We start from the raw sequence: 68,860 nt of genomic DNA on the forward strand, positions 1-68,860 counted from the left end.
ACCAAGACAACCAGGGGTCAATTTCCTGATCAAATGTGAAGCGATGGTTGGTCACCAGTTCAATTCAACCCCGTATATTTTCACTGGGTACTCCTGTTTCCTCACAAAATTAGACCCCCTGCACAGCTTCCATCAAGNCCCCCCAGCCCCCACTCACTACACACACACAACACTTTAATCTTCTGAGGACCAACTGTCTCAGTTTCATCTTCGTTCTTCATTGCATGTTATTTCCTGTTGGATGTCAGATAATGTGTAGAAAAGTCAAATTTTCCTCTCGGCTAATTAAGAGTTGTTTATTAGTTACATACAAGGAAAGGGCTCTTCTATCTTCAAGTCAATATTAAAACACGTTATAGCGAGTCCTGCAATGAGTTCCAACTTGTTTGTTGTCATACAACTTAAGTCAACTTATCAACTGCTTCTGATCAGCTCACGAGTACCTGGTCATGGTTTGATTAGCGACAATCATTTATTCAACTGGGTACGTTGGTCGAACGGTGACAGCCTTACTTACAACACCTCGACATTGACTATTATATCCCTTACTGATATTATCTCTCTGCCCTTGGCCCCGTTTTCAATTCTCTCTGTGACCTTGGCCTGTTAACTTGACCCTGTTTTAAATTATCTATGTAACGTTGACCCAAATTAACATTAAATCTCTGAAATTAACTTTTATTATTCTGTGACCTTGACCTTTATTTTTTTTCTGTGACCTTGATAATTTTGTTCAATGCTCTATGTGACCTTGGCTTTGATTAACATTATTACTTTGACCTTGACCCTGTTTAATAGTTTGCCTGTGGCCTTTAACTGTACCCTGAACCCTGTTACAGGTAGGATATGCTGCTGGTTATACCCCTAATCCAACGTACCAAGAAGTCTGCTCAGGAGCCACAGGACACAATGAGGTTGTTCGGGTTGTCTTCGATCCCAAGAAAACAGATTATGCAGAAATTTTGAAGGTAAATTAATTCCATCCTTAGAAATATTGACTGTAGGTTGAAAAGGAAGGCCTTTCATGACCGAATGTACATGTGGGAAGCTAGGCTAATGTTATGTTTATCTATAGTTCAAAAGGCATCAAAAGTTAAAAGTAGGCAGATATCTGATATACAATAAAACTTACACTTTCATTTAACGTCACCTTCACGAAAAACTACATTGCATGTTATTTCTCAGAGATAAACAGATGCATTCAACTGTTATGTCTATTCTACAGCAAAGGAATGTGATTTGTTGCTTCATTTTATCAATTCATTCTTTTCTCCAGTTGTTTTGGGAGAGTCACAATCCCACACAGGGAATGCAGCAAGGGAATGACCGGGGAACACAGTATCGTTCGGGGATATACTATTACAGCAGTGAGCAGCGAGACCAGGCTCTGGCCACCAAAGAAGCATATGAGAAAAAAATTATGCAAAATGGATATGGAAAAATAACGACTGAAATATTGTCAGCACCAGAGTTTTACTATGCTGAAGACTACCATCAACAATATTTACACAAAAACCCTGGCGGGTACTGTGGACTTGGTGGAACTGGCGTCTCTTGTCCGAGGGGAATCCTTAACTCCAAAGCAAAATCTGAATTATGATGCCTTAACTTTAAAAAAGTCTGCACAGGAAGAAAAAAAAAGCCTCACAGGGAAATGGTTTGTTTTATTGAATTTTATTTGGCTCCTTCCTTACTTCAGTGTTGTGAAGGAAATTGTCTAGTTACACATCAGGGATATTAATATTGTGATGTCAATGATACCATGATGTCATTGGAGGTATGACATCATAAGTATTATGATGTCATAAAATAGGTTATACTACAACTTCTGTGTTCTTCGCTAGACTAGAGTTGTAAGAGTGTAAAATCCTCTGATGTCAAGGTATCTTTTACGTCATACTATCCATGACGTTAGCATTTGTTATATGTACAGCCATTCAAAATACATATGACATATAATTAGACTTTTTCTCTTTGTGAGATTTAAGGAGAAGGGTTGGAAAATTTACTGTAAAGATCATTATTCTACAGAATTTAATTCTGATGATATTACAATTTTATTATGTATCAATAATGCAACATGTCGAGAGAAAAAAACCTCAAGAAATCTGCTTTACTATTGTAATCTGCTTAATAGCCTCTCATTGAATACATATATATCTAGAAACAAAACCTGAGCAATATACAATGTAAACAGAATTTGTATACATAATATATTGCAAACATAAATGCTAGTATAAATCAGTGCAGACTTGTTGCAATGTATTTATATCTTTTATTACATACTTACTAATAAATACAGGGTTTTTGTATTTGCGATACAACACAATTGCTCTAACCCATATCAGCCCTCACCGTATCGGCCCGCAAAACCCGTATCACACCCCTTTTGAACATTTTTCGTTTTTCAATATTTCAAAAGAAAAATAGATCATAAGATAGTAGATCATTCTGTATTTTATTATTAAGTTTGTAATAAACAGAATAAAACATGCCTTTTTCCATATCACACCCAGTATCAACCCTCGACCAATATCAGCCTTCAGGCCTTTTGCCCTCGGGCTGATATTGGAATCTCGGGTTGATACTGGGTGTGATATGGAAAAAGGCATGTATTATTCTCCATATTGAGTCACTTACATTTATGTTATTTATTTACATAAGTGCAAAGTGTTAGGGATATCATGATCATTCCACTTAATATAGACTTTTATTGACTTTTAGTATTTGCATCATTATTTTTGCTGTTTTTTTGTTATTTTATTTTTAAAAAAACAACTTAATAAAATATTTAGAGTTCTTCACATTATATACAGTTAATATATCAACTTCAAAATTTAATACACTTAAAAAATTGTTTCTATCTGTGTGGCTTAAAAGTTGTTCTATGACCATGCAATTTTATTATATAGATATGAGAGACAAGCATAAAAATGTATTTTTATGAATGAATTATTCTGGAACACATTTTGTTTTTCTTATTTAAACAGTATGTTTGATATTTCAAAGCTCACGGAGTAGTCCATTCTTTTCTATGTATGAAGATTTTTTTTTATATTGATTTTTAAAAACTTAGAAGCATGCATTATAAAGATATGGCGAGAATATACTGACTTAAAAAAAGTCTTGATATAATTTTCCGTGTATTGAGAATATGTACCGTAGTCTATTGTTCAAGCAGTTTTTATAGGATTGTCCTCATAGATAAACTGTTCTGTGATAGGGATAGTTCAAAACTGAGAAGTACATATAAAAAATATGACAAGAATATACATTGAATAATTTGATATAATTTTCATGAAATTGAGATCCTGTACCCTAGTCTGAGGTTTAAGCAGATTTTACAGGTGCCTCCACATCAATCCATTGTTCTGTGATAGTGAACTATGTTGATTTAAGCCTTGGAATGAGATGTTGCAGTGATCGTATTTGTATCGGCGCTAGTCTTCCTGAAACCTGACTTTCCCAACACATTAGCTTTAAGGTCATCATGTCATGTTGTTGATGTGATTTTGTGGCCCCAAAAGTCTTGTTTCTCCGTCTTTAACCATGGCTTAACTGACACACTGTCTTATTTAACCAATGAATGCAGTCATTTTGGTGTTTGTAGAGGCAGGTTTGGCAACGTATTTCACACAATATTCATGTTAATTCTTAATTTATTTAAGAAGTAATATTACTTGTTTGAAGTGTTTTATTAAATCAAAATTATCATCTTTCAGAGGTCTTTGTTTTTGTCTCATCTTTTATGCCACTGAAATAAACAGAAAGTCTACAGTGAAAACCTCTGTCTTTGACAAAATAATCAAGTGGTTACTACATCTGACCGTCTACGACCACTAGCCCTCCACCCCTTGGGCCGCGGGTTCGAGGCCTACGGAAATTGCCATCTACGTGTACGGGTACTCCGGCTTTCCTCCACCACCAAAACCTGGCACGTCCTAAATGACCGTAGTAGTAAAAAGGACGTAAAACACACAAAACAAACAAACCAAACTGGTTGCTAATTTTATTCGCGTTAAATCCTACTATTTATTGTTCCCGCGGGTTTTTTTGCCGTTCTTAACCAGCTTAATACTGATTTATGGAGGTTATTATGTACAAATTATTCAGAAAAAGTGTGCCCAATTAAAAAATAAACCCGACTTGAACATATTTTTTTTTTAAGTTGATGATGAATAATTATTTACTTCATAAGTATATAATAAGGGCATTTATAACACAGCGGCAACGCCATAATATTAAGAGAAACGAAAAGAAAAACATCGTCCATCCCGGAGACGAAATCAGGAACATGCGGAAGCCCTGGAGGGACATTTTTAGTTACCACTTATTTGTTAGTACTTATTTGTTATTACTTATTTGTAAATAATAACAAATAAGGAAGGAAGCATTTCCGGAACCCGTCGTGGTATACGTACAGAGATTGAAGATACAGGTGAAAAAATCATTATGTGCATTCAACCTTACGTAATAAGCAGTTTAAAAAAGCCCAGATTAAATAATTTATAAATATATTTTCATAATTTTATTTCACACTTTGCTCACAAAATATTTCATTGCGAACATTACTAAACGATAAAGCAGACTCCGTGTTCAAAATAGCGTGAATGAGGAAGAGTCTATATAACAATGACAGCAATATAAGGAGGGATTAGCCGAATAGTTTCCTTTTGGTATAGTTATAAATGAATAAAATATTTTTGAAGTTTGAATGAATGAATAAAATTATGGTTTGTTGACCCAGTTTGAGTGTCGTCGCCTTACACATAAAATACGCACTGAGACTTTAATGTTGACTTCACACTGTGCTCTATACGACAAACTCATTCAGCAATTCAACGTTTTTCTACATGTGTATAGATGTTGACGATGGACTCAGTGCACCATGCATGTCTTCAATTGCAGATTAACACAATTTATGGCGCGACCATTGTTACGCTGCACGAAATGATGACGAAATAGTAAAATTTATTTTCAGAATAATAGCGCGTGCATAAAGACACCTATATATATATATGTTTAATCATCATTTACATTTGAAGTGTGTGAGAAATACAAATCTTGCACAAATCTACCTAGATACAATTGTATAGTTCGTGAATACAGCTAAACACATTTTCTCTAGACTCTCGTTTACATTTTATCTCAGGCTCACCTTCTTATGAATTGGCAAGAGATCTAACGGAAAAGTACAAGGTTTATCAGTTTTTGATTTATTTGATTTAAACATAATTTTATTTGCATTTAATATACAAAAGGGATTGGACACAAGTTGTCCAACTTATGTAAAGCCCTTTCCCTATAACATTATGAAATATATATATACAAGATGGCAATTTTGAAATTAATTAATATTTTCAATTAAGTTTAGTGTTACTGACAGAGAGAGAGAGAGAGAGAGAGAGAGAGAGAGAGAGAGAGAGAGAGAGAGAGAGAGAGAGAGAGAGAGAGAGAGAGAGTGGGAGATAGAGATGGGGGAGGGGGAGGGGAGAGGTAATAGCTTGAAGATATTTAATTTGAGATCGTGGTAGTGATCTTCTCCGACACAGACGGCACTTGTAACACTGTCCACTATTCAAAACACTATGCTTTTCTTATGTCATCACTTCCCGTGCCTCTGTTGCCTTCTCCTTGTAAATTCGATTCCTTCTGGTATTTTCGTTTCAATAGTGCCGTTTGTATCGGGGAAGACCAGGAACACGACTCTTCAACATTTAAGATAAAATGATCAGTTGAATGATAATAATTTATTTCCGGCGATCGATACAACTTGAGACAGTATGGTAACTAATACAGGATGCTATGCTAAATAAGGATCACACGCACCACACTGCTGTTTCGGCCTTCTTAGGACTAATCGGTGTTGATATAGGGGCCATACAGATACAGTCCTGACTGGTATAAACTATATCGCTGAAACAGAAGTGGAAGTGCACAAAAACTCTCTGAATTTTATGAATTTTAAGAAGTACTGGTTAACTTCAAATTACTTGACAACTAAAGTTTGTATATTATCAGCCGCGCCACTTCCAAAAAAAACTACCACACCATTACTGCGACTATCAAGGTTATACGACTGTCGGCAAACCTCGGGGACTTGTGTAAAGAGGTTTGCCGATAGTCGTATACTACAACTACAAATGTAGGTTCCTCTTAGTCTGTTATTGTGCATGTTTACTTTTGAGACTGATGGGATTATAAAATTGCTGACAGGCAGCCATCTTGGATCTTGGAATATATATGGAGTAGCATTTCCTGTTTATAGTTTATATAAACTCGGATTTCTTGCATATTATCTATATAATTGTTTTCTTGCGTATTATATTTATGAAATCACACTCCTTGTTTATGATCTATACGAACTTACTTGCGAAGAATATACATATATTAACTCACCTGTTTTGAGTATAATGAATATAGAATCGCACTTCTATTTTATGATATGAATGGAAAAAGTAAGAGTCAAATGATCTGAAGCAAAAATAATCTCATATCGAAGCTTAACAATATATCTTCAAATTACTTGGTTTACCACAAAATGTTACAAATAATCCATTAATAACCAGTCCATAACATAATTATAACAAGAGCTGCACAACGTCAACAAATATTCATTAAAATCAGATTGAGTGAGTGATATCGGTCACGTGGTGAGCTCCTGCGGCTCGTCACATCAATCACGCCGTACACTTCTGCGGCTTGTCATGTTGATCACGTGATGAGATTCTGATGCATGTCATGTTGATCACGTGATGAACACCTGCAGCTGGTCACGCCGTGATCTTTGCCAACTCGTCCTCCTTCAAGGCAATAGCGAGCATGATCCCCGAGCCGACACAGATCCCCATCATAGTGAAGACAAGATTGCGCACGGGGTTCTTGGTAGGGCTGCTACTTATTTCTGGAAGCTACAATAGCACAAAAATAATAATAAGTAACATTATAAATAAAACAAAACGTATTTTTTAACAAATATAAGAAATATAAAAAGGATTTACTTGCATTTTTTTTTTTTTTTTTATTTAGTTCTGATATTTCTGTTTTCATAATTCATAATATCTATTTATTATATGTAGTACAATTTATCTTTACATTATGGTAATAAGTGTTTTAGATTACTTAAGGATTAATGATTAATTCACTTATTAAAATATCTAATATAATTTTTAAGTTTTTATTGTAAGTATTACCTTAAATTATTTTCTATATTTGCTCTTATTTCAAATATATTTCAAATTATACTTAATAATATGTATCGTTACCAAAACCTTATTTTATTATGGATGAAGTTAAGTTTTCAAACATAACAGTTTTATTTTATAAGATAACTTATAAAAAAATAAACATTTCGATGTAATTGTCACTTGAAAAGTGACAAAAATAGTAGCGTGTGCAATATTTTCTGCACAATGTTTATATATAGTACATTTGGAAGGTATTAGACTTAAATTATAAGAATATTTTAGTGATTTTTATTTCACACTTCATGCTAACGTTTTATCCTGCATCGAACGTGTTCATTAAAAACATATTTACCAATGATGTCTTTTATAAAACATGGTTATGAATATGATATAAATACCAAACTACTTACCATATCAACCAGTGATATATATATGAACATTCCGGCTACACAGACGAGTATGTAGAATTTGATGCTTGTGATGTTGCCCATTGCAACTCCCACCAAAACGCCAATCATCGACAGAGCAGACGACAAACAATTGAAACCCAGCGCCTGTCTGATCGACATCCCTTTCTTAAGTAGAACGGCGAAGTCGCCTATGGGGAAAAAAGAAAACCCAAACTCGATTTGACGTCATGACCCATTCCAAGAATTTAGAGAGAGCATACCCCTGGATTTCTAGGATGTTTAATCTCATTTCCTTGATTTCGCTCATAATCAGAAATAAATCAACAACAACAACAAAAACAATCACAAAAACAGCGAAAATTCTAATATTGAAAGAAGGTTAAAAAACAAACACTAGTTTAATCAAGACAATCGGCATTAAGATGACTCCTTGTCCAGATAATGTCTCCACTTGTGTTGCTTTCCTTATATTTAGTAATACTTTATGATAATATTTGTTTTCATTCAAATTTCACAACTGAGGAAGATTTGTGAAAAATTATATGAGGACGATCTATATATCGTTTTGTTATTTCTGTCCACAGATAGTCACAAAGGCAATTTAATTATTTAAAGATCCACGATAGTTACCTATTTCATGAGGAAGTTCGTGACAAAGCACTGCTATGGCCGTACTGAGTCCACTAGTGACACTGTCAGCGAACGCAATTCCGATGGCGAGCCCGTCAATAAAGTTGTGGACGCCGTCCCCTACAATCACGCGCCACACCATGGCCCCAGTTGACGTGGGCAGGTCGTCGTGTCCATGGCTGTGAGAATGACCATGAGAGTGCGAGTGACCTAAGTATTCTTTCTCGTTAGCTTCCACTTTTTTGACGCTCACAACCTTGTCTATAATCATGTTGCCCTCCTCATCTGAAAGTATGATATTGAATATGTGTGTAAACAAACGTGTGTCAATAAGTTCAGCAGGTACGTTACAATGATAATCAATAGTCAGTTCGATTTTTTATTTTTTTTATGTGCATTTGTTTTGAAGTCCGAGTTATGAGAAGATATTAATATTAACTTGTAAATTAATTCACTAACAACGTGTGTCACTCTTTTTTTATGTACATTGTAATTGAATACAAAAAATGCAAAGCATTAATTTGCTCTCAATGGTTGTTATCCCAAAAAACCTCGAGCACACAAGGAAATCGGGTTACATAAAGAAAATATTTGACGATGAACGTTGTTTCGTCAACATAAATGTCCTGTCGTGTTGAAGATTGATTTGAATATCGACCGAGGTTTGTTCTATAGACATGAATGTGACGTTTGTACACGATGGAAATTACAACGCAAGGATTATATTCATGTAAGTAAGTAATATAGTTCGACATGAATATTCCACTCGGAAGTCATCACAAGTACATAAAACCCCTTTTTTATATTTGCCCACAATTGAATCATACATGGAACTTTTGTACAGACATATATATTAATTAGTTCACCAGTAAAAGTCATATTCTCTGAGTGTTTATTTCACATGTAATTTATTGTTTGGCAGGTGGAATGTGCTGATGTTCGCTGTTGTGAAGAATATGCCCTCAATAGAGATGGGCAAAAAAAGCAGAGTTAAACTGCGGTAAACATTTCCTGGTATACAGTGGGTCATTGTGTTCTAAACATACCATGCATTGTTCCGATTTAATACTTTAAGAAAGGGATAAAGAAGCACGCATTGCATTACATAATTATATTTGTGTTTAAAATCGTATTTGATGATACTTTAACTCTATTTTAAAAAAGTTTAGCAAATGTAAACAAGAATGTCATTCGTCACTTTAATGCTTTCGCATTGAAACATGACCTCTATCGACACCCGACTTACACTGGTATCACTTAATTGCCTTAAAAGACTCGTTTCGTTGCCTGTAATGCTGATTCAAATTCCAGAAAAGGATTCAGATTCTAAATTGATATCAGTTACGACAGGTGTCATTGTTTCAAACACGACTTTTTGTAAACGTCAATACTCACTTGGCGCTCTGATCACCATGGTTACACCAAGAGACTCCAAGTCTTCCGATTTTTCTTTTCTTTTCTGCAGATATATTTCAATCTTAAATTAATTGACAGAGAATGGTTAATTTTTCAAACATTGCTTTCTTTACTTTCTCATCAAAATTTATCATTTAGTCTGAATACATCTTCAAACATTGTTTTCTATACTGTCTCATCAAAGTTTCCTATTAAGTTTTAAGACAGAATAATACAATGTCAGGTCAAAATTCTTTCTCACTAATCAAGATAACACATTTCGTATTAACTTCTTCCTCATGCTGATTTCCCGAAATGTGTTTACTATGTTTGGATACATTGTGTAAAAATGAATATATCATATAAATTAAAATGTAAATTTTTCAGTCATGAAAAAACTCGCCTTCATTTTCCTTATACTTGCTATGTCCTGGATCCTCCCAAATAGAAAAAAGAAATAGAAAATAGACAGTCCTGCCAAACCCTTGAAGACGCCATCCATGTCGTGAACTTCGCCGGAACCATGATCGTGACCATCGGACGAGGACAGTGCCTAAACCAACAACAAATTGCGATTACATACTCATCATTTATTCGCTATGATAAGCGTTGGTAGCCTATGTACAGGTTTAGTACAACTTAGACGTAAGTCAGGCTCGATATATGCCACCATATTTAAATGTTCTATATGTTCCTATAATTCAGACAAATATGAAGTTGATGTTTGAAAATAGCAAGACTTAAAGTTCCAATACCTAATGCCTGTTACTTTCCCTTTCTAACCAATTTGCAAATGTTTGCCTTTATGATCATTCAGGTTACGTCTGTCCCTTTCGAAACTCGATTTTTAGCTTACGACATTTATCTCGAAAATCGTGATATTTGGAGATAGTCCCTGAATACCAGAATGTGAATTTTGAAGGTTTTACGTCCGTTATTACGGCCTTGCGGCATTTCAGTAGACTAGTAAAAAAATACCATACTAAATGTGACACTTAAATACCGTTGGTGGGAGTCAGGAATGTTATCATCAAGAAAGAAGAAGTTCATAACCAGAAACTCAAAAAGTTGACGAAAACCATGATTTATTTCATCACACAGTTAAAACGATTGCATGATAAGAATCACGGTTAATTACATACGTATAAAACAAAGCATTGTTACCACCAAAAACGTTATGGGGTAATGAGGAAATCAAAGTTGATGTTGCATTTTTCTAACCTTTGGAAATCATAGGAACATCGTCTCCAATGTATGTCGTTTTATCACCGGTTCAAGTGCTCTGACAGTGGATTTGATACAAGCTAATATGAATTTCTCAGTATATGTTTGCTTGCTACAGTTCTTTGATTATATCTAACATATAACACAGATTGCACTTACGTGGGTTGAAGATGTAACTTACGTGGGGTAGAAGATGTAACTTACGTGGGGTAGAAGATGCAACATGGCGTCCCCTGTCAGCGCCCCGACAGCCATCGCCACCAGGAAGTGAAGGAAGTTCTCAACAAAAATATGGTGTAGAAGAGACAGGATGCCCACACAGATCAGGCCCGACAAACTGATGACCACGATGGAACCACAAGCATACAACCAGGCTGTTTACAGTCAATTATACAAATATTACCACGTTGTTTATAGTAAAATATGCAAACATAACCACGCCGTATATAGTAAACAAGAAACCCTGAGGGTCTGTATCGCTCACCTGGATATTTGAGCAATCATGGGAAAATGTTCTTAATAAAAGGACTTTGCAAATATTACCATATATTGAGTCTCCCTGGTTTCAGGGCCTTCTGTTATTGCAGAAGAAGCTGTTGAAAGATATTTACATATTTGATCCATGTGACCGTGATAATAGGTCAAGGTCATTTATTTTGGAAAATTTTATAGCGCTCTGTCTAAGATACCTACTGGCCGAGTATCATTACTCTAGGCCTCCTGGTTATTCAAAAGAAGTTGTTTACAGGTTTCTATTACTTTTTAATCTTGTGACCTTGACAGAAGGTGAAGGTCATTAATCTAAGGAAACTTTATATCACTTTGTCCCAGGTACGTACAGGCCAAGTATCATAACTCTGGGCTTCCTGGTTTTTCAGGAGAAGTTGTTTAAAGCGTTTTAAACACTTTTTAACCTTGTGATCTTGAGAGTATGTCAAGGTCATTTATCTTAGGAGACTTTATAGCACTCTGCCCAAGGTACCTACTGGCCAAGTAGCATTACTCTGTGCCCCCTGGTCTCAGAAGAAGTTGTTTAAAGGTTTTTACATATTTAACTCCTATGACCTTGAATGTAAGCCAAAGTCATTCATTTGTGGAAACTTTATAGCACTCTGTCCGAGGTATCTACTGGCCAAATATCATGACGGACGGACGATGGACAACGGACAACACATCATGCATGTACCACAAGCTCATTTGACACTTCGTGTCAGGTGAGCTAAATATAACCGTATAAAGTGAAATATAGACATAAAACCACGATATGCATAGTGAAGTATAAAAATATTACAATGATATCAAGGGTAGATAACTATGTACTGTATACAAAAAAAATCACAAACAAAAACAAAAACAAAACAGATTGCAATGGGACAGTGACAGCGATCCTTAACAATATTATTTTTGTAATGCACGTTTTGTTCCGACCCTTGCTGTATTTTCGCGGCATCCGTCATACTACGTACGTTTCATGGTGCCCGTTTCGTGTTTAACGAATTTGCAGAAACCTCATTTTTCACCGAATTAATAGTTTTTTTGACATAAAAGGATCTGACAGCGGGAAATGCATAGATTATTCATTTTTCCAATCCCTAACCTCTTAACACTCACTCGTCGCTCGTTAGTGACGCTACACGTATGCGGCCAATCAAGCGTTACTAGCGGGTGTATGCGACAGAAGTAGGTCCTACGTGCAAACGTGTTTAACGCTTCTTCAAATTAAAACATCTCTTTTATAACATGAATTATGCAACACATCTTACGTGAATGACCAGCTATCGAAGTTAAATAACATCAAAGTCACCACTTCATTCATAGAAACGGTGGCAGGTCTGAGATCAAACGTGTATTATCGACGTTGGTTTTGAAAATCAGTATAATTATAACCAATTTATGATAAATTTTACTATCGATATCTGATATTTATAGGATACTGTCATAAGAAACGTTTATAATATTTATTTATTTCATGTTTTATACTTATATGTAACAGTGAAGTTTTTGTACGACACACTGTTTTCTATGAGAAGCTAACAAGACTTTTCGTTTTATTGTAATTTCTATATCAAATCTACATAATAAAACTAACGAAGCGCTTTTCAATAAACGAAAATTGGTTATTTATGAGCATCCTTAGACGGGCAAGGACAACCTCGTCTCGGCGTTTTTTTTTCTATAGCTGGGTTTTACAGAGTGTCATCTGTTGTCTATGGATTTATTTCAATTAGTTTGTCACTGTGACCTTACAACATTTTTTATTAACGGTTTAAAATCTGTAAAATGAAGTTTAAAATCAACAGTTTAAAATCAACAAAATCAATCACATTGAGCCGCTTTGGCAGCGCGATCTGCATTTTAATTTCCTGAAATTCCTGCATGTCCGGGAAAACCGGCATAATGTAATTTGACATTTAGAGGTCGTACAATGTAATAATATTTAAATTTTACTAATTGAAATATTTATAAAAGTTTTGTTACGAAGACTCTGTAGAATGTGACGAAAATTGAATGCGGTACATTATCTGATTTCATATCTTCGTGGGCGAGATATATAGTGTGGGCTTCTGCAGATAACATTTATATTAATTGTAGCGATATGCATTATGATCTCCAAGAGGATAAAATAATCCAAAGTACCTAAAATCAAATCTGAAACACGTGTATCATGACAAAAATCACGTCTGGCCAACATCGGTGCCGCGGAGATAATGATGCGATTAATTAAATGAAATTAAACTCGAATATTTGTATCCAGTTGACGGGCATTACTACCAATTAATCAAACTTTTACTTGTTTATGATAAATGAGTATCGAATAATTCATCTTGACATTTTGAGCATTTACAATGACAGAATAACGAGGAAGACGGCATTAATACACCCGGATTATATCTCATAGCTACGAGAGACTCCATAGTCTTGTTAAAAGTATGAATTAAGCCCGAGGGAAATACTCCATAACTTCACTTTTATTGGGCCTTTCATTAGTTTGACTCAAACTAATACAATGACATTCCAGCAATGCAATATACATCCATTTATAACACAGAGAACATCCTGACATCTTACCATATGTCAACCGGCAATGCAGAAGAAGTGTCAAAGTTATTTTGTAAGTAAAATGATGCTTTGTTTTGAAAAACTTTTCTGTTTATCCGGGAAAATCATTTAAGATATATATATATATATATATATGATATTGAATAAGACTTCATCGACCGTGTCAAAGGTTACGTCAATATTCTGATAAAGGCACAGCCGAACAAAGTTTTTGAAAGTGGTTTCGTATATATACCGTAGTGAAATGAATGTAGTTATATAGTAATGCATCTTAAAGAGTATTTTGGTAAACAGCGGAACTGTCATTGTGTTAATGCAAATATCAAAGATTAGTAACTAGTTATATTTCAGAATTGGTTCTGGTCTAACCGCGTAAGCATAAGACATAGACAAAACAAAAGAAAACAATACAATATTTTAATATTGTTTTAAAAAAATATGTTTTTATAACATATGTTCTAAACCTAATACTGTCATTAACATTCACTAGAAAGAAAGGCTCTGAACTGCTTATGCTTATATGAATTTTTAAACGTACAATTCTGTTTAAATGGAATGCAGTAACAATCGTTATCTATAATTGTTTATAGCAGCTGGTCGTATTTCATGTCATATTCATTTAATATTTCTTCAACTAAATTGAGATATGAACTTATACATGGATTAAAATTCATCTTATTTAAATGTGTACAATATTTCTAATTTTTCAATTCTTTGAAATATATTGTAGTAGCCCACTCCGTTTAAGTGTCTGGGTGCATTCGAGTACGCCAATACACGAGTACATAACAGTAACATTTATATGAAAATTATAAGTGTAAACTTTATGAAAAATAGACAAGTAAAATCAATCAACATTTTTCATTTTTTTTCAAACTCATATTTGAGGTGATAAGTTACCCAGTGAGGTAAAAAATACGTGATGAATATACATAAACACTTAAAAATCCCCTACAAGTGACGTTAAATATCTGAAATAGCCTGCGGAAGGATATGTATCTAACACATTTAATGTGACGCTGTACCCTCGAGAGTCGAGGTACATGGACCTTGTTACATTAAGTAGCCTGGATAAACAACATCGAGGCGCTCCACGGTTTAGAAAAGAAATTTGATAACAGATATATCATTACAGCTGCATGTATGCGGGTATATTATCATATCCTGATAAAGCCAGAGTGCGCTGGGGTTAACGCCGATTTCATTTTCTGTCATGGCATGATAACCTTAAGTTGATTTTTAATTATTCCCCTTCCATGACAGTGAGTATTCGTAATATAGTTTATGATGTTTAAATTGCTGATAGGCGTAGTTTAAGAGTAATTCGATTAAAAGTCGTAGGGCTATTTGAACAAAAAGAATACCTTTATGTTTTTGTTTATTTGTTGTATCTTTTTTTTTTTTGGGGGGGGGGGGGGGGGGGGGATCATATGAGGATGGGTGCCTAGGGAGACACCGCCTGAAACAGAAAGTAGATAGAACAGAAGGACATGGAAGAAAGGTAAAGACAAAGATCCCGAGTGTTGCAATGAAATAAGTTGTCGTTTTAATGTCATAAAACCAAATCAAAGTCTCCTAGTCTCCTGTTAACGACAAAGTAACATTTTTTTCTCTGCAGTTTATACAAGGTTTAAATAGTCAATATATAAGGATCCTTAATCAATCCTTCATCAGCGAATTTCGTCATCCGTATAATTGAATGAACTGACTGTACATATATCACGTGCTTGAAACGCGGTCATCCAGGAAATTAAATGGGCTGGTCGGGGAAAAAATGTCATATTTGCTAAAATGGCATACACATGTTTAAAATACCTTTCACAAATGAAGTCTCAATAACTATCCAGTAAATATGTTTTACGATTATTTACAGTGCAGTAGGTTTGTATTCCTGTAGATTTGAAAAAAGAAAACGTTATTTAAAATGAATAGGATTATACCTATTGCGGAAATAATTATGTAGTGGTAAATGCTATTTTGACAGACCCTGTACGTACTTCGAAGGTAAAGTGAATTACTGAATAGCTTTGGCGCAAAATACACTTATTTAAATTAATCTTTATCTAAACTTTAAAGGAAAATAAATCCGAATAGAACACCTTTAATATACCGTTGTGTATCATATGTTATAAAACGAAGACCTTAAATAAAAGCGTTAAAATCAATAAAAATGATATTTAGTTTTTCTGATTATATTTAAATCTTTGGAAAAGGCCTGCATTTTCCAGGTTCCTATTTGCTCTTAGAATATATGTATATATCAAACAGGAGGGGTATAATAGGCTTGGAAGGTCTTATGTTTGTTGAAACATTTTGAATATAACTATCGCACATTCGGGCTGATACACTTCCGTTGATAAGGTATCTCAATCGGTAACAGCGATACTGTTTTATTTGTTCAATTGTTCAAACTTTAGTTTTCAAGACGGTTGCAGTGTTTGGGTGGATTTGGTAGGGTTGCGTGTGAGTATGTATGTGTGTTTCATTATGATTACCAAAACCTCTGAGTACAGATATTTGCCTGCATTTGGGGTGAAAAAATGTTAGGGAATAACTCTTTATAAGTAAGGCAAGCAAAATACTGAAAACGTGGCATGTAATAGTCTGCCTATTGTATTCTGCATTATTGCATTGCATTTGTACTAAAACCGTCTGCAGATTGCGCCATTTCTGTTCTTTTCACGTATTACAGAGGTATTTATTTAAACACCATTCTTTAACCTATATTCAAATATTTAATTTTAGGATGCTTACCGTTTATAAAGAGGTATTTATTTAAGCACTATTCTTTAATCTATATTCAAATATTTAATTTTTGGATGCATACCGTTTATAAAGAGGTATTTATTTAAATACCATTCTTTAATCAATATTCAAATATTTAATTTTTGGATGATTATCGTTTATAAAGAGGTTTATTAATGGAAATAGTACCAAAACTCGCTGTAGGGATTGCAATATGAGTCACTGTCACGTCAGGTAAATTCTGTTTGAAAAGTGAGAAAAAAAACAAGAATTTGATAAGCACAAGCTAATTGATTTTGAAGTATTTCCAATGGCCGACCTTGACGTAGATCAAGGACAAACTTAATGAACGTTATTATAAAAATCTGTTGCTATACCTATTTCAAATATTAAAATGGACAGATGGTAAACGAACAAATACACGTCCATGGGCGCAGGTTAACTTTTTAATCCAATTCGGTGATATTGCTGTTTCGAATAGGTGACATAAGTCAGTCAACCCCCGATATAGGGTTGTAAAAAAAAACTTAAACTTTCGTTTTGGTTACATCACATATATAATACCAGTTTTATTTAAAAATACATTTTTTTTAAGTCTGCTTAGTTTAAATGAAGATGCGTGTTAACAATTGGTTTATAAGGCATTTTTAGGACAGTTATTGAGCTAGCCTTCAGGTTAGATGTTGGTAGCTCGTCGAAGGTGTAAACGTGTTCAAGCATATCATCAATATCAAAACTTTACGGTGGGTGATAACTATAATTAAAAGTTATTGTTTACCTCGTACATGTACGCTCGTACTCACATTCTCACTATACTTCCAAATATTTGTTCTATTTCAGCATTTTCAAGGTGCGTGGTCTTAAAGTAGAGCAACCGGATATTCATTTTTAATCATAATTTTATTCAGTAGTCGGTTATTGGTTTCTTATCGTACTTGAAGGTCGTCTGTGACGTAAATCAGAGAAAAACGTAATTGGAACACTTATTACACATTTTGAAACGTGCCGATGGTTATCCAATAAGTATACACGTCAATGGAGCGCCGTCTTAATGTTTAATTTTTTGTTCCAGCAAGAGACAGAATTTTCACCACATTAGCATGTCCATTTTTAGATCTCTGTCCTTTATTTCTAAACCACCATTACGAGATGGCATTTCTATCAAGTGTTAATCAATCATGTAAATGCCTTATTATACTGTCTACTGAACAGGAGAGGTCCAAGCGTACATACTCTTTCTTAATTCTCTGACCTCAGGCGTCGTTATTTCGCGTATATAATGTCTGCTTCATACAGAAATTGTTTTGAAAATCTACTACGTTTACAATGCAATGGGTGCGACTACGATATTACCGCTGTCAATATTATGAATATTCTTTTTAGGTACTTCATAAAAATCACAAATTCCCATGGAGTTGACAGAATCTGAGTTACTCGAAATTTCAACGTTCGAAAATATATATACAAAAGAAAACAAGAACGCAGGGGTCGAACTCGGTTCGTTATATAATGAAACCTACACTTGTTCCTGTTCTTGGCTTGATATGCATTGAAACTGTTCTTCATGTTTCAACGAAAAAGTATGGGTAATGTAGATAAATATCAAAATGTTACGGTGGCTGAAAAACTACAATTAAAGGCTACTTCTTACCTTTTTATCTCGACTTAATATCTCGTTCTGAATACTTACTTTCAAGTTTCACTGGAAAATGCACTTAAAACCTAACTGTTAACGTCTCACGAAAAGTTAGAGTTTCAAAGTAGCTAATGATATACACGTTCACAAGAAATAAAGCCAAAACGATTTTTAACAAAATCTTCCCATCTTTGTTACTTTAAAAGGTATTTGAACGTTGTCGTCATCAATAGATACATCACTTTCTTCTGGACTATCACAATTCACCAAAATGTCTTGGGTGATGCGATTATCAATGAATTGTTTGGCACAACTTGTTAAGGGAATGCTGTTGACTCAGAGAAAGAAAGCAAATGTGTGCTCTGCGTCATTAGCGAGGATTATAATTGAATTTAGCATAATTGAAGGTTTTTTTTATTAGAATAAGAATTATCTAGAACAGGTTAATTGAAATCTGTTCTCATAACAAATGCTTATTATGAAAATATAATTTCTGACTGGGTAACTATTCAAGCGATTGTTTCACAGGGATCTTTAGCGCGCACTGTTTAACCGACACATACACACAGTAATAGATCTACTTACTGATGACGCAGCTTTATTTATAATTGTTGGCAATCCTTCTTTCTATGGCTTCCTTCGTGTTAAAATAAATGAAAAAAAACAACAAAATGGTTGGTTATGTTAACCCAGGAAGAAAACTGAGAATGGTAGTAGCTTTGCAGGTTTTCGCCCTTAAGAAACCTTAAATGAATTTACTGTGCCGTTGGACCGTTAAATCATAAACAAACAAACAACACATACCCAGTAACTAGAATACACCACTAGAATACACTTTCAAATACAATTAAGTAAGAAATGTCTCTCTCCTTCAAGGCACTTATGTTGACACGGGATGGGATACTTGTTTATTTGTACAATTGACGGTTAGGAACATGGCAAAATCTTACAGTTATCGGTCTGTGATCTGTTAGAAATCACAATGACATGATTTCTGTTCTTAGATGATATCCAACATTTGATACAGGGCCCTTTCTAGCTAGAATGAGTCACCCTAAAGCGCTATATATATACAATTTCATACAATCAATACAAGTAGCATGTTCATTAATCAATACAACTTTTGAGGAATTCGCAGGGGCTATCTTATCAGGTTCTAAATACTTGTCCTATGCCGCCTAGCTAATATCTCCTTTTGGGAGTATGCCTGCATGTATGCTGAAGATGTATTGTGTTCTCTTTGTATTGGGACCGTGCTTCCAACGGTATCATTTATAGTGTCACCTCACTTGAATGCTACAGCACAGATACCGCAACATCCATGCAAGACCTGGGTTTTTAGAGTTGTGTGGGAAAGAGAAAAATACGTTCTCTGAATAATCCATGCGTGCGACGACTTCGGGGATCGAACCCCGGCCGCCTGCCTGGAAGGCCGAAGTGATTAACACTCTACCAATCCACCCATAAATAAATAAAGCATAAATAAAGCATAAATAAAGGGGATTTTCTAATCCTAACTTGTGCCTTTAAGAAGGTTACCTACATTAGCAGCGACATTACGATTACTGAATAACATGTCACTGCCTGCATTTGTATAATCTATTATGAGAGGCCAGTGTTTGCTCACGTAGCAAATAGACAAATATTGATGTTTACAAAACACATATACCGAGAACACTGAGAATACCAAAGTGTCAACAAAACCATAATTCGCATTTAGAATCGATACTAAAACAAAACATGAACAAATCAAGATTTACTTGAATACCATAGAAAACGTATGAGGACCTCATACGGCCGGGTGTTCCGGAAGAGAAAGCGTTTTCGGCTCCATCAGTGACACCCGCTATGTACATCTTAGTCGAACCCAAGTGATGTCATATCCTCTCATAGAACTGGGGTAGGGACAACAAACCACAACGCACTCAAATTAGCATAATTTTATCGATCTTCAAATAACACAAAGAAATATCATATTTCTCTTCAAGACTCTGACATATCATCTGTTCATAAGAAGGGAGAACTAAGTAATTTATGATTGATTTATCGAGAAGTTTAGCGTCCTTTGGATGCCATTTAAGGACGTGACTCAATGTGTGTAATATATGCACGTTCGATGGAGGCAATGTACTAGTGTAATTACGTCCATGCGATAGCGCATATCTGATGCCGACTGTACCGAATGTGCTACCAAATTGAAATGCCATGCCAAAAAGCAACACGCACATATGTCCACCCGATCATATTATACTGGCAATAGGTAAACCAGTCATTATCCTACAAATTTAAAGCTGAACGTGAAAGCACTTTAAGACAGGAATATTGTATATACGAATAAATACTTGGTCTGGGAACGATTTATCAAACATAAAATCAGTATTGATTATCATTAAGTCTAGTAAAGAGGGAGACTTTCGTTTAAAGTGTGTGTGCATTCTTATAATCCTTTTTCTTTAAGTTTATATATCTACAGTACGATTAATTTCTTTCCATTGTAATACACTTTACTCAGATGTCTACAAAATGTATGAAACGATAAAAATATATAACTGAAGCTACCTGTGGTAAACACTAGTCACATACTTTTAACCTGGTCAGGGTCTAGGTCACGAATGCGCTTAACAACAAATTATCATCAAAGTATAATACCGGGACTTCATCTAACTGGCTGTTGAGACTATAGCACATCAGAATAATGAAAACACTAGAAATACTTGAAAGAGATACTCCGTCGAAGAAACGTATATCAGCTAAAGTGAGAGTGTTGTATTCACCCCAGTAGTACACATTAAAAAGATTTAATTATGGACGGAGGGGAGGTAGAATCAGCAATAAGCTATGTAACGAAAAACGAAGATTCCGTGACGGAATGAAACATGGCTGTTGAGACAATAGCACACCAGAATAATGAAAACACTAGACACACTTGAAAGATATACTCCGTCGAAGAAACGTATATCAGCTAAAGTGAGAGTGTTGTATTCACCCCAGGAGTACACATTAAAAAGATTTAACTATGGACGGAGGGGAGGTAGAATCAGCAATAAGGTATGTAACGATATTCCCTGACGGACTGAAACATCGACGAGACACCCCCAGCTGCCATACATTTTAGTTAGGATATATGTAACATATTATCCAGGGGAAGAAGGATTAATTCCATGATAGTATGTAATGATGTACGCATCTAAGGAGTGAAGCAGATGGACGCTGTCTAATAGAGGAAATTAGAATTTCAACAACGAAAGTGAAATACTGAACAGCTGGGAGTTACTTAGAAACATTATAATAAGAAAAGAAGATACAAAATCAATATAAGGAGAAATTGTAATTTGACAAGAAACAAAGTTAATTTAAAGAGAAACGTGGTAGTGAGAACAAGAAAAAGGGTAGCTTTTGCTTAATGTACCTCCTACCGTCGATCATTCGTTCTTTTTAATTTGTACTCCCGGAGTCTTGCTTCAGCTGAGAAATGTATATCCGGTGGAGTATCTCTCTAGAGGGCTAAGGTCTCAACAGTAAGTAAGGTGGAGGCCTGGTTGCATTAGTTGATAACAAATTGGTTGTTAGACGTTTTTGCCACCTAGAATCTGACCAGATAAAATCGAGTGAATATAGGTTACAACCGGTAGATTAAGTTATTTTTTATTTTGAACATTTTGCAGACTTCCGAAACAAAAGTGACCGTACTGTTGATATACGTGTTTAAACAAAATGATAATATGAATCGCATACCTAACCCTAATTTATCTTACTTAGTAAAAGTAAAAACTGATTGTACGATTGGCGAATCATTTATAAACCAGACTGTCAAGTATTAAATGGTATAAACATACATGTCTTAAACTGCTTTGACGTAACGCTAATAAATTATAATGTGATCGGGTAGAAATACTATGCTTATGGCCTTCGGCATGACTTTTCAGTGACGTAGCACACTAATGTCACAGTAATGTAACACTCTGTGTTATCGCAATGAGACAAGTACATTACAATACTGCCTCCAGCATGCACGCATATATGACACACATGATGGCACGTCCTTAAATGGCCTTCGCTGCTAATAAGACGCTTCACCCGTCAAACCACACATACATTATTGTGTTTGCTCTTTTTACGGAAGGACAATATTGTTTTGTAAACATTAGTAACTTTCAAATTCCGACCTTTCTTGAATGAGTTTGAAGTTCAGCTTTAAATAAGTAGCGATAAGGTCTGGTTGACCAGACTATCGGGGTCAGGTGGATATACCGTGTTTAGTGCCTCCGTCATGATATTTCAATAAGGTAGCACAGTCGGCATTAGATCTGCGGTATCGCATGGAGGTCATTACACCAACATTCCGCCTCCAGCAAACGAACATATATCACACATATGGAGACACTTCTTAAATGACCCTAGCATTTCATAGGACGCCAAATTCGAAAATAACAATCATACATTACGTATTTCTTACTTTTAAATTGGCTTTGTAAACATCAGTAACTTCAATTTACTATGTGTGTTATGGATAATACTGATGCTTTGAATAAATTGTCAGTCATCTTGATGTCGCTGCTACTGTCGGTATCCAAAAGAAAAATCATTATCTCAGCCCTCAATAATCAATTGGTTAGCCACAAAATCAGGAAAACAAGAAATGCAACAAAACTCATGAGAAACCAAAACTAAGTGTCTGTTTATCATTTAGAAAGCATTGTTAAAAAATGATAATTTTATTTGACATTCTGAAGAATGACATTTTATGATAAAGATATACAATTCTCCGATTTGTTAAGCAAAATAATATTATCTGATCGAAAATTGCAAATATAATGTGAATATAAATGAAATAGACAAACGGTGTTATCTTTGAGCGGCTAACAGTCACTGACTCATTGGTAGGTCTTCCATAGCATTAACTAAAAACTAAAACCTGGAGTACCCCAAATAATTTAAAGTGACATTTCTACTATTCTCGTCAAGTTATGAGTGATCTTGTATGTGTTACTGACATCTAGAATTATATGTCGAAGTGCCTGCAAGCTTATTGTATGGTGGTCGTCCGTCAATTGTTTTCTTTGAACGACTTCACCTTAAGAACTGAAGGACTTAGGGTCATGACATTTGGCCAGAAGGTACCTCGCATAGAGTGCTTTGAAATTGCTTAAAATGACACTGTCCCACTCTTCAGATTAAAAGTGCCAAACGTGTTAAAAACCTTAAATCAACTTCTTCTGCTTAATAAGGATGCATGGGGTGATGATATTTGACTAGTACATAGTAGCATGTTTGGGATAGAGTAGGATAGAATTATAAAATTTCCTCCAATAAATTACCTCGACGTTCTAAAGGTCACGGGGTTAAATGTGTAAAAATCTTAAACAAAAATCTACTTTTTAACGAAGAGTGCCAGGGTGGTAATAATTGGCCAATAGACTGGTGGGATATATAACTACAAAGTTTTATTAATGAACTTACCTTGACCTACATTCAATGTCACAGGGGTCAGGTGTCAAGGAATTATATTTAACAATAACAAAATGAACCTGAAACTGTATCAATTGAAGATGTGGCTCTTCTTAAGGACATAGGGCCGACGCCCAGTATGGGAAATAATATCGGTTACTATTTGAAAAATCATATTCCTTCAGAGACTCAACGTTGTATAGAAAGAGGGTCTGGCTCCCAAAAGTGCAGTAGGGCGGGGCTTAAAAGAGATAACCAGAGAAAAATCTTTAAATTCATCCTTCAGTTCAGATTAAGTGATCTCAATAATTTAGTCTGGAACTTTCTTAGTCCAAGTAGACTCAACATGTGGAAATATTTGCAAAGCTGCTTTTACTGGATATTTTCCAATGATCGCTTAAATATCCAGGTATGTTATGCAGGCCCTCTTGGCCATTTGTTTTTACATTTCTCTCTAAAATATCAAAATGATACGTAAATTGAAACGAATTCCGTCCCCATACTTTCTAATTGGCATAAGTCACATATTATGATAACCCCTGATATCTAGAAAATCCTGTTTATTTCTAAGCATATAGGTCATGGCATTGCGATGTTTGCATATTGACAGATCACAGTGCGATCATAGTAAGATTGTTCGATGTTCCAAACCGTCAATTGTACAATTAAACATGTATCCTTTTCCGTGTCGATATAAGAGTCTCAAAGGAGAGAGACAATGTTTAATTTCTCAATATTACTGGGAGTGTATTCAAGATACTGGGTTGGTTTGATTTGTTTATTTATGATTCAACGGTCTAACGAAACAATAAATAATTGAAGGTTGGTTAAGAGCACATTGCGCAAAGAGTGAGCAAACATATCAAACTAAGCACTATACCCTGTATTTTTTTCCGGTAAAACCAATAACAATTGTGTTGACTTTAAAGTTATATTCACAAGACAGAAGCCATAAAGAAAAAGGATAGTTAACAACTATAATTAAAGCCGTTTCATCAATGATTAGTCTCCGTATCTGTTAAATAGTAAGGCTAAAGAATAGATCCCTGTGAAACACCAGTGTTAATACTTATCCGATATTACGTGCGCTTACATCTAGGCAAATAAAGTTTATAAATTATAAGTATAAGTGTTTGCACCCAAACTGACATATGCATTTCTAAGATGGCGACTTTTTAAACAAGGAAATGGGCAAACTACTTTGCGTGAATTCAAATATTATAGGGGAGTATTTGTCAGTTACTAATGACTCAGGGGCTCATGCGACAACATGGACCCTGCCCCCTACTACTTTTAAAAATATTATTTGGTTAAGTCATGTGCAAGTCGTATAAATAAAACATGTTTGGATATATAAATGAAATCTTTGTGAAGGTAATTATAATCCCCGAGTTGAATATCTCTTCTTTTGCAAAGACTAACCCTTAGCTCTTTTAATTTCTTTCCAGCGGAATGATCAATTTAAAGAAGACGTAGGCTGCAGTCGGTTTCAAGCTGTGACTGATGGAGCAGGAAAATGTGGCAGAAGTGCCAACATGAGCAAGTAGGTGTTTTTTTAAGCTATTCTTCTAAAGATTATTGCTATTTCACGCTCTGCCGAGCGGACCAAATGTTTTTTCTTGAGATGGAGAAAGTAGTTCTTAAATCCTGAGATATTTGAAGACATTTGTTATGAAAATAAAGGCGTCATTTCATATCAAGCTATATGAGAGAAAAACATTCTAAAGAGGAGTTAGGATTGTCTTCACAGTCCAGGAAGCCGAAGATTAAGGCAGATATTTTTGAAAAATACAAATCGCTCACTTAGTCTAAGCTTGACAAAGGTAACAGGCTGTATTGGCACCTTGCGACACATGGAACACGTAGTTAGGTTGAGAACTAAGTAAAACTTGGATGCATACTAATTTTGAAACTGGTCTTATTAAACAAATCAGTAGAAGTGTAGATTACCTCCAGTCTGACATAAATCATCTGTTACGTGGCTTCATTAACTTCGAACTACGTGCAAAGTTAACCTAGCCGTGTAACAGATACTACGTGAGAAGTAAACGGTTTTAATGCGTACGAAACCATGTAACAGGTTCTATAAACTAAGTTAATGCTTGACTGGTCCCTTTGTCAAAGTGAGCGATTGGTGGTTGTTTTCAGAAAAAATATCTTTCTAAATCTTTTGCTCTCTCCCAATGGCAATTCTTGCTCCCCTTCAGATGTCTTTTTCTGTCACATCGCTCGGTAGAGCATGAAATAACGACTTTATGTTCATAACAAATGTCATCAAACATATCGCTTTCTCCAACTTAAGAACATGTTTTTTTCGGTCCGCGCAGCAGAGCATGAAATAGCATTAATATTCTGTCATTTGGCAAATAACATTATCCAGTTTCTTTAGTCACAGTTTGAAACAGTCTACATCTTCAGAAAAATGTCCATTCAGGTCGATATCAATTGAAATAGCTCTGGGTCATGTATTTACAAAATAAAATAGATATTCGCCTCGCGGATAAGCATCACCCTCACAATGCACTTAGCTGTTAATAGGACGTCAAACAAAGTAAAATCAAACCAAAACAAACAAAATAATGGTTAAATTTGTTTATCCAAACATTAATTATTCATACGATCTGCACATAGCATGCTCAGATATATAATTAATTTTTAATTGCCGATAGGTTGGTTGGGTTTTGAGGGGACATTGATCAAGGTTGTCGCATGAGTACCTTCAGTCATTAGTAATTTTAATACTCCCAGTAAACACCCGATAATCATCCCTGAAAAGAACACAAAAGCGACCAAAATAAATCTGCGGCACTCATTGCAATATTTTGGATCTTTATATTTTTCTCTACTTCTAACTACCTTTTATTTCCTAGCGCCTTCCTTGGTATCACCTCATTTTTTGGCTTTAATGTTGAACGTTCGCCCACGTGAGGAAGGACATGGATTCTTTCCCCAGGTCGGGACATACGGAAGTCCTTAGAAATGGTAGTTGTTATTCCCTGTTTAACATTCAGCATTTTTAGGAATGGCAACAACTGGTATACCCGTTGTATTATAATGTGATCGTATGGAATTCTGTGCTGGGTGCCTTCGGTATGGTATTTCGGTGAAATAGCACTATACAATCGGCATCAGATTAGCACTTTCACAAGGAGGCAACTACACCAACATCCCCTGCCTCGAACACACGACATAAATAGAGGCATGTCCTTAAATGACCTTATTTGTTGATAGAACGTTATACCAACAACCCAGGTGGAGTATAAATTGGTCTGAGGTGGATGTTGCGGTATCTGCTGTAGCATTAAAGTGAGGTGGCACTATAAATGATGCCGTTAGAAGCACGGTCCCACCACAAACAGAACACATCACATCTCCAGAACACCCACAGGGAGATATAAGCCAGGTGGCATATGATTAGTAGTTAACGCCTGATAAGGCAGCTCCTACGAATTCCTCAAAATTGTATTGATTAATGCATATGGTAATTGTATTAATTGTATATCTATTATCTGTCTACTGTAAAGTGCTTTCGAGAGGCTTATGTTAGCTGGATAGGGTGTTATATCAAATGTTGAACATTATTATTATTGTTATTATTAAACAAAATGAAACCAAATAAATAAACTCAAAATCAAATTTGAATACACGCATAGGGTTTGGTTTGGTTTGGTTTGTTTAACATCCTATCAGCAGCTATGGTAATTTAAGGACTGCCTCCCCTGTGTACAGGATGCATGCGTGTAGTGTATGCGTGTGTGTTTTAGGAGGCTGCGATATGTTCGTGTTTGTCTCCTTGTGATAGCGCGGAACTGATGCCGACTTTATAGTGCTACCTCACTGAAACATACTGTCGAAAACACCAAGCAGGTCACCCCACCCGGTCACATTATACTGACAAGGGGCGAACCAGTCGTCCCACTCCCGAGCTTTAAGCAGGAGTAGAAACTACCATTTTTACAGACTCTGGTATGTCTCGGCCAGGAGACAGAACCCAAAGCCTTCCTCACAGGGGAGAACGCTCAACTAAAGGCCAAGGTGAGGCATTGTCAAGGGAGACATTAGGAAGAAGAAAGTTTTTTAGAAAGAAGAGCAAAGATAAAGATCCCAAATTTAGTCGCCTTTTACGATCATACATTGGCGGCAACAGGTACAATTATTACGGCCTACCTGCTGGGACTACACGCATAGGGGTTTGTCAATGTTGTTGATAAAAATAATCGTATTCGCAATGAAGTTTGGGTGCAAACACATAGGCATATATATTTGTATTTTATTTACAACATTTATAAAACAACCTTTTCCAACGTATATGAATCACTTTTGTTGGTTCGGATGTTAGCATGCAGATGATTTTAAGAATTATAAATTATTAAATTATAATATTTGAGAAAAATCACATGGTCGGGAAGGCGACTCAATACGTTTTCACGTCCGATATATCATAGTGCATCAGAACATTGACTGGGTAATGTTTGATATACGTTTAATTAGTGTAGCGAAATTATTCGAACATAGCCGTCCTTTAGCAACTTTGCCGCCTCGGCTTGCAACCAAAAAACATAGCCGTTAAAACCTAAATTTCCTCAAAAATATGAACTCTACTTGAAAAATAACAAATTAAACTGATTAAAAATTACTCCGTTTCAAACTAAAAATAGACGAAAGCTTAGGAAAAGAATCAGTAATAAGAAAAACGGAATATTGAATAGGAAAACCAGCGCAGTGAATTCATAATAATGGCAGTGGTTGGAATATATAAAGAATATTGATCAGTTTACTTAAAATGTAAACGAAAGAACAGAATCTAAACACTAGTTTTGAAATAAAACAGTTACATCAGACAGTGATGACCCGAACCTAAAATGCAAATTTACCTCGCTGTAAAAGAAGATAAAGGGCATACAATACCGCATACATTGTAACTCAAACAAATGGGAAATCACATTTTGTGATACAATATTCGTGAACATTCAAAAACATCTCAATAATTGTCAATGTGACCACAATTTAGAAACTTTCTAATTCATGTTTTTTATGTTTAATATTATCAAACAGTGTACTTACTTTTAGAATTTACATTGGTTTTTGCCTCTTCGTGACCATGCGGATCCGCATGGTGATGATCATGTAAGTGGCTACACACGTGTCCATCGAGCTGAACAATGAGCAGGGGACACAACTCTATAAACTGTTCCTTCGTCAAAGCATGGCCAGTAAACCGCATTAGCTGCAGAATCTCCTTTGGCCGCAAACACTGCAGTATATAAACATGTTAAACTGTTTATCACCCACGTTTTTAGATAGACATTATGTAACTACTGACATTTCATGAGGTATATTCTTGTATTGAACCGGGAGAGTACGGAATTTTCATTATTGTGTTAGTCTTAATTTACTTGAGGCTGCCGAACTATCCATGGTGGAATATTTGGGTCTAAATCCGAATATTCCTGAAGTTTCTTAAGTCGTATTCCAGACTAATGAGTAAATATTATTAACATCAATATGCATGTCATTCTTTAAAATATCGTAACAATAAAAAAGAAATTATCGAAATTTGCCATATTTTTCATTTACTCAGTGCACCAAGTATCTCTTCTTAAGCTTGGCAGAAGTCTTATTCCTTTATCTTTCTATATGGCAGAAACAATGGCAAACTGATCAAACCAATACAAAAGTTTGCGTTTCCTTAAACTTGACTGAATTCCGCAAAAGGATGTTTCTCTCAAAATAATTGTAACCAAAAGAGCACTACGTCCATATTTCATATTTCCTGTAGATATCTGTATGCTTATACAAACGTATATACCAAAAGACAATAAACCATTGCATAATATAGGCTTTATTAAACGATTCCTTGTCATATAGTTTGGTAAAGTTTCATGCTTGTTTGTTTCGTTTGGGGATTAATGTCCCCACAATAACCATATGGAGACTGGTGCCTCGCTGAACATTGCCGAATAAATATGAAAGAAAGGTTAAGATATAAATATTTAATGTTGAGATTAGGGGGCAGTTTATATTTATATGTATTCAGTTTCAAAAAGCAGAAATCACGGAACCCCCGTCCCCTCTTTCTGAATAGGAACTTGCATTATTCACTACCTTAGATCAGGAAGAAGGATAGAACAAGTCTATTACATCTTAGAACCCTTATCAGTCTATGTCTTCGCGTATCGGGAAAATTACCATTTGATTTTAAAAAAAGATTGATTTATAAAGTATGTGTACACAAAACAAACATACCGTGTTGCGAAAGTCACGTTGATCAGATTGTCCTAGAGCTTTGTCCAAACTTCTTTTACTTCGTGTTAAATCACTATCGTCATCGTGATCACCATGGTTGTCGTGATCACCATGTTCGTCGTGATCATTAAGATCACCATGGTCACCATGATCACCGTTGTCCGTATGATCATGATCAGTATGATCATCGTGGTCGCTTTGATCACCATGGTCGGTGTGATCATGACCAGTATGATCACCATGGTGGGTGTGGTCATGATCAGTATGATCACCATGTTCGTCGAGATCATTATGATCACCGTAGTCGCTATGATCTCCATGGTCAGGGACCTTTAAGTGGGCTTTCTCGCTGTGGTCATTATCAACCATTCCAAGATCCAAACTTTCCAATAAATGTTGATAGCCTTCAAATGACAGAACACTGTCCTCCGTGGAATATTTGTGTATTATATAATCCACAACCGTGTCAACAGTTATATTCTTTATTTTTTTGCCGGTAGATACTTTCGCTGTCAGCTCGTGTTCAGATGCTAGAGTGATACTCGGTGCAATGACAAGCACTACAGCAATAAGAATACCTAGGTGACGCTCCATACTGGTAAATCCTGCCAAACGAGAAGAAACAAAGTTAATAAAAAAAGGACATGGTCATGCAGATCCCCCACCGATGAAAATGTCGAAATTAAAAGGTTGCAACAAAAACACATTACCGAACCACCAGAGGAAATGACTGATCATTGTTAAGCCATGTTTGACGTTCATAAACATCATCACCCATTGTTTGATATGGTAACAGCATGGGTTGACTATGGTCACATTCATGGTTAGACTACGGTTTATTGAGCGATTTGACCAGTTGGCATTGTTGCCCACTTCACGGAACTGTCAAACCATGGTTGACCCTGGTTATGTTTTGTGAAAGCCATGGTTGTACAGCCATGGTTAATCATGATTTATATTGTCAACCATGGTTAAAAATCACTCACATTAGCCAGGGCAGTAAACGTTCATTTACGTTCAAGGACAAAAGCATCTAGATTAATTTCAAATGGAACAAACGGGAGCTGCCAATATGTAGGCAAGACTACGGTTTATAAGTGATTAAAAACAAAATACTTAAAATGTGATTTTGTAATTTATACGTGAATGTTCTTTTTTTTAACAGCGGTAATAGGGAAAACACCATGGTGTAACAGCTTCGTGAATTGAAAGTTTTGAGAATTAAATACTGAATGGTTTTCGAGATATGCCTATTTGTTTTTGCGGTAACATGACATATCGAAAACACATTTATAACTGACGGCACAGTAAGACCACTAGATTTGTTTACATATAAAAGTTTATAAAATTGTCTTTAAAGGTTTTTAAGACATGCTCCATAAACGATTATTTGCATTTTTGGCCATTTAATTCAATAAAAATTATTATTTTGAACGACGAGAAGTCAAAATCGATGAATCCCTCTTATATGCATAAGGTTTGTATATCATTATAATCGTAAAACACACACAAATCGGAAGTAGATAGGAAGGCAATAACGATAAACAATAAGACGTTGAAAGAACACATGTCATGACCCCCCCCCCCCTCCCCCACTCAAATTAACAATAACAGAATAATCAAAATGTTTCACCCTTTTAACCAAGAACAGAATGACAAAATGAATTACTACATCGCGTTTAGGTAACACATCATCATCTCCATCGCCTAAGGATATGGTTTAATTTCTCAGAAATGTGTCAGAGTTAAAACGCTCCCTTTATTGATAATAGAAGAGTACAATTCCCCTGGAAGCCATTTATTCACTCATACTAACTTCAATCATTAGAAGGTGAATGAACGTCTGCCTTGTCCTTTTAATAAAGTTTACAAACCGCAGTATCAACACAGACGAAAGCGTCATCTCAGAAGGTCAAACTATACCACAGCGTACACACTATTTACAAACTTTACCACAGCGTACACACTATAGGACAACCTGTACAACAGCGTACAAACTATAGGAAAAACAATACTACAGCGTACACACTATAGGACAAACTATACCACAGCGTACACACTATAGGACAAACTGTACCACAACATACACACTATAGGACAAACTATACCACAACATACACACTATAGGACAATTGACCACAGCATACACATTATAGGACGATTGACCACAGCATACACATTATAGGACAATTGACCACAGCATACACATTATAGGACAATTGACTACAGCATCAGCAGACAAGGGCGGACTACCACAGTGTTACATAAAGAGAAACCATAACATACACAAACAAAATGTACCACATCGTCACAAAACCAAAATAGTCACGTCACCCAAAGTAAAAACAAAATGACCAAACCGCCACGCACATATATATTCCATAAATAGCATTACTCAAAATAGATAATGACTAGATCATGAATTGAAAGTTTAGATGAAATCGTTTCTTTTAGCTTCGGAATCTTCAGGACAGTCAAAAAAGCAATCTGATTTCAGAACACTCCTTATTTCGTTGCGGAGGGGCATACAGATAAATAAATTGCAAAACAATAACAAGAGGGCCAGTGGACCTGCATCGCTCACCTGGTATTAATCTCACATTTGTAACCTTAAAGTAAACTAAAATAAAGCTACAAAAAAAATATCAGTGTCTTGACTCAGTCATTCAAAACAAGGGTATAAAGTTGAACAGGGTTTATAGCCTTCCACCCCAGCATGCTTCTGGCCAAATATCATCATCCTGGACCTTTTGGTTATTCAGAATTAGTCGATATAAGGTTTTAAACATATTTGACCCCTGTGACCTTGAATATGGGTGACGGTCATTCGTTTGAACAAACTTGGTAGCACTTTATCCCAGCATGCTATTGGGCAAATATCAACATTCTAGGCCTTTTGGTTATTGAGAAGTTGTTTAAAGGTTTTAAAAACATATTTGACCCCTGTGAACTTGAATATAAGTCAATGTCATTCGTTTGAACTAACTTGTTAGCTCTTCATCTTAGCATGCTCTTGGCCAAAAATCATCATCCTAGGCCTTTTGGTTATTGAGAAGAAGTTGTATAAAGGTTTTAAACATATTTGATCCCTATGACCTTGAATATTAGTCAAGGTAATTTATTTGAACAAATTTGGTAGCGCTTCATCGCAGCATGCTACTGACCAAATATTGACATCCTGGTCCTTTTGGTTATTCAGAAGGAGTTGTGTAAAATTTTAAGAGAAATGACCCAGGTGACCTTACATATGAGTGAAGGTCATTCATTTGAACAAACTTAGTAGCCCTTCATCCCAGTATGCTACTGGTCAAATATCATCACCCTGAGTATTTTGGTTATTAAGATTTTTTTTTACATATTTCACCCATGTGACCTTGAATATGGGTGAAGGTCATTTATTTGAACAAACTTGGTTGCCCTTAATCCCTGTTTGCGTTTGGCCAAACATTATCACGCTTAGCCTTTTGGTTTTTAAGAAGAAGTTTCAATTAAAATATTGACGCCGGACGCCGCATCACGGCATAAGCTCACTTGGTCCTTCGGGCCAGGTCAGCTTAGGACAGAAATACATCACCACACAGACAAACTTGGTAGCCCATTATCCCAGCATATTACTAGCCATATATAATCTTCCTAGGCCTCTTGGTTATTCGGAAGAATAACGTTTTAGCTCTTCGGGCAGGCGAGCTAACAAGAAACAAGTATATATATATTAACTCACAAGTCATGAATAACAAATAAGGATACAAAAAAATAATATTTAGGATCGTAAAAATTAGATGTAATGCACATCTAGAATTTAATGTGTCCCATTTAACATTTTGCACTAGAATAAGCGATTACTATATAGTATCAGCAATGCAATTTATAGTTTAAATAAACTTTTCACACCAAAATACCTTGCCTTCAGTACACATACACAATAAACATGAAGGTACGTCCTTAAATGACCTAAGATGTTAAGAGGTCGTAATATATATAAAAAAAACGCAGAGCTAATGACAAGCCTGGTTACAAATGTAAATTACAAAAAAAACAGAATCACAAGTTTTACTCTAAAGAAGTAACGACTTTTACTGCAAATATCACAAGATATGTACCATAAAACACGAGAAATGTCAAAAAGAATCACATCATTTAGATTTTGTGTATGCATTACATAATATAAAGTAACATGTCACAAGATTTCGAATGTAAACATCAAGTTTCAAATATAAACATGATTTTTAACATAATCACCATTTTAACAATATAAAGTTAACATTTTACAACAATTATCACGAGATATCTAAATATTACAACATCTAACACAAAAAACATAGATGGACTTTTCCTGCAACTATCATAATGTCTACCTTTAAATACATATATAATCCCACTGAAAAAAAACCAATTGACTAGCTTATTGATATGCCAGTGAAAATATTTACCTTAGGTTTGTCGTCAGGATTTCCCACTTAGCGTTTTAGATATCAATCAAATCTTGCACCTGTAAGCACAAGTTGAGTCTTTAAAGTTCACCTTGTGATCCGTCCAGAGTAAGTAACCGTACCTTGAGCAAAGATAGTGTTTTATTTGGTAGTCTTCACATATAGCCTAGAAACAAATTTCTGTTTAAAAAATCAAAAAGAATAAAAATATATATTCTGTCGTTGTCCTATCAATTTGTTCAGTTTTAGCTCTTCTTATGAGAGAAGTTATAGGTAAATTAGGAAATGTTCAATCGCAGTGTCAGTATCGGTATACTCACAAGCTTATCACAACGAACAGACATAAGTAATACCTACTCAACGTTCATGCTAAAGTCTTATGAGTGTGTATATGTCCGGGACGAACGTTTTCTCGTGCTGAGTGTAAAGGATTATCAGTGGGCTGGAAAGACCAGATAATTATCTGGGTTGTTATTCAACATAACGTTTTTTCAATAGACTACTTATTAAAGAATGTTATAGCATTGGTGACGATATAAATGAACGGGTATTACACTGAACAGTGGATATGTGATGTGATTTTAATGATAGTTACACTACTTTGTCAAATTAACACTGTCAGGTAAATAACTACATAACACTAAATGGAATGTTTGTTACAGTAAATGAATATAATAGCCCGCGAAAAAAAAGACAGAAAATGTTTGTAAAACATACACATGCCTCTATTGTCTGCTTCGATAGAAATAAAGCTGTAATTTTAATGGAATTTTATCGTTTTCAGTTAATGTATTAAAAACCCTTTTTGGTTGAATGCTTCACAACACCTTCACACCTAAGCATTGAAACGTGGGTGTAGGCTACAGTTACCGGCTTTTGTTATTACTAAAAACATTAAAATTTGTAAAAAAAAAAGCCATTAAAATAAACTGCCATTTCGACAGTAAGCGGACAATGGTATCCTTATTCAAAATTTGAAACACGATTCTGGCCGTACGTGCCAAGTACGACCTTTCGATACTGCGACGTCGAAGTATGCGGAACATGCAGACATTTGTCTCGTGAAGCCTTGTTTACATTTCGCCAACAAGGTACGCACATCTGATATCATATATTCTGTACACAACGACTGGTTATAGTCTTCCTGTGTTACGTGAATGTTGGTGGGAACGATAGGATAAGCTCATTCATTCGTTTTCCATCACTTGAAAAAGCAAACTCGGCGACACACATATTTAAATTTCAAATACAGGGACTTTTCCTTTTTTGGGCTTAACGATATTTCAACACTTTATAGCATTTAAGGACGTGCCTCCTTGCGTATTATTTTTACTTGGAAAATTGTGTGCAGGAGGTTTTTCGGTTTTCCTCCTTGTGATAGTACGAATCTGATGCCGTCATTAGATTTGTTTTGGTTTTAATTTGTTTCACGTCTTATCAACAGCTATGATTTGGTTAGGTTTTATTTTGTTTAACGTCCTATTAACAGCTTAGGTAATTTAAGGACGTGCCTCCGTGTATATTTGGGATGCGTACATGTGTGTTTGTGTGCTGGAAACAGGATATGTTGGTGTGCCGCCGTATGTTTCATGTATGCTTGTATGTGTTTATGTGTGCTGAGGGCAGGGTATATTAGTGTTTGCCACCTTGCGAAAGAACAGACGTGTTCCCGACTACCTCACTGATATATCAGGCCGAAGACACCCATCACAGTTTTCCATCCAGTCACATAATTCCGACAAACGGGTACCTCGGTAGCCGTTATCGCTAACGCACACTGTCATTCCTTCTGTGTGCAATCAAGCGTGAGCTTTAGACCTCTCACCTTCCCAATAATTTCAGCTCGATCCCCAAGGTGGCGGAAAAGAGAGTTTTGTCTGAAAGGGTTAGTTGTTATCCCTCCGTTGGCACGGTGGTTTTCCCCCTCGGGTTTTCCTCCAGCACGAAAACAATATTTGTTCCCTTTGAGGCGTCGTAATAAAAGCTCTACAGAGCTTATGTTTGTTGTTGACAATGTACATAATAAGTTTTTGAAATTAGCCTAAATGCTGAACGTTTATCGGGAAATAACAAGAACATTGTTTTAAAGACTTCAGTATGTCCCGGTCTAACATAATCCATTGTCTTCCTCACTAAGGCCAAAAGTGGGGTCTTGCCGGGTTCTCGGTGTGAGGACGTTACATTTATCTAATTTTAGATTAATATGGCTGATGACGTCGATAAAGCAGAAGACGCTTACCCGTCCAGAACACATGGTCTATTTCTTGTATTTTTCAAATTGTCTCTATGTAAATGTTTCCTTTGCTCATGTTTTGCCCTAGTTTTATCAATTTCGTTTCATTTTATTCACACTTATTTTTCTTATTTGTATTCCTTGTTGCTTTATTGTTACCCCGCCCTGCCGAACAAAGTTCCGAGCTAGTGATAAAATATCTATTAGTATTTGATATATCAAACTTTGTTGCTATCTTGTTTGAGCTTTTTCATGCATATTAACCACTATCGGTTCAGTTTGTATTTAAATAGTGTTCTGTTATATAATTTTAAAGTTTAAAAATTATATTAGAAAATACCACGAAAAAAATCATTTGCAAGAGATATTAATAAACTGTTTAAGAGGAGTTGCGCGTACAATATTCATGAACAGACGGACGGCATGGCGATTTCTTCGCCTGTGGGGCTATAAATATCATAGTATGTTATTTATTTCTCATATTTATTTTCTTCATTTTAAAAATGACTTTTTTACAATAACAAGAGGCCCAGAGGGCCTGTATCGCTCACCTGAATATGTTAAAAATAATTGGTATGAAGTAAAGATATAGCACTCCATGGTAGGTGCTGTAAGTACATATGAAATTTCAGAAAGGTCCATCCAGTACTTGAGATATAGCAAGAACAAACAGAGCCCTACCCCTCCTGCCCCCTGGCCCCACTGCTTATACACAATTTGGGTCCCCTTGGCCCAAGGATGCTCCAGACTAAATTAGGATACAATCCCTTAATCCCTATGGTAGAAGAAGGATTTTGAAGGTTTTACCTCTATGTGCCCAATTGGGCCCCGCCTCTCTGCCTCCAGGGAGTTAGACACACCGTTTATACAATATTGGTTCCCCTTCACACAATGATGCTTCATACCAAATTTTGACAAAATCCTGTCATTCGTACAGAAGAACAAGGTATTTGAAGAATTTGCTATGATTCCCCTATTAGGCCCTCCCTTCTGCCCCTAGGAGGGGGGGGGGCACACTCGCTGTTTCTACAAAATTGAGTTCCTTTTGCCCAAGGATGCTCCAGATAAAATTAGGATAAAATCCCTCAATCAATATGGTAGAAGAAGAATTATACAGGTTTTACTTCTGTTTCCCCTATTGCCCCCCCCCCCCAGGTCCCAGGGGGGTCCCCCCCACCGTTTTTAAAAAATTGGTTTCCCTTTACCCAAGGATGCTCCACACCAAATATGGACCAAATCCTTTCATTCCTACAGAAAAAAGAAGGATTTTAAAGAATAATTTGCTATATTTCCCCTATTGGGCCTCGCCTCTAAGCCCCATGGGATGTCAGACCCACTCTTTATACAAATTTAGTTCTCCTTCACCCAAGGATGCTCCACACCAAATATGGACCAAACCCTTTTCATTCCTACAGAAGAAGAAGGATTTTAAAGAATAATTTGCTATGTTTCCCCTATTGGGCCCCACCCCTCAGGCCCCTGGCGGGCCAGACCCACGGTTTATAATAAAATTGTTTCTCTTCAACCAAGGATGCTTCAGACCAAATATGGAAGAAATCCTTTCATTCTTACAGAAGAAGAAGGATTTAAAATAATTTGCTATTTTCCCCTTAACGGGCCCCGTCCCTCAGCCCCTGGGGGGCCACACCCACCATTTATACCAAATTGAGTCCCCTTGGCCCAATGATGCTTCAGACTAAATTAGTATAAAATCCCTTAATCCCTGCGGTAGATGAAGGATTTTTAAGGTTTTACCTCTATTTCCCCTGTTGGGCCCCGCCCCTTTGCCTCTAGGGGGCCACACCCACCGTTTATACAAAATTGAATCATCTTGGCCTAAGGATACTCCAGACCAAATTTAGTTAAAATCAGGACCAGTAGCGTTTTAAAGGAAAAGTTGACGGACGGACGGACGCCGGACGCTGCGGTATGGCATAAACGAACAAACCTTTTCGATTCGTAGCCTTTAAAACGTTATGGTTGCATGTCAATTGTGTTATAAAAGTATTTTTATTTTCAGCATCGTTCAAAATGTTTGATCTGATATGCATTTAGCCGCATAATTCCGAGTAAAAGGATGGGCAGAAAGTGAAAGAGCCCCTCTACTTATTTAAGCTTAGTCTTTTATAACAGTTCATGTCAGGTAACTGAAATGTTTGCTCAGCGTGATAATAGCGATATCTGATTTGATGATTATGACATATGTTTTTCCAATTAACCACCTTTCAGATATTTCGATGAAGTCACGAAATATCAGCACAACAACTATATTTAACAACATATGGATGTCAATTTCGAAATAATTTCGTAATTAATCTCGGGTATCAAAAGGGTACCCAGAATTCTAATCCCGGATCCAGGTCTTCTTATTGATGTCTGCATTCTGTTATATTTGAGGCTTGGATCTATTGAATTTAGCGTCCTATACCCAGCTGGACTAAATGAAGGGCGTTTTGCTACAGTACACTGTTTGCATACATTACACACGGGGAGGTATGTCTTTAAATTACCCGAGCCGCTGATAACATGCCAATCCCAATAAACAAAATAAAACCCATGAGAAAGTGTAAATCCAAAACAAATCACAAGTACCGGTGATTATAAATATCGGTCAAATAAGCAAATAGGAGTACTTCAGACGAGGTTTATGTAAAAATATAAGAGAATGGGTTCAACCCCCATAAAATGACCATATCGAAATATTAATTGCAGGTGCACACCTTCAGGGTGTGTAGGATACATAAGTGGAATATCATGGAAATCGGCTAAACACTTAAGAAGGTTTATTTCTTGTTTTTTTCTGGTTTTATTTTGTTAAATGCTCTATAAACAGCTTAGGTCGTTTAAAGGATGTGCCTCCTTGTATGTCTTTTGCTGGAGGAAGGGTATGTTGGTGTACTTGCCTCCTTTTGTTAGCGTAGATCTGATGCCGACTGTATAGTGCTATCTCACTGAAATACCATGACGGAAACACCCAGGACAGCATTCCACCCGGTCATATTATACTGACAACGGATGAAACAGTTGTTGCCGTTAACCGTTTATTTTTATCATTCATTTTAAAATCACCCTAACAGGTCTGACACCAAATATCTTCTAACTTAAGCTGTCAAACCTATGTCGACTAGCATGGCGATGTTCAAACGCTGTCTAGCCCTCTACATGTTAGACAAATAATGTTAATTTATCTCACCAGACGAACACTGTATTGAATTGATTTCCTCTCTTTCATATCGTGCCAACACATATTATCATATCTCTCTCGTCGTTTATTTACTCATTAAAACTTCTGAAAAGGACACACTGATGGCAATGTACATACATGAGTAAAATATTGCGTAATTGACAGCGACAGTGTTTGCTTTTTATCCTTATAAAAAATGTGATTTAGGACATGAATAAACTATTGATGGAGTGGCCTGATTTTATTTATAAATAATTTCAAAATACAAAATACAAAATAAGGATAGTTTAAACGCAAATGAAATTGGCCCTAACAGTTATTACTCCGTGCAAATAATCAATATACCTGATCAAAATTTCCATTTTTTGTTTCCCCCTGATTTGATATTTATCATGCGTTAAAGAACGCATGATAAATATCAAATCAGGGGGAAACAAAATCAGCTATTTATTATAAGATATAAACTTTATGAAACAAGTTTTACAACTTATACTGATCAGTCGTGTTGGCTTTTTTTTAAATATAAAAATGGAATATATCAGATTTTATATACATTTAAAACTTAAAATTTAACATTTTTTAATCAAATATATTAAAATGCTATGATTTGAGTGGTATTTGCCATTGGTGACCTAACACCAAGTCTATGGAAGGTACGTACCATGTGATCACGTCTATAAAAATATCCTTACAGCAAACAGTATTTTAATTCGGGTCAATATATGAACCGATATTAGGTGTTTGGAACAAACTATATTATATACTTACCTACAGCAAATTTAATCGTCGTTATCTGAATTATTGAAACACATTTGACATTTTATCGATATTTTTGTGGATTTTGCAATTTTACACATATTAATTAACACAATGGACATGACATGATTGCATTGTGTCGTCCCATTCGACATAAAACTTCAAACTTCTAAACGCTAATATTGATGACATGATGACGCTAATATTAAAGACATGATGATGGTCAGAGACTTTGTTTTTTTGTTTGTTTGATTTTGTTTAACGTCCTATTAACAGATAAGGTCATTTAAGGACGGCCTCCCCTGTGTGCAAGATGCATGCGTGTAGTGTATGTGTGTGTATTTTGGGAGGCTGCGATATGTTCGTGTTTGTCTCCTTGTGATAGCGCAGAACTGATGCCGACTTTATAGTGCTACCTCACTGAAACATACTGCCGAAGACACCCAGCAGGACGCCCCACCCGGTCACATTATACTGACAACGGGCGAACCAGTCGTCCCACTCCTAATTTGCTGAGCGTTAAGCAGGAGTAGAAACTACCATTTTTAAAGACTTTGGTATGTCTCGGCCAGGGGACAGAACCCAAAGCCTTCCTCACAGGGGCGAACGCTCAACAAATGGCCAAAAGTGAGGCATTGTCAAGGGAGACATTAGGAAGAAGAAAGTTATTTAGAAAGGAGAGAAGAGATAAGGTCCCAAATTTAGTCGCCTCTTACGATCATGCAATTGGGGGCAGCATGAGACGAATGATTCTCGCAAATATTGCCATACATTTCTGATAACTGAATAAACATTATCACGACCTCGTGTCCATTTTGGAAAGAAGGCACAGGAAAAAGAAACTTAAGTAATGATATATTAAGACGCCAAGGGACAGGAATATTATAAGTCGTTTTAATTAACAAGAAGCTTAAGGGCCTTAGCCCTATATTATATTATAGGTACCGGTAGCTCAAATTCATTGTTGAGATGTGATGTGGAAATCAACATGTAAACAAAGTGAAAGATAATACTTGTCATATATCACCAAAGGAAAACATTTTTTTTTGTTATTAAAATGAATTATTTTGCTATTTAGAAATAAAATATCTATGTTTATTTAGCAAAATTTCCTCTTTGGCCAATTCCTGGGATAGGTCAGGATCTTACTTTCTGTTACTATTTGATTTCAATGTCATCATAACTATTCCAACCAAGTTTGAATTATTTCTTGCTGAAAATGGACAAGATATAGTTAGAAGTGATATTTCCCTATATAAACTATAGTACATTTTCCCCATTCCCAAAAGGAGAGAAGATGACCTGGGAGATAATGAAATTTACAATTTAGATAATGCACCTAAGGACTGTTCTATCAATGAAGAGTGATTGTTTGTAAAACATCTGAATCTGATTTTATTTATTTATTTTTTTAACTTTTAACCATTTTCCACCCTTCCAGCCCCTGGGAATGGTGCAGGATCTTATTTTCTTATACAATCTAATTGCCTTCTGGCATCATAATCATTCCAACCAAGTTTGAACAATGTCCTGCTGAAAATGGACAAAATATACCCAAAAGAGTTATTTCCCTATATAAACTAAAGTCAATTTTAACCCCTCCCAAAGCGAGAATGGATGACCCGGGGGTAATGAAATAAATAAAAAGATATAAAGCCCCTGATTGAATTATCATCCGTGCACAGAATTTGATTGTAGGACCTCTGAGTCTGAAGAAGAAGATTTTTGAAAAATTGGTTAATTTTTCCTTTTGGGACCCCGCCCTGGCCCCTAGGGTTTGGACAGGAATCACAATTTTACAACATAATACCATCTTCCAACAAAGATGATTCTTATCAAGTACGAATAATTTCCTGCTGAAAGTGAACAAAAACTACCAAAAAGAGTTATTTCCCTATACTTACACTTACAATTGAAATAAAGCCCCTGATGATCTTTCCATCAATGCAGAGTAATTGCCTGTATACTTCTGAGTCTGGAGAAGAACATTTTTGAAAAATTGACCCCGCCCTGGCCCCTGACATTATATTACCCCTCCCCAAGGGTAAATGGATGGCCCTGGGGTACTGACATTTACAATTTAAATAAGTCCTCTGATGATCATTCCATCCGTGCAGAAAAATTGACTTAAGTACATCTGAATCTGAAGTAGAAGGTTTTGAAATATGGGTTAAGTTTCCCTTCTGGGCCCCGCCATGGCCACTGGGGTTGGGGCAGGACTCCGAATTTTACAATTTGATACCATCTTACACCATGGATGATTCTCACGAAGTAAGAATAATTTCCTACTGAAAGTGAACAAAATATACCCAAAAGAGTTATTTCCCTATATAAACTATAATAAACTTTACCCCCTCCGCAAGGGTGAATGAAAGGCCAGGGGGTATTGAAATTAACAATTTAAATAAAGCTTCTGATGATCTTTTCATCCGTGCAGAGAAAGTAACTGTAGTATATCTAATCCCTTTAGGACCCCGCCCTGGTCCCTGGGGTTGGGGTAGGAATCCCAATTTTACAATTATGTAGCCTCATCTACCATGGGTGATTCTGACCAAGTTTGAAAAAGTTCCATCCACTGGTTCTTGAGAAGAAATCGAAAACGTAAAAAGTTTACGCACGACGGACGACACACGACGACGGACGAATAGTGATCAGAATAGGTCACTTGAGCAAAGCTCAGGTTACCTAAAAACGTTATCATGGATCAAAGTCGTTATATCGAGAAATGACGTATTTGTAATGTGGTACTTGTTAGTGAAATCACGAATAGAGATGTTCCGCTTGAGAAAATTATAAATAACTTACATATGAAAAATATGTTTCCAAATCGGCGGATCTCTCCACTCGATATGCATACTCCAACAAACGAAAGTAAAAGGCTACTCGTTCCGCTTGGCAGAGCGTTTAAATTGCCTAAATATTCACACAAAAATAAATATATCAAAATCTCCGGCTTGCTCCGCTTTGACGTGAAAATTATAACACGCTTAACAGATATCAATCAAGAAAGGGTCGAACAAACGTGAACTTGAACATTTAAAGTGGATATGGTGTTTTTTGGATAGACTTAAAGTTTTCAGATAGTTTAAAATTGTGTCTCTTTACAGACAAAAATTGCCTCGTTCCGCTTGATTTTGTTTGTAATTTCCGTTACAATTCTTCATTTCGCGGCGATTTAGTTCAAAACATCTTCATTTGTTATTTATGAGTTTTTGCCGGGCTTGTAGGGTGACGTATTAATTTCTTGGCAAATGAAAAACCGTGTATATATGCAATGTGAACATGCGTTTACAGTATTTATTTTTTATGATGATTTATCGCAAGAAAGCTTTTTATCTGACTATCGATATTGAAAGGTTAAAGTGAGATAGAATATCACAATACATATTGTTTGCCAACAGATGGATTAAAATGTCTTATATCGCGTTAAAAAGTGTGTAAAATCTGTGATTAAATACTGACCTGAAAGCTGGGTTTTCTGGATTCAATTTCAACCCGAAAACACACTGTTGATATTATTTCGTTCCCCGCTTACTGAGTGATGGCTCATTTGCTTTCGCGCAGAGGCTCGCGGCTGGTGAAACACACAAAAAAATGTTCGTACATGATCGTGTTACAGATAGATTCATTGCCATTTAAATAATTCTGCTAATAGTACAAATCTTATAAAAAAACCTACTGAAGACCCTAATCGGAATCTAAAGTGAATGATACAAAACCTTGATTAGTTTTCGAATGCATCTTCCCGATCACCCGTGTCCGGGTAAACGTTTTTATGCCTCAACAGTTCGTACTCCGCCATCAGCTGCACAAAGTCATGGTTGTGTCATGTGCACTCCAAGAGGACATTTTCGGCGCAGATGACTAACTTTCGCAAAATGTAAAGTGCTTCCGGTAAATCATCGGATCATTTTTTCTAGTTATACGAAAAACAAGTTTTTCCATGTTTACCAGGTCTGAAATTCCGCCATTTTGACTATATCTTTTGTCTCAGTTGTGAAGTAATATCATTCGAAAGTCTACCACATCTTTTCAGTATGATTTGATCATGGCATAATGAATTACATCATATAAGGATTTTCAAGGAATAACATGGTAACAAAGGAACAGGCTATATATACTCGTTTCTTGAGGGTGTCTTTGGTATGATGATGCAGAAGATGTGTATATTTAAGCTTGTTAATACGATAATCTATGACGTATTATGAGTCTTCAATACAATTATCAGATATAAATCTGATTTAACGCAACGGCCTATGACCAATACAGATGTATATACGCTAACGCAATGGGTTTAAACCCATAATGATGATATACGTTTTAATGCAAATATCCACTACAGAAATCATGGTATGATATGTTAAAGTTACTTTCAAATTAATAATAATAATAATTAATAATTCGAGGTTCTTATATACCGCGTTATCACAATCTAGTGCGAAGGTTGTCTCAAAGCGGTTCATAAATTATTATCCGTGATTATAGGGCCTTTGCAACCCGCCAATATCTTTTTCGAATCCCTGGGGAGCATATAGCCGGTGCTGCCATTCCGGTGCTCACAGTTAGCATTCTACAATTCTAGCACTGCCCCACCACCTACTCATTTACAGCTGAGTAGACTGGATCAAGCGGAGTAAAGTATCTTTCCCAAAGATACAATACAGTGCCGTGCCGTGACTCGAAACCACAACCATTCGGTCACGAGCCAGGCGTCCCACGTCCATATACCTCTTGACAAAATTAAAATTACAATCATTGTTAATGGCCATTTTTATAACTAGAATTTGTTTTAGTGCGTTTTATATGAAGCTTAGCGTCACATAAACAGAGTTTTTTTTTTAAATGTCAAGCATTGAGGGTAATCGTAAGTACTGTCATTCGGTTTCAATATAATATGATCGGATTGAAAATTGTGCTGTGTACTTTCGCATGCTATTTCTTTTGAGGCAGCAATCTAAAAATCGGCACCAGATCTGCGCTATCGCAAATCGACAAATACACCAGCATACCGCCCCAGCACACATACATAACATACATTGAGACATTTCCTTCAATGATCAAAACTTTTAATAGGAATAAAAAAAACACATAATGTTTTCTTATTTTAAAAATAGTCTAGATAAATTTGTGACTATATTGATGAGACCCGCAGTTTATACAAACGTTCACTTAAGTAATCACGTAGTGTAAGTCATTTTTGGTAAACTGTATCTATTACTAAATTTTAAAGGTACAATCAACTGGGTGTTTTACGTTCATCTTTCAAATTCAGTTCTCAATATTAATAATGTCTACCATGCCAGAATGGAGATAGCCTTGGATAAAACAACAAAAGAATATCGAAGTGTCAACAAAGCAATAATAAGAACAAAAGAACATCACACGGGGACAGAGTAAAAGGACAATAAGACCATTTGTTCCGCAAGGGTAAGCGTGCTCTGCTGGAGGTAATTTTAAACGGAGTATGTGACATATGTGCCTCATGTTAATCTCAGCCCCGAAAACTTCTACCATTGATCTCAGGATTGATCCAGACCAAGGGGTATGACCCAAACGTTTCCTCCTTCACAACCGGCTGTATATATGTATTAACATTCATAATACACATATACGGACTTATGAGGTGGGGGTCCAAACGTACAATGCCCCTTTTGTCATAACATACCTGCTCCAACGATTTCTCATATCCATGTGGCATGGGGTTCCTGTTTCCGAAACATAGTAAACATATCGTAATGGTAATAGATGTGTGCACTTGCAACATTCCAATAGTAATAGGCGGTTTTTCCCAAATAATACATGTACACGTCAAGAGTACGCCGGTAGGTGCCACACACATTATAACCCGGTAAGCGCCCCGAAAAATATCGATCGAAAGTGACAAAGAAATCAGTTGTGTAAGAGTTAAAGTCAATTATTAACAGGTGGGTGACAGATTTCATTATGAAATGAACTGTTCAATACACGATGCAATTACAGTATTCTGCTTAGTTTCTAATGAACATTTTCTCTAATCATGCACACACGATCCTCTAAAATACTTGTTCAAATGTAACTTGTTTCGATATATTGGATTGTTACAAGCAAAACTTGAATAAAATCGAACAATATAATGTTGCTTTATTCTGAAAGATAGATAACTTTACCTGTAAATAGGAATTACTAATTCCACATGTATATATTTTTGAAAGATAAAAGGTTTACCTGCAATTAAAGTCTACACTTGTCAAACATGACAATCCAAATCTTAAATGTGAATAACAAAAAAATCTAAATACTGACTAAATGACACACATTTTGATATATTATAGTTTAACAAGTAAAATTAAAAGAAAGTATTGCTACATTCTGAATGATAAAAAACTTTACCTGTAGATAGGCATTGCGAAAAGACTAGCAGCTCTACCTGTAATTAAGGCATATACTAGTCTAACCTTGCCAGATAAAATCTCACCTGTGCATGACCAAAAATCCAAATATTGACACCTGTGATGTGACACACATAAGTGTTTGGTCTTGTAAAGTTTTACACCTGTAAAATCATCAAAGTCTCGCATGCAAACTCTCATACTCTTAATCCCCAGGAAGCTAATGTAATAGACGGAGGAAATGTACGTGATTTTGTACCTTCCCCTCCCCCTTTCTTAAACATCGGCACTTGATACGTGTTAATGGTAAACATTCATTAGTGACGAACTTTACCTGTAAATAAGTGCTCCCTTTTAACAGGGACGAAGGCTACCACTCATTTGATCCCTAGTTATATCATCATGTGTGAGTTTTTCTAGGCAAATACCGAACTACCAAAACTAGTAGTACTATAGGTCTGCATTCGCCTTGGGTTTAGTTTGGTTTGGTTTTAGTATTGCGTAACGTCCTATCAACAGCTATGGTATTTAAGGACAGACTCCCCTGTGTGCAAGATGCATACGTTTAGTGTATACGTGTGTGTTTTGGGAGGCTGCGATATATGTTCGTGTTTGTCTCCTTGTGATAGCGCGAAACGGATGTCGACTTTATAGTGCTACCTCACTGAAACCCAAAGCCTTCCTCACAGGGGCGAAAGCTCAACTAAAGGCCAAACATTAGGTATTGCCAAATTTAGTCGCCTCTTACGATCATACAAAGGGGGAAGCAGGTACAATTCTTACGCCCTACCTGCAGGGACTCCGGGGCAGAGGAGGCCGGGTATTAATATAAGTATTAGTTCAAATACTGAAGCACATGTAGCCTACTTGACAGTTGCGGAGCTGTTTCAGTTATGTGTTATATTAGTTTCGTATTTTTCCTTAAAGGCAATCAAGAACGAGAAAACCTGACATCCTCAGTACTATCTGATATATCATTATATACGACATATACTGCTTATGTTTTGTTTACCCGCGAAGACATTCCTTGAAATGTTTTGAAATCGCCAGCCCTCGAAGGAAAGTAATTATCAAAATAGGATCAGTTCAAACCTTTTTTCACAGGATCATTCTCTTGCATAAATGTTCCTATCGTTAACAATGTCTGGGGTTCATGGACATGAAGCATAACAGAACAGGAGGTGATGTCGGCGGGGATTTTTGTCATAAGCTTAAAGTCTACAACAGTGATGCCTAATATTCTACACAGAAATCAAATAGAATGTACCCCTTATATATTTGTTATGTCCCCAAAAAGTAATGAATAAATCAAAATACTTACAATTTAAATGTTGTAAACAGGCTTCCTTCTGGGTCACATAGAAGCCGAAAGGTCAAATATCTTTGCTCGACAAAATGGTTGTCATTTTTGTTCTGACGATTATTTAGCAATACAGAAAAACGAAATGACTTCAACCTTATAAACCACTTGCTTCAGCATATTAACATAGCTATTTGTGAAACGAATCTAATTCAGGTGGGTGTAAATCAGAGAACTATTATCTTTGATGATAGAGCGTGAGTAAGGAGACCGATAGAAAATTTCATTCATAAATTGGGCTTCAATAATTTTGACCAATCAGAGCTAAGTGTTGTCAAATTCATCAATGGAATTAACGCCACTATTGCTCGCGAGGTGGCATCGTAGATTTTGTCATCTACATAGTAAAGGTGATGACAAGGACTCAAACGTTCGTTTGTGTCAATAAGAGCTTTGTCATACTTGTGTGATTTCAATTTTCCATTAGTGTTTGAAGATGTATGCCAGACGATTGAATCACTTTCTCATTTTTGGTCGAAAAGGTGTGTATTTATTCGATAAAGTACTGATTGGAAAACAGGGTTTTCCGGATTCCATTTCAACTGGAAAGCAAACTGAAGAGATAATGCCATTCTGCGTTCACCGAGTAATGGTTCATTTGCTTCAAAGAAGAGGCTCGCGGCTGGTGATGTGCGAAATGCATCTAAAATTTGATGCAATGGTGGTGAATAAGATCAACTATTTGTAAAATAAGATGTAACCATATATAATGGAACCATAGTAATTTTTTAATCAAACAAGTGAACTATATAGGCGCAGCAAAACGTTACAATCTCCTCCCTAATCGGTATTGGATCATACTGAGAATATCTCGAACTTTGAAGCGTTTATCTTTGAAATATCTAATATGAAGTAAAACGTATAATTTGGAATAGAATATAAATCCCTGAAATTTTGTCTACTAAACGACAGGAAAAAATTGTCCCACCCGTATATCTAATTTTGAATTTCATGCTATACCTGAAGTTCCTATATTGATCATAAATCAATATAAGGTTGATACCTCACTACATGCTAAATTAAATCTAACATTTTTACCTGTAGAATTTAAAACGCCATTACCCTACATATACCTACACCATTACGTACAACGACGGTTAAACGGATGGAGATACAGTCGTTGCAGCATGGTGTCTCCTCATCTTGTCGTCTTCTTGATGGTGATTCAATTTTCACAGCCGAGGGAAGGGACATTGACCGCGCTTTAGATATTGTCTCACAAGGGAATTGGAAGAGCTTTTGTATGCTCTGATTCAAATAGTTACTTAATTTGACTGAAGGTCAATGCAGTCTTTTAACAAGTGGTTTACAGTAAAAGGAGATGCGGTTTAGTCCTTGTACTCAAATACACAAGAAAATGTATTTTTTAAGTAAAAAGGCATTGTGGGATAAGTATGAAACTTTCACAAATTGAATATCACTATATAACTAATACACTGCAGCTATGCCAATTTGTCTACTTCCAAAATGCCTTTTATGTACAATCAGACCTTATTATTTGAAATAGGCAAAACAAATGATAAAACAATGAAATGGGTTAACTGTAACGATTAAAACAGACACTTTCCTTGAGGCTTGGATACTTAAAATTATCAGCAAATCAAACTTCATAATTCACTTAAGACTGAGAGATATTTGAAATTGCCATGTTTGAGATGGGTCCAGAAGCCATTACTCAGTTTAAAACAAAAGGAGAGTGTGAAATGATTATGCATTTTATGTAAGTGCACTCAAAGGAGTAAAGTTGTAAATTTCAAACCAAAATATAGATTAGAAAGGAAATTTTGAGAAAACAAAACATTTTTCATTTGAAAATATACCTAAAACACCCCCTGACTTAATCCTCCGTTTTATGTAAACAATCTTTCATTGACGTTTTTGAATTTTAAGCTCATTTAAAAACAGCAAATTATATATGTGATTTACCCTACCCCTTTTGGTACCCCCAAAAACCCATTTCCGGTCAAACCCTTACCTTTTTGCATATGTTATACAATGGGACATCTTTGAACAAACTAATGAGGTGACAATCCGAATATACCGGGGCCCAAAAAGGGGCCTTATAGACACTCGTCCTTTGTTAATAACTGTATCAACAGGTGGAAGCAATGAAGCCGCTTTAGTGATATGTCTTTTCATTTTCTGGTATTCCCACATTCTCGGGAATCCAACATAAGGCAATTTGACATATAGAGGTAATGCTTTGTAATAATATTAATATCATTGTTAAATTTTGTTACGAAGACTGTAGAATAAAAGGGAATCAGAGTCGATACTTGACTTCGGCATATCATCTGACTTTATTCGATAAAATATTCGACAGAATATTGATAAATCGTTTGGCAGCCGGCCTCCGAAAGCGGTGTCTTTAACAGCCGTGGCTGCAGCGACCTTATGATAATCCATTTGGCCTCTTCCAGAATGAACATATATATCCAACTATTCAAGATTTTATTTTATATGCAAGTACAATTCAACTCGACAGTAATGATTTTACAATGAACTGTCTATTAAAATTTCAAGTTTACGTTTAGAGGTCTGACACCAAATACCTCGAACTTCAGTAGTCAAGCATGTGCCTACTAGCATGATGATGTTCAACATTGTCTAGCCCTCTACAACTTTAAGACAAATAGCATGGATTTGCTCTCTAGCCAAACACTACATTTAATTAATTTCCTTCCTTTAATATCGTTTAGTAACAGCATATATTAACATATATCCCTCGTCGTTTTTTGCTCATTAAAACTTCTAAAAAGGACACACTGATGGCCATGTACATGAGTCATATGTTGCGCAATTGACAGCATTACATTCTCATAAATAAACACTGAAGTGAGTCTGGATATGAATAAACTATTTATTGACTGATTTAGTTTTATTTATAAGTTACCTATGTTGTTTACCAATCTGACGAAAATGTTTAGAAATTACCTATTTCATATTGATGGACTGTTAAGAATCCATACATAATTACAATTTTTTTTAAAATATTTACATTTGCATGGCATTGTCACTATATAGCCTCTTTGAAAGCTGTGTCGTTGATGGGACTTTAATTACCATGCATCACGAGACACAATTCTTAGAGTATTAATACAACACTGACCGGAACTACAATATCCAATATAAATACACATGACGGCTGCTCAAATATCGCTGGGCATTGTGAGATTTGACAATGCCATTGTAAATTTATGTGCAAATAAAAAATAAAATAAAAAAACACTTTTATTACAACGAAAACAAGACCTTTAGTCTGCCATATCGTACAAAATGCACATCGGTTGAAATCACCAATGCCGAAATGGAAACAATTTTAACACTCATGCAATTTATCAGAAATATCGTCTGTGACAATGCACTGATCAACAGGGGTTCGTTACACATGTCTGAAATACACATATTATATAGACCTACTGACACATATGTTACAGACCTACTGATATGAGTCACAGCACACATAAACATTTCAGACATTTGTAACGAACCTGTGCTCCGTCGCAAGATCACTCACTTCAAACGCTATCTTTCACGCGTCTCGCATCAACCATTCCTCAGTTTCTGACGACATGTCAAATAACGAGGATGTTATAGATGTTCACTGTTTTTGGGGAAAAATCGAAACAATTTCAAATATAACTTTCAGCTCAGAGTTCTATTGATAAACTTAAATCACCCTATAGACATATCATACGCAATATAATTGATACTGAATTGTGAAATAAAATTGAAGTGTTCGTTAAAATTTCAAAGTACTACTTTGTTTGCCAATCAGCACGCGACAATACGCTGTTCAAACTATTGAACGAAATTGTGTGGACTGTCGATAAGGCGGGCATTTTTAATTTTAAAAATAAATTATATGCTAAAGAAGACATAAAAGGCAGAGAAAACGTAAATATAAGTATTGGACTGTTTTTATATGGTATTTATGATCTATTTGAATGACACAGTTTTGCAAGCAAACAACATAATGCGCGCTAAGAATTACCCCCTCCCCCATAAAAAAAAATGAAATCATATTTGATATCGTGACCTCAACGTGGCAGCTATGAAATATTTCACTCGTATTTATCGATCTCAAATTTTTCTACAATCAATATATACTGAACAAAAAAAGAAACGCACAATTAAATTATGCAATCAATAGCCTATGATGTTTTGGGAAATTTGTACAAATTTTTATATCAATATGAAGGGACAAGTCTACTCTTTACAATACTGTAGAAGAAAAGTATGTGTGGCGTCACTCGTGTCATCAGTAGTTACTCAAAGTGGGATACCCGCGAAAAATTAAATGACACTTCAGTACCTGGTGTGGGCTCCTTTTGCACGAATCCCTGCACGGATTCTCCAATGCATTAAATTCATGAGAACATTAATTCGCCTTAAGGGAATGTTGTTCCATTCTTGTGTTAATGCTGCGATCAACTGGGCGCGGTTAGTTTTTTCTTTTTTTTACGTTTCCTAATACGCCTCTCCAGCTCATCCCACAGATGCTCAATGGGAGACATGTCGGGGCTATATGGGGGCCATTCCAGAGGCTGAACATTGTTTGCCGTAGGAAAATCACGACAGACTCTGGCAACATGCGGTCGAGCATTGTCTTGCTGGAAAATTAGGTTATGACGTCTGAGAAGTGGAAGGACATGTGGTTGGAGGATCTGGTCTCTGTATCGAACGGCATTGAGGTTTTGATCCAGGACCACTTAGGGGGATTTTACTCCATGGGAGATGCCTCCCCAAACCATTACAGAAGCCCCATCAAATCTATCGCGTTCAACCACGCATGCGTCGGCGAAACGCTCACCGCGTCTGCGATATACCCTTTTTGTTCCGTCTAAGCAATACAGACAGAATCAAGACTCGTCGGTGAACATCACACGCCTCCATCGACGCATCCTAAACCTATTCGGGACATGTCTGCGCATCCAGTCAAGACGCACTTGCCGCCTCCGTGCTGTCAGAGGTGGCCCGACATAAGGTCGGCGCGCAATGATTCTCTCGGCACGCAAGCGGTTCCTGGCAGTTTGAGGACTAATGGGTCTGCCATGAGTACTTAAGGTATGCGACGCAGTCTCTACAGCAGTCTTGAATCTGTTGTCGCAAGTGCGACAATCGAATCGCCCTGTCTTGTCGTGCGGTCGTTACACGCGGACGACTGCTCCTGGGACGATCGGAAACTAACCCAGTAGCATGGAAACGTGTACAGAGACGGTTAACCGAGTATTGGTTTGGGCCAACACCAAACTGCTGTTCGACAGCAGTTTGGCTATGACCATCCATCAACATCGCAATTGCTCTACCCCTCTGAATTTGCGTTAAGCATGGCATCTCAGTCAATGGCGAAATCCAAATGCCAACGTGGAAAATTAATGTGGCTGAACTTAGAGTATCCGTTGAGATTATATGTTTGAAAAACTCCGGCTTGGCTTCATCACGCCGTGTGATTTGGACTAAAGAAGCTCACAAAGTCACACAATGACATCCTCAAGCTTGGCTGCTTTAAGGGTAGATTGTTGAGAAGGGAGATCGTTATTGATGTAACACCTGACCAAATATTCCATTATTTCCTTTGAGCTAAGGTGTACTGCAGGGGGGGGGGGGGAGCACCCAATAAGTGTGTTTGTGTTCCAGATACGTTAAGCACATCCAATATTCTATTTATAATCAATCGCAGTGTGAGTTTGTTTTCTTTTTTTATGCTGCTTACTTATTAGGATTGACGCAAAAGAACTTCGGTTCCCGAGAGAGAGAGAAAATGGTAAAAAAATGTATTAAGATTTTTGAAACCTTATTCAGTTCCCGATTTTGCATAATTGTAACCGTATAAAGCTTTTAAAATCACATGTCTATTTTTTTCTGAACATGTTATTTTTGAACATTTTCGTCATGGATTTTCATTCTGTTAACCCTTGTTTTGCTTTCCATGTCGCCTTACTAGCTTTTTGAATACGTGATTACTTCGTTTTTCATCTATCTATTTGTGAACTATCGACAAATCAATTGAACTGTATCAAGATACTTTCCTTGAGGCCAGAATACTTAAAATTCTAAGGAAATCAAACTTCATACTAAATTATACATTTTGCTGTAGGCCTAGTTGTGGTTGAAAATGCCAGTTTTTATTTGTAAGTTAACTTTGATAAGTAAGAAAACAAATAGAACCCGGAATTCGCTTCAGGCACATGTGATGAGCACATATATTATATATATCTATTATACTAGAGAGGTATTTAAAATTGTCAAGTTTGAGATGTGTCCCGAAGCCAAAAAAAATAAAAAGAAGGAAAGTGTGTAGTGAATGTTCATTTTTTGTTAGTGTACTCAAATAAGTAAACTTGTTAATTTTAAATCAAAATATAAATTAGAAAGAAAATTATTGAGAAAACAAAACACGTTTCATTTGAAAATTACCTGAAAGAACCCTCTGACTTAATCCTCTGTTTAATAAAAACAATCTTTTAGTGACGATTGAATTTCTGTCATTTTTCATTCTTTTATATATAAGAAACGGTATTATTTTGGTTGTTTAAGCTCATTTTGAAAGCAACGAATTTTATTTATGATTTACCCTATCCCATCTGTTACCCCCAAAATGCACTTCCGGTCAAACTTTTGCCCTATTGTTTGCGCATGTAGTACAAAAGGACATCTGAACAAATTAAGGAGGTGAAAATCCGAATATACCAGGGCCCAACAAGGGTCTTAAAGACACTCATCATTTGTCCTTTAATGGAGTACATGTATATGTATTATAAATACAGCATTTCATATTAAAGTCTAAAGTTTGTTTTGTAAAAATACATTAAGGTGGCTCGACACATCGTCATCAGCGTCCATTTTCGTGACATACTTCCGGAAAAAGTACAGCTAGGACTCAATTATCTTAATCGAAATGTGCATGTACACCGTGTCGTCATTTCCGTATTGCGTATCGGGCATTCAATATCGTAGTGCAAATTATAGTAACACCTGCTGGGCCGTTTTCGTTTAAACGGTCAAACCGATCGGACCTCTGTTGTTCGTTAATTAAATAAGGTCGGACCTAGTAATCTGATGCTGTTTGCAGGCGAGTCTTGAGAAAGCCTTGCAAGGCCTGCATACACATTTGCAGGTCCGCCAGGATTTACACCCGAAATTGTTACATTTATAAACGGTCAAACCGGTTGTTCCGCATAAACGAACAGGCCCATGGTAAACAATAGTACACGTGCGTGCCGATGATATGTCAACACCCGATATCAAGATTTTACCGGGAAATGTATACTCACACGTACTTCAGGAATAAAGCTTTCCAATTCATAGACATAAACAGACTCACGGGAAGACAGTGACATGAGACCAGACGACCTCAAGAAGGTCATATAGGAAACACATGGAATGCGGACGTACCAACCGCACATGTGCATATCGCGTGTTTACACGAGTTCATAAGCTCGAGGTCGTTACGATTTTCGCTGTTGAGGGAGTTTCGCTCTGTCGATTAAATCGTGTTTACAAATGTAGTCTACTAGCTTACTCTGTGAAAATAATGTTTTGTAAAATATCAAGATACCTATGAAATGCATGTGTGAGTGCACGTGAGAACGGTATACCATGCGATAGCCTCTGGTCTGACATGTAATTATAAATATACCGTGAGTTAGCGGACTGTGGAATGATGTCCAAAGTGTACATGACTGAGGGTAATTTGGTTCCATTAAAGAACAATAAATTGATAATTTTGATATCATATTTTTGATTTATTTCCATCATTTTTGTTATATGTAAACAGAGACAACTGTCATTGTGTAAATGTCACCCCTCTGCAAAAAGTTCCGATTTTTTTCAAGGAAGATAACTCTCACCCGGATCAAAGTGATTGTAAAATGTAAAATAAATTAATTATAAAGCCATTGTGTATATTTTGTTCAATTTCCCACTCTATATGTATAGAACTTTGTGTCCTGGGTGCTTTTAGCTTGTAGATAATCACTTTTATCCGTACAAATTCAATAAAAAACACTTTGTGTAACATGTGTTACATATTTTGCGATAAATAAAATATTTGTAGGGTTAATTAGAAATGCTTCTTTTCATTTTATTATTGTTGTTATTGTTCCGAACAATGCCACACACAAAAAAAACCGGAAAATATTAGAATTGACGAAAATTCAATTTTTTGGTATTTTTTCCAAAAAATTCCCCAAACTATCGGAATGTTTAGATTTTCATAAAATCAACTCGACATAGTTGCATAACAATTATATGAAAGTTTCAACGAATTTTGTTGGTTAATTGCGAAAGTGTGGAGCCACCTTAAACGTCTGTGTTACAAATATAGGATTGAAACGGAAACGAGGTCGTGATAATGTTTATATCAGCAATTTCATTGTAAGATTTACAAAATGTGGAAAATAACATGTCAATAAAGTGAAATACAATACTTGTCATGTCACCAAAGGATAAGAACTTTAAAACTATTTAAATAAATTAATTTGCTATTGAGAAATATAACCTCTCCCTAAGGGAGAGCAGATGACCTGGGGATAATGAAATTTACAATTTAGGTAATGGTAATTTAGGTAAGGACCTTTCAATACAGTAAAACATCGGAGTCTGATGAAGATTTTTTATTAACTTTTAACAATATCCCCATTTGGGCCCCATCCCTCCAGCCCCTGGGGATCGGGAAGGATATTATTTTCTCATACCATCTATTCGCCATCTGGCATCATAATCATTCCAACCAAGTTTGGATAATTTCCTGTTGATAATGGACAAAAAATACCAAAAAGTGTTATTTTTCTATATAAACTATAGTAAAGTTTACCCCCTCCCCAAAGGAAAACAGATGGTCCGGGGGTAATAAAATGGGAAAAAGAAGATAAAGCCCCTGATGGAATTTTCATCCATGTACATAATTTGATTGTACTACATCTGAGTCTGAAGAAGAAGATTTTTAAAAAATTGGTTAATTTTCACTTTTGGGCCCAGTCCTGGCCCCTGGGGTTGGGGCAGGAATCCCAATTTTACAATTTGATACCATCTTCCTCCAAGGATGAATAAGTAAGAATAACTGACAATGAACAAAATACACCCAAAAGTTATATTTCCCCAACAACTATAGTAAACGTTTCCCCCTCCCAAAAGGAAAACGGATGGCCCGGGGGTACTGAAATTTACAATTATTTAATTTTAAATATAGCCCCCGATGAGCTGTCCATCCATGCAGAAAAAATGACTGTAGTACCTCTGAGTCTGAAGAAGATTTTTGAAATATTGGTTAATTTTCCCTTTGAGGCCGCGCCCAGGCCCCTGGGGTTGGGGCAGGTATCCCAATTTTACAATTCTGTAGCCTCATATACCAAGGATGATTCTGACCAAGTTTGAAAAAATCCATCAACTGATTTTACGAAGAAGTCGAAAATGTAAAAAGTTTATGAACGACGCACGACGACGGATGAAAAGCGACCAGAATAGGTACTTGAACAAGTCTCCTTTGCCCAACGACGGACGCCGCGCCACGGCATTAACCCACTTACCCTTCAGGCTAAAATATGATAAAGTCCTTTTATCACTAAGGTTTAAGAAGGATTTTAAAGGTTTAATCTCTATTTCCCCTATTTGGCCCCGCTCCACTGTCTCAAGGGGAGCAACACCCACTGTTTATATAAAAATGAGTCCCCCTGCCCTAAGGATGCTTCAGACCAAATTGGGATAAAATCCCTTAATCCCTATGGTAGGAGAAGGATGTTAAAGGTAGGTATTACCTCTATATCCCCTATTTGGCCCCGCCTCTCTGACCCCAGAGGGGCCACACCCACCGTTGATACTAAATTGAGAGCCCTAAGCCTAAGGATACGCCAGGCCAAATTTAGTCAAAATATAATGGGCTGTTCAGGACTAGTAGTGTTTAAAAGGCAAAGTTGACGGACGGACGGACGGACGGACGGACGGACGGACGGACGGACGACGACGCTTCTCTATAGCATAAACTCACTCCGTTTAAAACTATTCCCCAAGATATTCTAGAAGTTTGATTAAAATCCCTTAATAAAAAAAAAATAGTAAAATTTTCCTCTTTTTACCATATTTGACCTCCCATGCACCCTTCTGCCCCAAAGGAGGGTCATAGCCTCATATTATACAAATTATACAAATTGTTTTTTTTATGGTTCAAACCACATTTGGTTTAAAACTTAAATACCTTCATTTGTACAGAAGGGTTAAGATTTTTTTTCTCTATTTCTCCTATTGAGCCCGTTTCTCTGCCGCAAATAAGAGGGCCACACATCTCCTCAGTTTATACAAAATTCATTTGTTTGTCCCTTAGCATGCTCCAGACTGCATATGGTTTAAATCCCTTCACTTGTAGTGTAGGAGAAAAAAACACTCTATTTCCCCAATTGGGCCCCGCCCCTCTGCCCCCAGGGGGTGACACCCTCCATTTATACAAACCTGAGGCCCCTTTGTCCAAAGATGCTCTAGATCAAATTTGGTCAAAATCCCTTCTATTTGTTGAGAAGAAGAAGATTTTTGAAGATTTACCTTCCCCCTATTTGGCTCCGGCCCGCTGCCCCAGGAGGGCTACATCCTCCATTTATACAAAACTGAGAACCCTTTGGCCAACGAAGCTCCAGACCAGATTTGGGCCGTTACGGACTAGAAGCGCTGCGCCATGACATAAGCTCACCTGGCCCTTCGGGCTAGGTTAGCTAAAAATGGTGTTTAGTGTACGAATTACCTTAAATTAGACATAAACACTACTTTCCTTCTTTCAACCACAATTTTATATCATGATACATGGTTAATAATATATAAAACCTTCTATATATTTCAATAATACGAGTCTTAAAAGTGAAGCGCTTGCCCCCGTCAACGAATGTTAATATGCAAAACTTTAACAAAAGATTTCCTCAACCATTGCCGACTCTACAAAATCATGATGACGTCTGATCAAAAAATGTCACTAAAGTTTATTTTATTTTTTTAACACTACCTTCGAACCAGTGGATTTCAATATTGTTTGTAACCTGAAATATACAATGTTGTATCCAAAACATAGCATTAAGAGGCTCAATGCCGCTATATGGGACCCCATGTACTGTCGGAAAATGGCCCCGATCAGGTGTGAGGTATCCCCCAAGGAAAATTTGTTAAGCGAAATCCTGTCTACCGAGAGACTAGGTAAAACAATTTGGTTTTGTTTGGTTTAGTATTGTTTAAAACGTCCTTTCAACAGCTATGATCATTTAAGGACGGCCTCCCATGTGTGCAAGATGGATGCGTGTAGTGTTTGCGTGTGTGTTTAGGGAGGCTACGATATGTTCGTGTTTGTCTCCTTGTGATAGCGCGGAACTGATGCCAACTTTATAGTGTAGGTAAAACAAAATGGTTTTGTTGGAAACCTTCTGCCCATAATGGGCCACAACTGCACTGCATGCGATGTCTGGCAATCATGCAGTCAATATAAATAAACTTATGTACATAATATTATCTTTAGTTTCAATACAGTTTAAATTGATCAACGAAGTTCCATGAGTTTATCGACATCTCTCTGTGCTACCTGGAAAAAAACCTCAAAAAAATAAAAATCATCGTTTAATCACTTTGTACCAAAGTCTATTATTTCATACAATATCGAACATTTTTTAAGTCATGCTTTTTCCACAGCTCAATACATTTTATAATATTTTCTATAGAGCTTTAATTTATGAAGTCATAACATTGATGAATTTCATTGATATCGCATTCTTTATGTTGGAACAAGCTAATACATTATTCACTTGCTACTTTATCTTTACAGAAGTCATGATACATAATGTATCGTTCAACCAGGCTGTTGTTGTCTGCGGATACATAATGATATAGTTGATCCTAATCAGTGCCTTTCGGCCATAGAAGGGATCATTACCTGACCACATGTGAATTTTTAAGTTTATTTGACAAGTGCAACGTAATGACATGCACCAATCTAATTTCGGAGACTTTTGTATTCAATGCAATGCAGGGGAAGTAACTCGTATACGGTCTGGTTTTGTTTTATATCGTTTAACGTCCTATGTACAGCTTAGGCCATTTAAGGACGTGTTGGTGTATTTGCCTCCTTGTGATGACGCGGATCTGATGCCGACTTTATAGTGCTATTTCACTGAAACGCACCAAGCACAGCATTCCGCCCTGTTACACTATCCTTACAAAGGGTGAACTATTAGGAACCATTTGTTACCATTTCCTTAAATGCTTAACGTTAAGCTGGGAAATAACAACTACCATTTTTTATGGCTTTGGTTTGTCCCGGCCAGGGGGCAGAACCCATTGCCTTGCTCACCTTAACGAACGTTCAACATTAAAGCCAAAAGTGAAGTATTGCCAAGCATAGCGCTCGGAAATAAAAGGTAGATAGGAGTAGAGAGAAAGAATAAAGATCCAAACTATTGCAATGGGCGGAACAGATTTGCTTTGGTCGCTATTGTGTCCGAAAGTCGAGGGCACCAAAACAAATCCCAAATTAAACAGGGGATTCCACATTAGTCGAATCCTTCTGATCTGATGCTAAATTTGTAGCGTTATCTCACTGAAATACCATGACAAAGTCACCCAGCACAGTAAATATCCCGGTCACAATTTACAGCGTGGTATTTTACTCTGGGTCTTGAAAGGTCCTTGAATTTTGCCGTTCAGTTTTCCATATATGATAATCCAGAGTCACGTCTTTCAAAGTCCACACTTTTGTGTAAAACAAAACCGAGTTTTTAACTTAAAACAAGCGTTGTAATGTGGTACTGTCTTCGCCCTTTTATTGGCGTACTAAGTGACAGAGGGGATACAACTCCCACTGACTTTTATTGTAGGAATTTAAAGTACGTAGACGTCTGTGAGTTACGAGTGAGATTTTCCGAATATGACGCAAACAAATCACAGCTTTTGATGGTCATCTTTTAACTCCAAAAATGGGAAAATGCACATTTAATTTGAAATAAGGACTAGACCCATTGTTTAAATGGAAGGTAAAGGTATTCAAAGGCGACAATACTAAGGCAAACTATACGATATGTCACAAGATCGTCGATAAAAAGAAAATGGGCTTGTCGGCGCTCAGATCACATATGAAAAGTCCCAACAAACATCTAGTTTGGTGTTTGCTGCGAAAGGTAAGTAAAGTATGTTATGTCATTTATTCTAGGGCATTTTGAGGAAAGTTTCATTAGGATAAGTGAAACCCTGTCCCTTTCAATGCGTTCTCTTTCTTAAACTTAAACCCAAAACTTTTTACGGCTTGGGATATGGGAAAGGGGCTGGAATGACACTGGGCTGACGCTTGCAGGGGTTATCATGCTCATGTGTTTGGCGGTAGAAAGTAACGAAAAGTTTTATTCAGTAATGAGGCAAAAAACATCCATTATCTAATGATAATATATATATACAGTTGTGGGATCGCACAACGTTACACGATGTGCGGTGTGCGCACGATGTGTGCACGGTGTGTGAACGGTGTGTGCACGATGGGCGAACGATAAAAAGCTGGACGATCATTGCTTGCGCACATCTGTGCGCACGATGGACGGACGCTGTGCGATAACAATCGTGGTTGGTGTAAATTGAGGAATGCCTTAACAATTTATACGGTTTTGTGTTTAAACATATAAACTTGATGTTTACGTATGTTTCTCTATTCTAGCAACATAACTTATATAATTATCTTTCTGTCTATATATTCTTATATTTAGAAATTGTGTTTTCTGTGTTTTTAAACAAACATAATCGTCGCATGTAAAATTACAACACAATCCCGTATACAGGTAAACATAACCACTTTGTACATGTACCTGGACCGTAGTTTTCTCCCCGCCTGGGGCACTTACGTAACTCGTCGGGTAAGGCCGGGGGTGTGAAAATCCAGGTGAAGGGGAGCCATAGGCAAACGAATGCAAATAACAAATACTATTCATTACGGTCAAACGGTATCGCATATCAGCTCTGTGTGTCAGGCACTGGTCAGGTAAAACTCCGGACACTCATAAAATTGTTATTTACCTGTTCTGTTACCTTGGAGCCAAACCCATTCTTGACAGCCTTACGGTCGCTGTAATACTGTGTAACACACATGGTGAAATTGTGTAATCTTGATTATTGTGATGAGAAATTACAGATATATACACAGTGTACATTATCGCATACAAGCCTTCCGTATTTTTGTCATTCCGTAATTTTGATCTACAAATGATACCAAATCGCACAGTTGTGCGGAGAGAATCGCACAACGGGGCGAACGGTTTCTAAATCGCACAGTTGTGCGCACCATGTGTGGACGATGTGCGGACGGTGTGTGAACGATGTATGCACGGTGTGCGCACGCTATTTTTGGTGCGTTGTGCGGTCCCACAACTGTATAAACACGAGGTTTACTATGGTTTGAAGGTAAAGTTGGCATGGATTTACTGCAAGATAAACCTTATCAGTATAACATGCATATGAGTATTCAGACATTTAAAACGAATTTTGTAGGCCTAACGAACCGTGCGGCTGAAGTTGCAGGATATTTACATCTCGGGAGTGATGTGTCTATTTGACAGACCCACTAGAAAGATTGTTATACCGTCATTCCACTTTACCTAATTCCCATACCACACCACAGGAGCACAGGAACCTGGGAATTTGTTACAACTACCTGTTGTATTTGGCCTTAAACAAAGGTTTTCAGAGTAATGTTACATGTTTTATGGGTTTAGATTGACATTTTATAAAAATGCCACCCCAATGATTATATATTCACGCATTGGAGTGGCATTTTTACCCATACCACAGTGAATGCGAAGCTGAACACATCTAAAACACTGAATGAGAAAGTTAAATTTCAGAGAACATACAAGATGAGTTTAGCAGACTATATTGCTTCTAAAAAACCCAGATGTGTTCAAAGGGTAAATATCGAACACTCGTATGCTGGTGGACATGATAGATCATCAAGTAGAATGAATGAACATTCATATTCAACCTACCATTCAGAATACTTTTTTAAATCATTAGTACGGTATGTGTAAATAATTAAAATATAAAATAGGTTAAAATAATAAAAGTTATACCGATAATCGTTCGCCATACATAACGTACCTTTCACTCAATTATTACTTCTTTTTTGTTTGTTAAATTACATATAATACGACCGTTCACATCTCTCTTTCTTTTTCCGTCATGTATATTTACTTTCATTATTTCCCACATCATCATCATCATCATTCCACTTACCATCGCATCCATACACAATCGTGGTCGATTATTAGTACTTTGCGTTATGAATGTGTCATTTGCGTTTATTAGTGCTACGTAGATTATAAACAAAATGTACACACGGTTTGTTCCCACATGTCCAGCTATAGCTACCTGAAAAGTTCCTCGACGAGTTGCCTATTAAAGTATGTAAGTGTTACCTGTGTTGGTTTGTGTTCTTTTTGTATTATTTTGTCATATGTTGTGGACGTCTGGAATCTATTGGTTGTACGTTTTCTTCGATGATAGTAATGTTTGTTGTACGAGTTACTGTACATGACACATGTCATGTGCTGTGTTTTCTAAATTGTAATCGCGTTGACGACCGCTTGTAATGTATTGGATTTATTTTTGCTGCTGCTAATCTGCATTTGGAAAGTATTATGTAGTGTGTTCCTGATTATCTGAAATGCTGAATAGACGGTCTGTGGTTTTTGCTGATACTTAATTATGTTACGTTCTTTCCATATTGTCCATTTGATTGTGATTACTAATGTGTTGATAATTGTACGTAAGTCATCTACAAGTTCTTCTAGTTCTCATAGCATCATTTTCTCCTCGTTCAGTGTAATTCTTATCCCTGGTAGTTTATCTATTATATTATGTTTTGTCAGTTGTATCAATTCTTTTGTAAAGTCACAGTGATAAATAGGTGGTCTAATGTTTCTATTTCTCGGCTACACAAATGGCACTTGCCATTAGACCGGTTCATTTGTTTTTGTTCTGTGTATATAATTCTGTTCCATTGAAACTCTTTCATTTTTAAGGGAATTGCTATATTGTGTACTTGATCCCAGATAATATGCCATTCAAATTCCTTTTGAAAATGAGTTTCCCATTTTTCTTCTGATTTAGGTTTTGCATTTGGTGTCAAGATTCTTTGGACTGTGTACTCTTTCAATTTCCTGGGTTTTGTTGTGGAAAATGTACCATCTTTTAAATATCCTAAACTTAAATCCTCGTTTAATATCAACTCTTTTGTTTGGTTGGCTGTTTGTGTTTGTTGTTTAAGTTATAAGAGAAATCTCTGTGGGATTTCTTTTTTTATTTGGTGAATTCAGCTATCCAGTTTAATATTGTACATATTAACTGAATGGCCGGGATATTGCGATATTTCGGTCGTTATTAAAACGTATTGACCTTATCCAATAAATTTCGTTATTTCAGCAGCAGTGAAGTAAATTTGGTGTGCGTGACCGTGTTAATTATGTAATCGGGAGTTGCCAGGCGCGTAGCTACCATGTAAGCCAATAAGCCCGGGCTTGCACATGATTTTGACAAGTATAGGTTTTCATGACGGTTTTTTTCTTGCTGATACTATAAAGTGGAGTTTAAGTTTTGAATACATATAGTATACATAATATGTAATTCCTCAGATAAAATACATTGTTAATAGTTAGTGGGGCAACCTCGCTTCTCGAAATGCCCAACAAATAATAGGAGCAAGTATAAGGAACCAGTCACAAAGCACAAACAGAAGACGAAACTGTGTAGGAGACTGAGTAAAGGTGACAGTGGGGTCAACCTCGCTTCCCAATCAACTCGGATCAGATTATGAGAAAAACAAACCCAATTGCATGTTCACTAATGCAAAAGTATCAAATGCATTTATCAAGATTAGGTAAAAACCAGACAATGTATGTATGGAGGGTCTACAAAGCAATACCGACGGTTAATCTTCAGAATTACACTGGATCCACGTAAATAGGTATATATATATACAAAATAATAGGACTTTTTTCTTGCGGATTAAAACGAGAAAACGGACATCAGGACGTGGGAAATGGCTCCTGAGAATTCTAGAAAACAAAATTTTCATGGGGGAGACCCCCCAGACCCTACCCTTGCTCGCGCTACGCGCTTCGGGAAAGCTGCCTTCGACAACCCCATGTCGGGCTTACACATGGTAAAGAGCTAGCTACGCGCCTGGTTGCTGCCGTTGTTAGGAAAGCTCCAACCTTCAGCCTCTTTTTGAACCAAACAGCAAGGTAGATAGATTGTCACTGAAACATCTCTTAAAAAGATGAATTATTTATGGCTAAGTATTACGGGAAATACTTAGTAAAACAGTTCAGTAAAATAGGTAAGTTATCGGTGCAATGATTTAACGTTAAGTTTAAGTGATGTAGAGGATTGTACATTGTACATATCCAGCTATGTTAAATTCACATAGGAGCCAGCCCCTCGTAACTTTCGTTTTAGAAGTTCTACGAGATTTATTTTGTTGTATTAACTTTTTCAATCTCAGGTACATCTGGAGTTATTCAGGGGATTAATTAACCTAATTACAGTACGGGGGTCGAAAATGGAATATCAGTTTGAAAGTATTTTAAAAAAACAACAACATTATACTTGGGAAAGAACATTTCCTTTCATGTAAATCTGAAATAATATATTTATCATCGTGTATGTGAGTATAATCGAACATTTTGTGAAAATGTTAATGTTCAATATAAGTTGTTTATGCCATTTTGAGTGCCCTACCAACTACAAAAGAAAGTTGGATTGGAAAACAAGATGGCGATTGTAACACACGTACAGTAAGTACGCAGGTGACAAAAGTTTGACAAATGTGCATATATAGTGCTAATTGACAGTGAAAAATTGTATATGCCATTCATAAACTATGTGTTATGATATTCATGATTTAGTATGTGAGAATTCCTCCTATTTACTCGGCCATTGAGACGTCCTTGTCCGAAGCGAACATTCCCTTGTGTGGCTTAGTGAAAATTTACGTGCGTAGATCTATACGTGTATTTAAATTCTGAGCAAGTTTGGTACGAGCTTAAAATGGACGCTTCTCAGCTCCAGACGCCTTCCCAAAAGCGAAAGTCGCCAGAAAACACNCATCTACGTTTCATCTTAAATGTATGGTCATTGATGCAATATCATATGTGTATAATCGTTAATGTATCATAGATGTATGATAGTTATTGTATGATCACTGGTGTATGGGCATTGTTGTATAGTTACTGGTATATGATCATTGGTATATGCAGAATGTGGTATTACTATTGATGTATGATCATTTATGTATGATCACTGGTGTATGGGCATCGTTGTATAGTTACTGGTATATGATCATTGCTATATGCAGAATGTTGTATTACCATTGATGTATGATAATTTATGTATGATCACTGGTGTATGGGCATTGTTGTATAGTTACTGGTATATGATCATTGATATATGCAGAATGTTGTATTATCATTGATGTATGATAATTGGTGTATGTTCATTAGAGTATACATAATCATGTATGATCATTAATGTATGATCGTTTGTGTATGCTCACTTGTGTGTACAGAATGATGTATGATCAATAATTTATGATCATTTGTGTATGTAGAATGATGTATGATGGTCGTTGATGTATAGTCATTTATGTATGGTCGCTGTTGTATAGTCATTTATGTATGGTCATTAATGTAAGGTCATTTATGTATGGTCGTTAAATTTTATTCATTGGTGTATGGTTGTTGACATTTAGTCATTTATGAATGGTCGTTGATGTATAGTCATGTATGTATGGTCGTTGATGTATAACTGTATGTAGGTATGTGTTTATGTAAGTTCCCTAGATACGCGTGTCATGGTGTATGTACGTTAAAACTATACAAACCAGTATTCAGGTGGGTTTTCTTTTTTTTTCTTCAAACTTTGTAAGTCTCACTTGTCAATATCATCATAATAATAGCACTTATACATATTGATATTATCTAATTATTATGTCAAACTGAATGTTTACCGCATTTACAGAAATCAATATGAACCTGTTGATGCATATATGTACTCTCCTTCTCTACTCCCTATGTTTACCCAATTGTGATCCTGTACTGTTTTTATGCTACTTTGTCATGATAACTCTCGTCTATCTTCTCTTTATTCTTATATTCAATCCACTTCATACCATCTCCATGTGCTTCTTTCCCGAATACCTGTCCTATCCTGACCTCTATGACCCGTGTGACCCCACCCCCTCTGTTATTGCCGAGTGTGTAAACGTGTACACCTATACCGATCGTCGTCAAACAACAGTGTTAGTTTTTGACGACTATGGGTAATGATATAATGTCATATAGGGCGGCGATCGGAAGTTTCTACCATCGTACACACGGTGTTCTGGTAAATAGTCACTATACTTTTTATATTAATCTCCAACTAGGTAAGTGTAGGCAAGGTGTAATATATGTGTTGTCGAAATGTATTTATGCTATATGGTTCACACAGTCTAGTATTATCAATAACTCAAATTTTCTTCTTATCCTACAGCTACTCCTTCTCTCATGTAACGATGTCCATCCCATTTCATTTAAATATTCGCAGCCTTCGGAATAAGTTGTCCTACTTGGAACATGTATCTAGTGATTTCGATATAATTTGTATAACTGAGACTCACCTAGACATAGCCGTAGCAGACGATGATATACTCCTAGATGGTTATAACATGCTCCGTAAAGATCGTGGAACTCCGGGTGGGGGGATAAATGTTTACACTTCTGGCTCCCTGTGCACACGTCGTAGAATTGATTTAGAATTTCAAGTAGGTGAAGTTGTTTGGGTAGAAATCCAGTTTCCCAATAGGACGTATCTATTATGTACTGTGTACAGACCTCCTACTTGCACACATATATTTTGGAATCACTTTCGTCTTTCGCTGGAAACAGCCATGAATGAAACTCCTTTTGTTGTAATCGTAGGGGATATACATGTTGACCTCCTCAATGTTGACAATAACCATGCTCTTCTAGACATTATGAATTTTTACCACCTGACAAACGTTATCGACAGACCGACTAGAATTGGACGCACGTGCAACACACTACTTGACCCTGTTCTTCTATCAGACACGTGTAATTTTACGATATCGGACGTAATTGACATAGACCGCGACATTTCGGACCACCAAGCAACATCTGTTGAACTGACTGTGGGGACAAATATTGTAAGAAATTATAAGAGGAAAATTATTTGTTATAAAGACGCAGATTACGAACGGTTTAACAACTTACTGTTATCAATTGACTGGGCTGAACTTTTTTTAAGAATCCATTCTCCGGACGATATGTGTGACATTTTTACATCTAGATATTTAGAATTAGCTGACGAATGTATTCCTTCCAAATTTGTTACAATTAGACCTAATGACAAACCTTGGTTTAACTCTGACCTGAGACGTGAAATAAGGAAAAGAAACAGACTTCTCCAAAAATATAAATCCAATCGCACTCCAAATAATTTGAACAACTTTAGGAAACAACGAAATGGTGTAAACAATCTGAAAAAA

The 68,860-nt window shown here is 36.3% G+C and overlaps 2 protein-coding genes across 12 annotated transcripts in view; one reads left to right on the top strand and one right to left on the bottom strand.

Annotated features, from left to right (window-relative positions):
• Positions 1-1,622, top strand: part of LOC110463592 (peptide methionine sulfoxide reductase MsrA 2-like) — a 15,905-nt gene extending 14,283 nt beyond the window's left edge. For both annotated transcript variants that reach the window (XM_021518316.1, XM_021518315.1), the window contains exons 5-6: positions 840-968; positions 1,277-1,622. In XM_021518316.1, coding sequence (XP_021373991.1) covers positions 840-968; positions 1,277-1,600 — 453 coding nt within the window. In that variant the 3' untranslated portion in view covers positions 1,601-1,622. The remainder of the gene's footprint in view (positions 1-839; positions 969-1,276) is intronic.
• Positions 1,623-5,740: 4,118 nt separating this feature from the next.
• On the bottom strand, positions 5,741-44,064 carry LOC110463595 (zinc transporter ZIP6-like). Of its 10 annotated transcripts, none has more exons than XM_021518334.1 (11): positions 44,047-44,062; positions 34,412-34,470; positions 33,601-33,668; positions 29,982-30,586; positions 28,800-28,989; positions 11,051-11,220; positions 10,026-10,175; positions 9,623-9,686; positions 8,228-8,512; positions 7,598-7,785; positions 5,741-6,911 (listed from the first exon to the last, which is right to left on the bottom strand). In XM_021518334.1, the coding sequence occupies exons 4-11, from the start codon at positions 30,573-30,575 to the stop codon at positions 6,774-6,776; spliced, it is 1,779 nt and encodes a 592-aa protein (XP_021374009.1). In that variant the 5' UTR covers positions 30,576-30,586; positions 33,601-33,668; positions 34,412-34,470; positions 44,047-44,062; the 3' UTR covers positions 5,741-6,773. The 10 variants fall into 10 exon arrangements, with proteins under 10 accessions (XP_021374009.1, XP_021374003.1, XP_021374006.1 ...); XM_021518328.1 differs by lacking the exon at positions 44,047-44,062 and adding an exon at positions 34,769-34,833; XM_021518331.1 differs by lacking the exon at positions 44,047-44,062 and adding an exon at positions 34,732-34,785.
• Positions 44,065-68,860: the final 24,796 nt, after the last annotated feature.

This window comes from Mizuhopecten yessoensis, unplaced genomic scaffold (assembly GCF_002113885.1).
Source record: "Mizuhopecten yessoensis strain PY_sf001 unplaced genomic scaffold, ASM211388v2 scaffold10917, whole genome shotgun sequence".
Taxonomy (NCBI): Eukaryota; Metazoa; Mollusca; class Bivalvia; order Pectinida; family Pectinidae; genus Mizuhopecten; species Mizuhopecten yessoensis.

Coding starts and splice junctions, on each gene's coding strand:
- LOC110463595 (XM_021518332.1), bottom strand. CDS start 30,575: ATGGAGCGTCACCTAGGTATTCTTATTGCTGTAGTGCTTGTCATTGCA. Junction 28,990..29,981: donor AACGTGACTTTCGCAACACG/GTATGTTTGTTT, acceptor TATATACTGCAG/TGTTTGCGGCCAAAGGAGAT. Junction 11,221..28,799: donor AACCAATGTAAATTCTAAAA/GTAAGTACACTG, acceptor GACTGTAAACAG/CCTGGTTGTATGCTTGTGGT.